Source organism: Protopterus annectens, chromosome 8.part0 (genome assembly GCF_019279795.1).
Source record: "Protopterus annectens isolate FY-2018-M chromosome 8.part0, PAN1.0, whole genome shotgun sequence".
NCBI classification, from domain to species: domain Eukaryota; kingdom Metazoa; phylum Chordata; order Ceratodontiformes; family Protopteridae; genus Protopterus; species Protopterus annectens.
In genome coordinates, this window is record NC_056741.1 from 1939905777 (window position 1) to 1939977865 (window position 72089).

The following is a 72089-nucleotide window of genomic DNA, read 5'->3' on the forward strand; positions in this document are numbered from 1 at the left end:
AATCTGAGACTTCACTATGTGTAATACCTTAGACAGAGGGTCAATGGTTAAGAGCATACAAGTATTTCAATTACATGCTCAGATATTTTATCTTATTTTTATTAAGTTTTTATTAAGGCATTTAGGCCAATAAAGCCAAAGTTCACTAGTTAGAAATATGGTAAGTTTTGCACTTTTTAATGTGCTTATCAGCATAATACAAAAGGATAGTTTTGTCATGGACTGAAAGCATTCAGCTTTAAACAAATCCTTATGTCCATAATATTAAGGTGACTGCAACATTTCTGAGTAATAAATACAACGGCAAGTAAGAGGGTCACACATAAAATTGTCATTGACAAAAACATCAAAAAAACCATGACAAACAAAGAATCCAGTGTATGTAATACCTCAAACCTTCTTTGACAGAGGTCCATGGGAAATATGCAAATCATCACTTAAGAAAATACAGGTGTTTCAATTACATGGCTATTAAGTGACCCTGACTATTTTCAAACAAGGTTTACTTATAATCAGATTTTTTTTTTATAACAGCATCATTATGGCAGCTGAGTAAAATATTAAAACAGATGTTGCTTACAACAGGTTCTTTTCGCGAACATTGTGTGCCATGTGCTTTCATCTATAAAATTTAAGACATCATCAGAACAACCTTAGAAATGACCAAAGCCTTTATATTACTTTGTGAAATGTCACATGATCTAAAGTTTCCAGTCATAATCAAGGTAACCCACACCCAAAAGATTTTTAATGTTGTATCACACAAATTCATGAAGTAAAACACAAAACACATACAGCAAGTTTATAAACAAAATGTATATTGATAAAAGTTGTGTGTATATACAAATATAAAAGTATAAACATATAAAAACTGGAAAAAATGATCATTTAAGCTCCATAGCTCCATAGCTAGAGTTTTACTGTTAACATTTTTAAAACACTGGAAACAGGAATATTGTCATTGAGACAAGGGGGAGAACCAGCATCCAATTTTAGCTGCCAGTAAAGCTCTCTATAGTCAACCCTGAAATAAACAAGTGAAGGAAGAATGGATGCTATCTTAGATGGCAAAGGTGACATAATATACAAATAAGATATTATGGAGGTGGTTGAAATTTTTGTAGAAAAATGTATGAAAAAGAGGACATTGATGGATAACAATAGAATAAATAGAAAAGTTATTAGAAGAAGGTAAGGATTGGATGGTATAAGTTATTAGTATTATAAGGAAAGGAATATAGACAAAAGTAATTTTTTTAGATATTAAATGAATGGATGAAGGAAGGTATAACAGAAGAAAACATAGCAGAGTGATAACATTTATCTAGAAAAAAATGAAAGCAAAGATATAAAAAATGGAGCTCTATAACACTAGGGAATATTGACAATAAAATATTTATGAAAAATGCTACACGTAAAGTATGCAAAAAGCACTGGATGAGGTAGTAGGAGAAGGGATTTATGGTATAAAAGGAAGAGACTGAGGTAAATGAAATGTTAATTATAGTGAAACAAGTGACAGAGATGATACTGAATAAAAATAAAAAAATAAGTCTGTTAGCATGTGATGTAGCTAAGGCCTTTGATAAAGTGAGCCATGAAGCAATGTGACAGATTTTAGAGGCATATGGTATAGGAAAAAATATTAATGCAATACAGAAATCTTATGAAAATAAATGGAATATATTACAGATGAAAGAAAATAAAGATTTTGGGAGTGACTTTGGTGAGAATGAAAGCTTAATAAGTCAATGGAGAGAGATACTGGGACAAATAAAATGAACATTATTTTTCTGGAAAATGTTTTTATTTTATTATTTCAAAAAAGGCATAGATGAATACTTATATAAGGAAAATAGCTTATTTAGGGGGAATATATATATATTTAGCTTCATTTGGGGCTCAAGGCTGAACCCAGGAAGAAGAGGAATACTTTATAATAAAAGGGAAGAAGATAGATTGAATTTAAAAAATCCAGTGGTGTATTCAGCACCTATGCATTTATTTTGGGTAATGAGAATGGTAAACGAAAAGCAAAAAGAACTGACAAGTAAGGTGCTCTTTGAAAAATGTAAAATGTATGGGAAGAAAAAACAGGGAAAATAAAATAAAAAGTGACTGTATGAAAGAAAAAGAATATTACAATAAAAATAAATTATGAAAGTTAAAATTAAGTGAGGCTGATGTGAAAAGAATGGTATAATATGACTTAAAATTTTCTGTGTACCCATGGAAAGAATTAAAAAAAGATGAAAAAGGCAGTAAAAGACAGAAGATTACCAGTGAAAGGGAATATGAAATATAAGTTGATGGGGAGAAAGAAAATGTGTTAACTGTAGTGAAGAAGAAACAACAAAGCATTATTGTTGGGGTTGCAAAAAGAATAAATAATTTTGGTAAAAGTTTAAGAATGAATATAGTTGAGAAGGATTTAAATATGAACATGATATAGAGGAAGTATGATAAAGTAAATACATGTGATATTGATAAATAGAATATAAAGTACTGTTTGTGAGAATATGGGTGTTGTGGAAAAAGATGTCAGAGTTTGTAATATAAAAAGAAAATGGAAGGGGATGATTAGCTGAAATAAGAAGATGGTTGTGGAAGAAATGCTAAGGGGACAGATGTTAAATATAAAAGAATGAAAGAAATAGAACTGCTTAGTTTTTCTTTTGTGTTGATAATGTGTAAGTAATTTTAAGTATGGATGTAAAAATGTATGCATAAATAATTGGTTTAAAGTTTTTATATGGTATAAAATTAAAGTAAATGTTAATAAGGCACCCCTACTCTTTCTGATAAGTGCCATGGGATCTTTTACATCCACCTGAGGAATCATCAACAAATGCAGATCTGATGGGGACTTGGCTTGATGTCTCATCTAACAGACTGATGCATGCATTCTTTCTTTTCCTTATTAGATGGGTATAACTTTTTGCACTTCAGTCTCAATGTTACTTCAAGTTAAATAAGAAAATCTTAATTTATTTATTTATTTATTGACATTTTTTTACAAGGAAAGTCTGACTGTGCATGAGTGCCTTTTTTCAGCAGAGGCTCTGGGAGAAAAGCTCCAATGTATCATATTTAACACAATTGATATTTACAATAACACATTTTATAAAGCAATTTCTGTGAATACATAGCATAATAGTCAGTATATTAGAATTGTTGTTGATATTCAAAAACATTAAATTTACAAGCCTAGAATAGAGACTTTACATATAGAAGAGTGGTGTATAAGGTAGGAGTATTTTAAGAAGTACAATACAGTGAGGTATTAGAGGAGATAAGCAAGCTTGAGTGTTATCAGAGAAGTAGTGATGGAATAATAATTTGGTCGGGCTAATTAGAAGTAGGTATAGTAGTTTAAGAACTACAATAAAGTGAAGTATTAGAAGGGGATAAGCAGGTTAAGTAATTTAGTGCTTTAATGGGAGGTATAAGAGAGGTGATGAAGGTGTTAGCCAGCTATATCTGAGATGAGGAGTAGGGCCAAAGCCAGGAGAAAGAGAGGAAGTCTTTTGTTTGTTTGTGTCTTTTGGCTTTTCCCGGTTAGGGGTCGCCACAGCAGAACTCCGTTCCGCTAATGATTGGCAGTAGATTTTTACGTGCTGGCTTGCCGGGCCTAATGCACAACCTTCAACAAAGGAACGCCCATTCACGCATGGTTTAAAAAGATGAAGGTGTGTGATAGATTCAATTGATATAGGAATTTTATTCCAAGTTCTATCTATACTATTGGAATGGAGACTGACCTCAGCAGCCCTTTGTGGTTTGTAGATGGTAAGCAGTTGTCTATTATCTGACCAAAGGGGACAGTCTGGAAGATAGTATCGGAGTAGAGGTTTAATTGCAGAGAGGCAGATAGGGTATGGATAATTTTTATGGGTTAAGGTGAGCTGAGTATAAGATAGATGGTGAGGAAACTCGAGCCAGATAAATGCTAAACAGGGGTGGGTATGATAAGGTTTATTGCAAGTGAATCTGATGGTTTTGTTATAGCCTTGTTCAAGTTTAGAACTAGTGAGATTTGTAGGTTGACCATGATAGGGGCTCGATACAGGAAAGAGGATAAGAGGCAAGTGGTAGCTACAGTTACCTTGGCAGAGTCTGTAAGGAATTTCTTTACTGTATGTAGGGCACCTAGTTTTTGATGGATTTTCTTGATGCTGTTGTGGATATGTAGATCAAATTTAAGATTACCGTTAATTGCCATACCAAATAGTTTTGTATGTGAGCTAACTTCAATCATAATATTATTTAAAGAAGAAATTTTAAAGTTGTTTTTTTTCATGGAAATGTGATTTTGGAAAAAAGAGAAGTAATTTAGTTTTTTTGGGATTTAGTAGCAGGTGATTATCCTGGAGCCAACTTTCAACAGAATTAAAGGATTTTTGAGTAATTCTCTGAAGATGTATTAGGTTGTCAGAAATGAATAGTAGGGTAGAATCATCAGTGTATTATATGAGGGAAGCTTGCTGAGAAGATTTATGTAACTTGTTATTGAATATATTAAAGAATAGAGAACCAAGAATGGAGCCCTGTGGCACATCAGTATTGACAGGAAGGAAGGGACTAAAAGTGGAGACCCATTTAACAGATCAGTATCTATCGATTAAGTAGTCATTAAACTATAGTAGTGTGGGTTGTGATAGCCCGAAGGAAGATAGTTGGTAGAGGAGTTTTTGATGAGAGACTAGATCAAAAGCTTTAGAGAGATCAGGGAATACAGAGGAACCAAGTTTATTTTCATTTCTGGCTCTGCTAATCTGTGAAAGTTAATAAGGCTATGGTAGTGCAATGAGCAGGTCTAAAACCATGCTGTGTGTGTGTGGGGGGGGGGGGGCAGGAGCTTTTTCTGAAGAATATGTTGAAGACTTTGCTTGTGACTGTACAAATCTGGAATTTTTGACAAAAGGGATACTATGGTGATAGGTCTGAAATTGGTTTTACTAGATGAGGTTCCTTCTTTATGAAGATGGATGATGAAGAATTTGTTCCACACAGAAGGAACACATAATTCCTTGATAGATCTGTTAATTAGAAGAGACACAGGTTAGGTTATGGAACTGGCAGCCACTTTGATGAATTCTGTTGGGAGATTATTGAAGAAGATCAGGGTTTCAGTTTAAGAAGCAGCAATTTAAGGTAAGAGGTTGGGATGGGTTTTAGGGTGAAACAGGGGTGTTTCCTTTCTGAGAAGAGGGCATGTCATGATTGTTGGGAGGAAAATCTTTACTAAGAGATTTAAAGCTTTCTATAACATTTGTGTTAAACTGTGCAGCTACTTTGGAGGGACTGTTATTTTGGGCAGAATTAGGAGTGGTGTATGTCCTAGGGTGGAATATATATTATTAATAGAAGGCCAGAATTTTTTAGGGTTGGAAGACTGATTTAGTTAGGGGTTACTGAAATAGATTTTCTTGTCTGTGATAATCTTTCTTTTAGTACAGTTATGTAGTTCTTTAAAGTATTGTAGGTTTTAGAGAGATCTATATTTTAATTGCTCTTTCCAAGCCCTCTTTCATACAATATGTGCGTGCTTTGAGTGGATAAATAAGCATGGTTATTCTTTGTTCTAGTTGGTGCCAGGCTATTGCGGGTTTTCAGGGAAAGTGAGTTAAATTTTTGTACAGCTTCATCAAGTGGAATACTTTTCAGGATAGACCAGTTAAAGGAGCTTAGAATTCTGTTAAGTGTATCAGGGTTAAAATTAGTGAGGTTGCGGGAAGTTCAAAGTAAGTGTTGTTTGACCTGATGGGAACTGAGTCTGTTTGCATATACAAGGAGGTGATCACTGAGGGAATCAGAGAGGGTGCCAGTGGAGACTTAGTGGAATCAGACACCAATATCCAGTCAAGAACTGAGCCACTGTTTTTGGAATACTTATAATGTGAGGGGGAGGAAATGAGTTGAGTCAAACCAAATACGTTTAGGCTAGTTGATGGATATTTTGGGGAGATAATTTGCCCATTGAAATTAACATCACCTAGAATTATCTTGTCATATCTTTTCATTAGAAACTGTATGTGAGATCCAGTTTAGGATGTTTTCCAGGTTTTTAAGACTGCCTATGATGTTGTTTACGAGGTCTGTAATGATGCAGTCCATTGTCTTACAAATAAGCCTTGTGAGGTTGATAAATCTCATTATTACCTGGGGGAATATAGAGTACTATAACACATAGTTGCTTATGGTTATTTAGTTTAAAAAGGAAAATAAGGAGTTCAGCGTTGTGGAATTTAGAAATAGGTTTATTGTAGGGTAGGATATCAAGATAGTCAGGGTGTAGTAAAGCTACCCCAGCATCTTTTTTGAGTTTTATCAGCCCTGATGATATAACCAGAGAGTGATATTTCAAAATCAAGTATATGGAATTTTAGCCATGTTTCGGTTATGGCAAGAATATCTGGTGTATTGTGGGAGATCCAAGCATGGAGGTCTGAAATTTTATTATAGATGCTATGAGTATTTAAGGAAATGAATTTAAGCTGTTTGGGTAAGTTTGAGATAAGTGGGTTGGTTTGTTGGTTTTCTTGATGGTGGTGTGGTCCCTATTTTGGAAGTAGATGGGTGGGCTGAGTAGGAGGAGAGGTTGGCTCAGGATGAGTTTTGGAGGCTACTGGGGAGTCAGAATGGAAGGAGGGTCTGGGTTATGATGAATATTCCCCAAAGAGTGGTAAGAGAGAGAAAAACGGATACGCCTGGTAAGCTTATTTTGGTTTAACTCTAGTAGTTAGCTATATTTTGGTGTGGTAGGTGTGATGAATTAGTAATTTAAATTTGAAGTAAAGCTTGGGTGAGTCTTTGTATATACTTGAAGCAATTAGTGGTGAAGTGGGATGATTGGAAAGGTTAGAGGTGGAGCACATAGTAGAAGACGTGTACAAGACTGAGTGATGTATGGTAACTTGTAAGGTGATAAAACAGAAAGAGTAAGGATGCAGTAATATTTAGGATAAGCCTGGTATGTACTTTTGTAGAGAGAGATGTCAGAGAAAGAGGAGCTAGAACACTGGGTTATGAATATTGAAGGGGTTGGTGTAGATAACTGAGTGATTTGAATGTTGTAAGTTGTGATCACTGTTGTTAGTTAACAAATATAACAGAAGAGAAAAATTTAAAGTGCTTAAATGCAGACTGATGGTTTAGGAATTATGCGTGTATTCTTGTGCCCAGGTTATGTCTATATTTATGAGTATGTCTTTAAGAGGGGTGGGAAGTAGGTGGAGTTATGGGTGGAGATCAGGTCCTATAAATGTAATACCATGAGGTGCGGCAAGGGAGCATAGCAGGAAACAGCTTCAATGCCAGCAGAGGGATCTTTATTTGTTATACTGTCAGTGAAACAATTTTATGTAATAGGGACATTAGCCTTAACACATGCTTTGGAAGCACAAGGGATATGCTACTCCAGACTGCAGTTACAATAGAGCTGTAGCTCTCAGCCTTCCATCTCTAAAATGAGAAACACTGGCTCTCATAATGTGGAACAAATGGGCAAAATATGGAACACATACAAATGAGTGACTAACAACTTCTAGTAGGAAGGTCATAGGGTGTTTAAAATGGGTCTATATTATAACATCGAAGTTTCACAACTTCGAATGTTCTAATATTGACCCCTATTCAGTGAAAGCTGAAAATAGCGAAGCCGCGAAACACCGAATTTCTCCCTAGGGAAGGAATTTGGTTGGCCGTTCCTGTGGCTTTGCTATGTTCAGCACTGTGGTGGGAAGTTACGGGTCGGGATTAGGTAAGTGTGCGATTGTGTGGACGTGAGGGTTAGGGTGTGGGGAAGGTGAGTTAGGGTTAGGGTGCGGGTCAGGTAAGTGTGTGTTTGTGTGGACATGAGGGTTAGGGCGGGGTAGGTGAGTTAGGGCGCGGGTGAGGTGAGTGTGCGATAGTGACGGACCTTAGGGTTAGGGTTTGGGTTAAGGTAAGTCGACAGCTAATGGTGTGTGTACAGTTTAGTGTAGGGTTAGATGTAGGATTTTAGGTGTATGTGTGTGGATTGCTGTTTGTTTGGTGTGTTTGTGCTGTGTGTATTTGTGTCAGAACAGCAAATTTTTCCCAGGGAAAAAATTTGCTGTTCTGCATGTTCGATATTGTCAGCGTTTGCTGAATAGAGGTCGATATTAGAACATTCGACTTTTTAAAAAGTCGATGTTCTAATATAGACCTATTTAAAATATGCTGGTTTTACTTGTCAAAAAGATCTTTTAATGAATTAATATGATTAATTTCTATTAATCATAGATATCAGTTAAAAAACATAACAATGAATGTGTGACAGACATTTTCAGTGTGGAACTTTGAGGAACATGCACTTTTTAAGATGCCAAATGAGGTATGTTCCTCGTAATGAGGTAGAGTTGAGAGAAGCATAAAGTAATGCAAAGCACTATGAATCTATAGGTAAGTTTTCCTCCAACAAGTACAGTTTCACAGCAAACAAATGAAGTGCAGGAAAGTTTGCAGACATGAGTGGAACAAATTTAAGATGGCTGAGAGAGGAGCAGCAAAAGTATAACCAATTACTTAAAGGAGAAAACGGCCAGACAGTTATATAATACATATTATTTAAAGTTGTAAGCATGGGTTCTGTGGTAGGACACTGCTCTTTCACTGCTATTATAACATAACAAGCAATAACAAGTAGACCACCAGTTCCCTATAAGCCTTATGTGAATAATATAGAGATCTTCTAAAAGTAAACCACTTACACATACAACAATGCAAAACAATACAAAACATAACACACACACAGCAGTGTCTCAACAAACAAGCCCATAAGGTGTAACATCATAAAATCTATGAATTGGTCATAGAAGATCCCATGATGAGATACACAGATGCAGCCCTCACCAGGCTGGATAAGGATTGGGTTACAGTTAGCTGCCTGTCAGGTGCCAGGATCTGTCAAGTCACCCAAGCACTCAAGTCAGTCAAACACAGGTAACAGTATGACTCCTCATAGTCCATTTGGGGGTGAATGGCTTGAGACTTACCTCCTTGGACTATATGAAGTGAGACATGACTGACCTCTCTGATTATGTGTCACGGGTAGGTACAAGCCTAGCCTTAAGAAACATTCTACCTTCTCCAAGGATGATGCCACAATACAAACAGAAAATGATTGACTTTAAAAATTGACTTAGCTTCTGGACTAAGGGGATCCAAAATCTGTCAGCCTGGGATGACATGGTCTATAGACCATGCTGCTTTGGCAGAAATGGTCTGAACCTGTCTCCTCTAGGCTTTTGGATACTGTCAAAGGCATTAGACACCCCTATTGCACCTTTTTTTTAGGCAATGTCAAAGTAAACAACCTCCCAATATAACAAAATCCTCTCTAGATAAACTGAATGTTCTGCTGCTTAATGCTAGAAGTCTAAATAAGAGAATGCACTACCAAAAAGCTGTCCTTACCCTGGAAGATCCTGACCCCTGTGCAATCACTGAGACATGCTTCAAAGCCACGGAAAGCATCCTGGCAGTGAGGGGCTACAACCCATTCCACATGTTCAGACCACAGACTGATCATGAAAGAACCAATGGAGGAGGTGTATCCTTCTTCATTGAGGACAAGTACACCTTGAGACTGGTCATACAGTACAACCATCTTGAACCAGTCCATGTCCAATTAACTTTAGACAGAATCCCCTACCACATTATGGCCAGCTATAGGTCCCCTACTATGAACCAGGTAAAGCATATCATTTACTCTGAATTACTGGGGTCATTTGGCATACAGCCAAACACCAACTTCATGGGTGATTTTAACTATTTTGCTGGGTCTACTTCGGTCGATTGAACTTTTACAAGTTCGAACCACATATGGCCGAGACCATATGTTTGAACTTGTAAAAGTTCAAAATCCAAAGTAAAACCACAAAAAAACAAAAAAGCACAAAAGTAAACATCTATATCTTCGCCCCCCCCCCGCACCTCCCTTACTTAAATATACCAACTCCGAGATCGCACTACATTGCGGAAATGGGAGATCTTCCCTTTCCGCTCTGTACGGAGATCTCTATTCAGTCAGATTGGACTATTATAAGTTCAAACATATGGTCTTGGCCATATGTGATTCGAACTTATAAACGTTTGATCGACTGAAGGGGACCCATCCTGCCATAGACTGGGAAACATACATGACCACAAACATGCTGGCTTAGAGGTTCTTGGACTTTGTCAATACAGATGCTGTGGAACAGCTAGTCAGTACTCCTACAAGGGGGGGGTCAAATGTCCAGGACATTGTACTCACTAATATGGAGGAGCACTTCCCCCCACCCCAGGGTAATGTCCTTCCTTGTAAGATCTGACCATGAATAAGTCCCATTTGATTTAATTATAAAGCCAGATACCTCATCAGTCTCAAAAACACTTAAGAACTTCTCCAGGACAAAATGCCCCTAGTAAGTGATAGTAAAAGAAGTTTCAAAGCCCCTCTAACACAGATAGTGCGGACTCCTAAGCAGATAGTACAGACTCCTAAGCAGAGACATACACCAACCCCCTGTATAACCACTTAATTATTTGTATAGAAACTGCTGTACCTGAGTGGATTAAAGCCAGCTCTAGCCAAAGAAACAAGCCATCCTGGTGGTCCCATAATATAAAAAGACCATACAACAAGAGAAAAAAAACTAACTTCCAAGAACAAGAGGGAACAGTCTCAGCAGAGGAAGCAATCTCTCTCTAGCTTAAGCAAACAAATTAGGGATCTTATCAAGTCCTTCAAAGCTAATTACAAAGCAAAAATAGCCACCCTACCCAAGGATAATCACAAAGCAATCTTTAAATGCATCCAAATCCTAAAAGGGAACTCAGCTATGCGCAGAACTGGTTGTGGATGGCACCACACATACTCAGCTGGAAGTAATAGCCAACCTGCTAGCTGACAGATTTGGAGCAAACTTCACCCCCTGTCCTCACCAATCATTCCCCATAATATATCTGACATATTTTTCCAACCTACTTTCTCAGGTGAGGATGTCATCTCTGTAATCGCCAAGGCCAAAAACATGGCATCAGTGGGACCAGACAACATCCCAGATTGCCTTCTAAACAATGTAGGACATGCCCTAATTGGCCCCACTGTGAACTGGCTATGTTCCAGCGGAATGGAGGACAGCAATAGTAATCCCACCTGCATAAAGGGGGACAATCAATCAATGCTGGGAATTATAAACCCATAAGCCTGACTAGCCTCATCTGCAAAGCCATTGAGAGAATCAGTATGGACCTCATAAACAAGGACATAGACAGTCTCCAAACTCTGGATCCAACTGAGTTTGGATTTGTCAGGGGTAGATCTTGCCTGTTAAACCTGGTTGACTTCTTTGAGAAAGTCACCAAGGCCCTGGAAGAGGGAAAGTTTCCCACTCGGGTATTATAGAGAATTTCTCCAAATTGAGGATTATCCCTTATGTCATTAGATGGGTAGCCAGTTGGCTCACCAACAGGACATATACTGTCAAAGTAGATGACAGTACCTCTAGCAAAAGACCAGTCACCAGTGGCATACCACAGGTTCTATGTTGGGCCCTTTACTGTTCAGAGTTTATTTTGTGGAAGCCCAGACAAACATGGATGGCCTGTGGCTGACCACGTTTGCTGATGATTGCTAATTGGGAGCAATCAATGAGTCCCACATCGATGTTGCTATATTGATGAAAGGGCTAATGCAGATAAATTATTGGTGCCAAAACCACAGTTTGAGGCTAAATGCAAAAAAATGCATTGTTATTCCATTTGGGAAAGCTGGCATCCCTGCTAACTACACTATAGATGGCACCTCCCCCCAAATGTAGACCAAGTGGTGCACCATCTGGGTACTTAAGTTGATAGCAATCTGAACTTCGACTACCAAGTATCCACAGTGGTAAGGAAATCCTTCTATGTGGCACATCTTATAAATAAAGGCATTGCATCCAGATCAAATTATGTTATAGTTCCATTATATTCGGCCCTCATCAAGCCAATAATTGAGTACAATGCTCCCTTTTGCATGTACCTCAACAGACACCTGCAACAGCTGGAGAGACCACAGAAGTTTCTTACTAAAAAAATAAAGGACACAAAAAACAAGTCCTACACAGAAAGACTGAAAGCCCTGTCAATGTATTCTGTCTCCTACAGGCTGTTAAGGGGTGACCTGTGCCTGGCTTACAGGGCAGTCTCTGACCTGGCCCTAATGGGAATGCTACAGATCCACAAATCAAACTGCACAAGTGTCACTCAATACAGGGATCTTAACCTCGTCGTGGACATGAACAGGTCTTGCTGCAGAGATAGATACGTCTCCCAGTGACTGCCATTTCTCTGGAGCAAGTTTCCAATTCACTTGAAGCAGAGCTCTTCCCCGACCCTGTTCATACGCAACCTAGATCATTGGATGGGTGATCTAAAGTTTACTCCTGAGGTGATGCCCATGTCCCTCATGGACAGAGGCAGTCTGTATTAATTACAATAAACTCTTATTAGGACATCTTGGGATAAATATGGCTACCTAAAACATACTGCCATTAGCCTAGTAATCTCCTATGAACATATAAACAACATCACAATGGTACACTCTGAGTTCCCTGCTGAAATGTACCTGTGTGACAACTCAGAACTCAGGATGTGTGATCAGAAGTCAAGCTTCTTTTGTTTTTTTTGTTGTTTTTTTGTAGGGAAAGGAGGGTGTTTCAGAGAGGCAGTCTTGAGATATGTAATATTCTGGTTATAAATTATTCTTTGTACATTATCTTCTGGATTTTATATTTTATTTAATGAAAGCTTATAAGGCCCAATGTGAAGAATTTGCTTTTTGTGTAAAGGTAGCTACTGTAGCATGATTATATACCCTTAATTATGGTCAGTGTAATGGTGGAGTAACTCTGTAAGGAGATACAGAAAACTTGATGCTTTTATTTGTTCCGCATCACTTACAAAGTTAGCTTGCATTGCATTATGTGAATTAATTTGGAAGGTATAGTAAACCGAAACAGCCATTTAGTAATTGTGTATGTTTTTCTATATTCGTCAATAAATATTTACAACAACACTTTGCTGTGGAAAGCATGAATTTTAAAAATCTCTAGTTTTACCGACACACTACACTTCTGCAATGTTCTGTACTTTTAACAACAAAGGTATCTTTTGGGACTTCATTAAGACTAGCTGCACAGAATTGCTTCATGAGCAGCTAAAAACATACTGTCAGCCCTTTTTGTTTTTGTGTGACTTCCTTTGTATTACATTTTTATTCCGTGAGATGCTCTCTATCTTATAAATAAGTTGCATTTCTGAATCTGGAAATGCTTTAAAATTGCTGCCAAGTTGCTCTGGAATGCTGCTGATGCAAGCAGTAGCACAAGTCACAAAACTGTTGTTTAGAAAGCTGTACAGAAGAGCACCAGTGGGTCAGTCTGTTTGCAAGAAATGAGCATTGTGAATGCAGCACTTAAGTATGTGTTGTTTTTTCTCACACTGTGAAGGACATAGGGATTCCATCCAAAAATGATTGGAATTAACTTGAAAAGGACTGTATCAGAATGTGAACTGATGAACTTGGCGTGAATCTTGGGAAACAAGTATAGTGCAACTAAACTCTCGCTTTATAAACTGATGCCTTTGTTTCATGATATATTATTTTAATTATGTTACTTTAAAATCATAGAAATCATCATACAAATCATAGAAAATACAAGGCAACTGGGCACTCTGGCCATTTATTGTTAGTACCCACTCATAGACCTTACCTCCTTTTTTACAAGGAGATAGAAGCCTGTCATGCCAGGGGTGAATTAATTTTTGAATACTCTTTCAATTGACTGGCTCTTTCTTAATGGAGGATACATTGCTTGTTCTGGAGTGAAAATTTGTTCCAGAGAAGCGGCAGTCATTGAATGATGAATCTGACTCTCCATCATGATCTTTTTTGTTAAGAACCTCGGGGGTCTGTTCAACTGTCTGCTATATCTAGTAGGACACATCTAAAAGGGGCATAAGCTTCTATGATGGACCTGATCTGTGCGGAATATAGAAGGGTAAGGACTTTGGATCTAGATATATTCCTTTTGTGATCAGCTATGCCAAATAGAATGATTTCTTAACCATTACCACTGTCACAATATGATGTTCAAAGAAGAGGGAATTATCTATTCATGTTCCAAAGGACTCTATCAGCATCTTCATTTTTGACTGGGTGTTGTCTATAATATAAGCTGAGTTGAGGAATTGTTTACCAAATGTGACAATATTAGACTTTTAAGCATTTAGTTTTAGGCAATTTTCTGTACACCAGCTATTAACATGTGCAAGTTCAAGTTGTTGTTTCTGCATATCGGAAGAGGTTTTGAAAATGACACCCAGTTTAAAATCATCTGCAGACTTGGCTAACTAGACATCCCCTGTTTTTAATTTGGAGAACAGGGTGGTATATGCTGAATAACAGAGATACTAGTACAGATCCCTGGAGGAATCCACTTGTTGTCTTCATGTTCTCTGAGGATATACCTGCCACCCTTAATGTATGGATTCTGTTTCAGGGTCAATTTGCTATTGACCTAGCTACTTTAGGATCAGTTTGGAGCACATTTAACTCCGTTATGTTTGCATGTAGTATGGTATCAGATGTTTTGACAAGGCCAAGATATGCTGTATGATCGGTATAATCTTTATCCATAGCTTGCATTACTTTCTCAAAGACATTTATCAGATTCATTACTCAGGATCTCCCTTTAACAAAACCAGATTGCAGAGTCAAGTCTTATAAGACTTTCAATATTTTAGTTTATTAGGTCAGTTATGACCTATTCCATGGCCATGCAGATGAGGTTAGCAGGCTAATGGGGCTATCATTTCTGGAGTCGATGATAGGCCTGCCCTTGTGAACTGGCATCTCAATTGTGGTGCATCATATCTTGGAGACAAAAAACAGTGGCTAAACTCAGGTTGGGTAACTGCAGGAATGGGTCCGCTAGCACTTTTGTTTTGGAAAGTACCTTTAGTAAATGTTTTTTGTTAAGATATATATATATATATATATATATATATATATATATATATATATATATATATATATATATATTTGTGTGTCTACTTTGTCTTATTGAAAGCTCATTTCACTGAATTTCAATTCACCCTGACCAAATCACTGAAAGCTCAAGTTACTGAAAACTCATTTCACTAAAGTGAAGTACTGGCACTGTGTAGAGTACTGTAAGGCAAGTAAAAGGTATATGCTCTTTTCCCCACTGTAGTGCGATCCTGAAGTTAGTATATATAGTTAGGGGGGCTGTGGAGGCATAGCCCCCATTTAGTTTGGGTATATATTGCCTTCTGGAAAGAGTTAGTTATTGGTGTTGTAAGTATGCATGTCTATGGTTTAAAATGTATTGTTTTGAAGCTTTTGGTGAAATATAATAGAAAACCAAACCCCCACAACCCCACTAACTATATATACTAATTCCAGGATTGCACTATAGTGGGGAAAAGTACCTTTTACTTGCCTTACAGTACTCAACACAGTGCCAGTACATCACTTCAGTGAAATGAGATTCGGTGAAATGAGTTTTCAGTAATTTGAGCTTTCAGCAATTTGGTCAGGGTGAATTCAAATTCAGTGAAATGAACTTTCAATGAAACAAAGTAGACCCATCTACATATATATATATATATATATATATATATATATATATATATATATATATATATATATATCTATATATATAGGTTTACACTGAAAACCTTGAAACTGCATCGGTCGACTGTCATGTGGTCGACTTGCAGTTTTCACGTCGGCAGAATGTCGAACCCAAATGAATTGACTGCACTACAGTGAACGGGTAGTGTAAGTCGAGCATCTAGGCTCGACATTAGGCTAGGGGATTGCTGTTTGGCGAGTAACTGGGAATTAGCCCATTTCCTCACTGCAGTGCGATCTCGGAGTTGGCATATTTAATAATGTGCAGGAGGTATGGGGGATGCAGGGGGGCATACCCCCTTGCAAAATAGTAGAATTATTGTACCATTGACTGTACAGTTTAATAGTACATTAATGTGCATAGCAGGAAATGAGTGACATCACCTCCTGCTATGTCGAATACATTGAACCATGGTTGTCGATGTATTCATTTTTGCTTTGGTTTATTTTTCAGCATTCCGAATTCCACATTTCGAGTTGACATTCTAAATAGTCGACTTATATATATATATATATATATATATATATATATATATATATATATATATATATTGATGATAGAGGATTTGAGATCCTTTGGAATATGTGGTAATGTTGGATGTTATTTCTTAGCTGTCTGAACTAAGTAAAGAAGGATGCATAATTATCCTTAGATTCCAATGCTAGTCTAAGTTCATGGAATGCATTTGTTTTCCTGATAGAATTTTCAGTATCTTTGATAATTTTTTTGAAGTTGATCTTGATTTGTGGGTCTTTAGTTTTGCTGTGTATTCTAAGAAACTGTTTTCTTTTATTGTATTGTGTATTTATGTATGTGGACCACCTGCTTGATTTGTACTTGAACTTACCATTTCTGGTAGAGACTTTCAGTTTAATACATTTATTTAAGAGAGCATTGAATTTATTCACATAACTACTGGCCTTGTCAACATTTAGGGGTTACAGTTATGCCTAAATTTTGAGATTTCATCATAGAAGTGGGGAGATTAATATGTTTGAAATACCTGAATACTGTGATATTTTACATCTTTTGATTTGGGGATTTTGAAAGCGATGATTACGACTTTGTGTTCAGACTTACGCCTGGAAGGGTATGCCTACACTGAATCCTCAAATTGCCTCTGACAAGTCGTAAGAGCTCTCTCCAAGCCTAAAAACACCACATTCAATCTGCTAGGTTGCCTTCTTGTTAGTGCCAAGCATTCCTTAAATGATATCTCCATATTACATCTATTCAATCTCAGCCTCTCCACTGGATTTGTGCCAGAGATGTGGACTGCTCTGTAGTTCAATGGGGGGCAGAAATAACCTGGGGAATTATAGACTTATCCTCACTAATCGTATCTGTAAGACAATGGGGTGCACCATCATGGACCTCATAAACAGCATCACAGGCAGTCTTAAAAAACTATCTTTAGCCCAATTTGTGTTTGTTAAAGGCAGATTCTGCCTTGTGAACCTGGTGGACTTTTTTGAATAAGTCACAAAGACATTAAATTCAGCTAAATAGGTTCACATGTCATACTGGGACTTGTCCAAAGCCTTTCATACCATTCCATGCTTGATCATTATTGATAAGGTAATCAAATTAAATGCAAGCTCCTGTATTACCCACTGGATAGCAACACTGTGTTCTTTGGCAATCCTGGGCACCCCTGCTCTTATCACATAGATGACCTCCCACTAAAACTGGACTCATTTGTTAGGGACTTGGGCACCTTTATTGACAGTAAACTATCCTTTGACCATTATGTGATCCCTGTTGTTAGGAATTTGTTTTATAAAGCCAGACTAATCAACAGGGGCATATATTCTAGATTCACGGAAGTCATTGTCCCCTTTTACTCCTTCCTTATCAGACCAGGAATAGAATATAATGTCTTCTTTGTTATGTACTTGGTCAGGCATATGAATCATCTTGAGAGGCCTCAGTAATACCTTTTCAAATAAATCAGATGCATGTCCTCCTTGAGTTACCCAGACCACCTTGAAGCACTCTCACTCCTTTCCATTTCCTACTAACAACTGGGAGGAAATTTCAGCCTTCCTTACAAACTTTGAAAAGATTTGGTCCTTTGTAACCTCCTGCATATCCACAAACTCCAGCTAAAGTGACATAAATTTCCACCAAAATACAAATAGGACCTGTTGGCAGGAAACTTCCTTTAGAGGTCAAGAAGAGTAGCTTCATGGCCATTTTTAAGCATAACTGGGATCACAATCATAACTACACCCCAGGTGTGGACCCTTTAGCCCTTATGGAATGGGGCTAAAACCAGGTTAGGGACTGGTATTAGTTCATCTTTTGGCAAATGGTTGGAGGTCATTGACTAGGTTACAGACAGCCTAAATCAACAGTCTTGTATGAATCTGTAGTTTTCAGGGGACATTGACAGGATCCTGTAACATGCTATAATCTGATAGTTGGTTCTATTTAGTGTGATTTGTATCTCAGTAAGTTTGGTTTGTGAGTCTTTAGGACTGTACCTTGAGGTAGTGTGTTCTTTAAAAAATATGGGTACTCCACACCTGTTCCCATCAGGTCAAAGGTATGGTAGAAGCAAAACTCTGGTATAGAGGAAGTACCTTCTGTGCTTTTAAACTTAGTTTCAGTAATAATACATACATGAACATACTCCAAATGCCGTGGGGCCTCATGGTGAGACAATTTGTTATTTAGACTTCTAACATTGAGCCAAGCTACCATGATATTGTTCAGTTCTTTATTTGCTCTTTTCTTTAGGATGGGAGATCCACTAGCTGGACTGTGCCTAAAAAAGGCACTGTGGAGGCAGCAAGGACTTTAGCCAGTATTTGGAAGCCATGGAATAAGAGGTGCAAGCTCTCCTTGGTGAAGAAGGTTGTGCTAATCAGTAACTCATCTCAGGCAGACTCATAGTGGATGCACCTTGAATGTCACCATTTATTTAGACAATTCTTGAACCCAGTCATCTTTTCTCTGTACACAAGTGTCATTCTTGGAGAAGGAAGGATTCTGCTCAATAACAGGATCTTTCCTGCATTTGTGAGATTCATGGAGAGCTTGGGAATGTCTCTTTGCATATCCTTTAGTTTTTTTCATGCCAGGTCATTTACACCCCTGTGGACCACTGCCAAGTGGTAATCATAATAGTTCAGGCTGAGGGTCTTGAGATCCTGGAACCTGAAAGACAGCTCACCATCACCCTATTTTGCTCAGCCGCATGAGCGTAGAGTCTGTGTGTGTAACTTTGGAGGTACACATCACCAATACAGTTTTATTAGTAGAGGGTTTATAAGTATTGGGTTAGGAGTGTTTTTTTCTGGTGACTCACAGCTATGGATTTGATAGTATGTATTGTGGTGTTTGATTTTCTAGTCATGTTTGATCTCAAAGGGTTAGGCATTGAGTTTTCTACAGCCTATCCCTACTATAATTTTCCAGATATTTGTGTGGAGTATTGTGAAGGTGTGTAGTGCTCACAGACTCTGCTCATTTGTGAAAGTGATGCCTTCATCTTAGCTAAACATTTCCATCTCTCACAGATAGTTTGTGATGAGGCAAGTGAGAGTTCAGTTTCTGTGAGCATGGCACAAGCTCAATCAACATAAATAAATAAATAAAAATATATAAATAAATGAATAAATCAAACTCAGATCACAGACACCAACACACATGCACACACACACACTTCATCTCTCGCAAATATTAACCCTCCTCCCCAGCCCATTCACTGCATTAGTCTGGCCACTCATTCTTCACCTTTTTTCCAGAACACTCCTCAAGTAAAATAGCTGCACACACTGGACTAGATCACTGACAGCCTTCTTTGCATATGCATATCATTCTGCTGGATCCATCAGCTCTGGTATGTAGTGGTAACAACTTACTGTATAGGAGAGAAATAGATACCAAAGTGATCCCTTTGCATACACTCAGTATAAATATCTTTAGAAAGTGGCAGCCAACAAAACAGATACAACAGTGTGTCCTATAGCCAGCTATTTTAATTGACAGTAGCAGATGCCATAGGAAGAGTAATGAGTTGTAATGTTATGACCTTATCAAAGTTAAGTTGAGTAAGAAACTTTAGTAGCATTAGACAGCGTAGTATCAGTTGTACACGACCTGGTCTGAAATCATGCTGAGCATTAGGACTGAAGCTATTCATGATTAAGGGTTGAAGAAGTGCAGTATGAATGCATTTCTGCAAGATTTTATGAAGGGGAGATAGAAGACAAGTAGGACTGCTGTTGCCTAAATGAATGATGTGAGACTTTCTTTCAGATCATATATACCACTCCCTTGCTGATAGAATTATTAATATGTCTTGACATTAGATAGACAATGTAGCTTTTCATGGCACTTCTTAAATTCTTGGGGAAGATTATCAACAAATTCAGACCCAGGTTTCATTTTACATATAATTTTGTGTGCAACATAAAATGAGATAATGTAGAAGGTAAGGACAGGGCTCTGATTAGAAGTGAGACTGTTTGCAGAATGCTGTTGTCTTATTAATGTCAACCTAAGGACTGAATCTTGAATGTGAAAGGGAAAATGAGAATGAATTTGATGTATTTAATTGTTAACTGTTTATGTGTGCTGGTCCAGGGACCCTTTTCAGCCAAAGGCATGGAAAATGCAAATAAGTCACTAGCTATTCCTATTAACAGCATTCATTCATAGACCTTTTTCTAAGAAATACCTCTTGGAAACAAAATTCCTACAAAAATATTTGAGCATATGCAACAGATTATAAAGAACAATTGCTATAGACAACTGTTTAAATGAACCTACACATATAGTTACATGAATTACAAATAACCTACACCTACTCACCTATTTCCTGTAGCCAGTAGTAAGGTGAGGAAATGGGTAAAGGTGTGGTAGAGTGACTTAGACAGATGTTGACTTATTGCTTTTGTTTAGTCAAAAATATGCTTTCCTGTGTTTATTTCTGGCCTCCTGGTAGAATATGAGATAATTTTGTTTAATTTAGAACCCTGGTAATCTATATATACTGGCTATAAATCATCGCTTTTTTAATTTTAAGAGAAGTCCTGGGTTACTGAACTTATGAATGTGAAAATCTACAGTGTAGGGTCATCTCTGACCACATATTATATAACTCTTAAACTGCATTTTTCTGTATATACTATAACCTGTACCTTTCATCAACTGGATTTACCGTCACACTTTTTGTATCACAGAAACAATGGATTTTATGGACCTTATAATGACTCCTGGTAGCGGATTGTCATGTGATTGTGAAAAGAGTCGGCCATCACACCAGCAGTAAGTATTTCAGTTGGAGATGAAGAGCAATAGTTATTCAAATGCGAACCGGCAGCCTGAAGACTTGTTGCTTCTTTTAGTAAGGGTAATAAGCAGAGAAAAGTCAAATAGCTGCATACGTGTATGACTGTATTCATTAAGGAATAGTTTCCAGTCAGTGTTTAGGTCACTAGGTATAAAAGCTTTGCTTTAACATTGGAACTAAGACAGCAGACAGTGTGTTCAGTATTAGAAAGATGATAGTTTTACAAAACCTCTCTCTCCTTCTCGGTCTTTCTCTCTCCCTCTATCTGTATATATATATATTTTTGCATTACATGAGATTCACAATCTGATGTATCTTATGATACTGCCAATCCGGCAGTTAGTGCAGAGGACTAAAGCTCTGACTTGGTAAAGAGCAGCTTCCTGTGCCGAGATTACAGGGTTTGAATCTTTCTGCCTTCATTTCCCTACTGTGTAACCTTGAACAAATCATTCAACCTGACATTGCTTTTGGGGCAACTGGCAAGTTGGGCTATGGTCTTTAATGGTCTTCTGGACTGCATATTTACTAACTACCTATGAACCCATAAACATAAACGTAATAAGGATGATTGTCTGTGCAAACTCTATAGAATGTGAAATACATATGGGAAGCAAGTGAGTTTAGAACAGTAGAATATTGCCGCACATCCAGCACCTTTATGAATTCTGTCATATCTTTGACTGCTATACGTAAGTAGAGAAATTGCAGAAACCAGAGTATCTTGTATCATATAGAAGTGAAGGTTCACACAGTGCTAATTTATCAGGCAGATGAAAGGTAATCTAACTATGTAACCGAAGTAGGTTGTTCTGGATACTCCTAACACTGATGTGAACTAATTTTTAGGTCCTTTCATTGGTGTCATAGGATCAAAGGAGGTTACTAGGCTAATGGCCCTGGGGCCCTTATAAGCCTAGCCATGTTAAACCCTTGTACCCATGAGTGCCTGTCTATAGCAGGCACTAGAATCAGTACCTATTGCCCCTGTCCAAGAGGGACATAGTTAGAATTCCCAGGGCAAACTTTTGGATACCCATCCACTTATCAAAATTACACTTAAATAGGGTCAATGAGAGGCTCTGTCTTATTGCATATTCATACAGGGTAGAGTAAATTAATCCAGAAAATCTGGAAAATAGCCTTATTGTTTTCTGCTCAAGTGATACAGAAACATTCACATGACTAAATAAGTATTGAAAAAACTGGCTAATTTTCCTACCTATTGAATAAACTGCAGCGTAGTTTTCTTGCTGTATTTTTTATTCCATTTATTCCATTGTTTGTGGTCCCACAGGCTTCAGATAAAATCTGTATTAAGTACTGTTCACCTTCTGTGTGGCAAATTACTTCTTCCCATTTCCCCTGGGCACTTGCCATCATTCTTTGAACTGTGCCCACTTGTTCTCAGACATCTTTTCCTCTGAAAAATACTACGCTCTTGGATTCTACTGAGTGCCTTCCCACCTCCGTATACTAACTTTCCACACAAATACATGTGTTTATTTCTCTTGGGCCTTTGTATACATATTTATTTAGTTTGGGGCTTTGTATAAATATTTATTTCTTTTGGGCCATTGTATGGGTTGTACTACAGACTGTATACTAGTTATGGTGCCAAATATGGGATCTGTATCCATTCTTTTCACATTGTTTTAGAAACTACATCTCCAGATCTGCACAGAGTACTTAAGAGTGGCTGTCACTATCCATCCATACAGAAGAACATGTAAATATAGGAAGTTCTGGATGGAAGACAATCTGAATTTTATTCAGACTTGTACATTCCCTAGATGACAAATTTTTACTAAAATTGCATTGATGTATCTGTCTCAGCTGAATGAACTTTGGTGAAATCATCATGAATTTACTAAATCATGTCTATGTACATTCCAAGCTCTCTCATCCTTCTCTTGTACTCAGGCTCCTCCATTCTCCTTACCATCTTATTAGGTTTCTCTTGTACCCTGTGTATTTGCCTATCCCACTCTATTTCAGTGACCTGCCACTTTATTAGAGTGTAAATCTGCTTTTTCAGTCATTAAACTCTATCTGCTATTTGCCCACTGCAAAAAGTGAAATCAATTTGACAGAAACTGCGTATTCTATCTATAATTTGTAATCATAAGGCCTTCTTCACATATCTCTGCAATATCAACGGAATCACCCAGATCTGTTCAGAACTGGTGGTCAAGGACACCATATACACAAATGCTGCAGCTATAGACAACATACTGGCTGACAGATTCAGCGAAAACTTCACCCCTCTGTCCCCCCATTAGTAAATCAGGACATCCCAGTACCTGCCCCCTCCCCTTATCTCTAAGGAACAGGTCATCATTGACCTCTCAAAGACAAAAAACACAGCTTCCATGGCACCCGATAACATCCCAGGCTGCATTCTACATGAACTCAGGCATGAACTTGCAGTACCATTAGGCACCCTATTCAACAATAGCCTGAGTACTTGCTTTGTCCCAGCCAAGTGGAGGACAGCCACTGTCATCTCTTAACACAAAGGTGGAGCATCCACCGATCCAGGAAATTATAGACCCATCAGTCTAACTAGCCTGATCTGCAAGGCCATGGAATGGATTATCCATTAACAGGGGCAATGGCAACCTTCAAACACTCGACCCCACACAGTTTGGCTTTGTCAAGGGGAGGTCATGTCTGTTAAATCTGGTCAAATTCTTTGAGACAGTCACCAATAAAAAATTAAAAAGGAGAGAGCTCTATAGCTGAACATTTTATAGGTTCATAGGTTCATAGGTAGGTACTAGGCTATCAGCTCAAGGGCCTACATAAGCCTAGCCAACAAGGTTCCCTGGCTTATGTCACCCAAGAAAGTTATTTTCCTGTGCCACTGTTGAGCAGAGACACAGAAGTGATCCCCGGGGTGTATTTCTTATTTCCCATCCACTCATCAAGATTTTTCTTGAAGAGTGCTAATGAAGAACTTTGCTTGACATAGATGGGTAGCCTGTTCCAGAGCATGGGAAATCTCTGGGATAGGAATCAATCCCTCCAGCATGTCCTGTTTATTGTGGTGACAAGGTTTAGGTCCCTAGAGCATATAGCTCGGAGGGACTGGGATTTCTATAGGTGTAGCATGTCCAACAGCTCTGGGTTTGACACAGCTTTATATGTTAGGCAGAGATCACCTCGGAGTAGGCGATATGCTATGGAGTAAAGCTGGAGTTTTTTGAGATGGTCAGTGTAGGGCATTTGTTTGAGTCCAGTAATCCTCTTTGTGAGGTACTTCTGTGGCCTTTCCAGCTGCTGCAGATGTCTTGTGAGGTACATTCCAAAAGGTTTGTTTCATGATGGAGAAAGTAAAGGGTACAAGGCACTGTTTTGGAAAAAATACAAATATCTAGATTTGATGTTTCTTTTATTAAGAAACAGTTGCTTTTAAAATAATCTACTTAACATTTTAAAATCTGACACCCTGTCTCCAAGGGGACTAAATGAAGAATGTAATTGGAGAGTACTTCTTTAATTGTATGATTGTTTAATTGGTGTATATATATATATATATATATATATATAAAAAAAAAAAAATATATATATATATATATATATATATATATATATATATATATATATATATATATCGTCAGAGTTTCATTAAATTTGTTGGATTTACTGGTGGTAGTTTCTTTTTTGCTACTAGGCAACTTTTTATTTTGTGTATCAGTTGGTTTACTTGTGTTCATGGCCAGTGATCTAGCTTTTAACTTGCCTCGAGTTTTTCATGACAGCACTGTGGATAATTCTCAGCGTTCACTGGATTAGGTTCATAGGTAGGTACTAGGCTATCTGCTCGAGGGAATTTATAAGCCTAGCCAGAGTGTGTCAGCTTTCGCCGCCCCATTGATTAATTAACTGAGCTTCTGTCAAGAAGAGCCAATGAAGTGATCCCAGAGGTGTATTTTCTGTTACCCATCCACTCGTCAAGGTTTCTCTTGAAGAGTGTTAGTGAGGGGCTCTGCCTAATGTAGTTAGGAATTTTGTTCCAAAGCATGGGGAGTCTCTGTGACCAGAATCTATCCCTCCAGCATGTTCTATTTATTGTTGTGGTGAGGTTTAGCTCACTAGAGAGAGTGGCTCGCAATGACTTGGATTTCTTTAGGTGGAGCATGTCCATCAATTCTGAGTTGGACATGGCTTTGTAAGTCAGGCAGAGATCACCTCTGAGTTAGCGATATGCGACTGAGTACAGCTGGAGTTTTTCCAGTCGGGCTGCATAGGACATATGTTTGAGGACAGTAATCCTCTTGGTGAGGTACTTTTGTGGTCTTTCGAGTTGTTGGAAGTGTCTTGTGAGGTACATCCCAAATGGGGCATTGTACTCTATGATGGGTCTGATGAGTGACGAGTAGAGGGGCACTATAACCTCTTTATTTCTAGATGCTAATCCTTTAGTAATTAGATGGGCTACATAGAAGGATTTCCTAACTTCTTTGGCAATATGATTGTCAAAAGAGAGATTACTATCTACCTGGGTCCCCAGATCTCTTATTACCTCTTCTGTATTAAGGGGGCTGCCACCTATGTGGTAATTCATGGGTGTTTTGTTTTTCCCAAACGGGATGACTATGCATTTTTTGGCATTTTGCTTGAGACCATGACTTTGACACCAGATGTCTGTCTCAGTAAGGCCCTTTTGGAGAATGCCCATGTCAGCTGGAGAGTCAGTTATGGCTCCCAGTTTGCAGTCATAGGTGAACTTGGCTAACCATAGTCCTCCTGTGTTTGCCTGTACTTCTGAGAAGTATATGCCAAACAGTAGGGGTCCCAGGACCGAGCCTTGTGGGACACCACTTGTGACTGATTTAGAGTCGGACCTGGAGCCCACTATTCTTACTGTGTGAGTTCTGTCTGTAAGCTAGTTGGCAACCCATCTCATGACATAGGGGTTTATGTTCAGGCTGGTGAGTTTTTCTATAATTCCAGAATGGGGAATGCTGTCAAAAGCCTTGGCTAGGTCAAGGTAGGCTGTGTGAACTACCTTCTCCTCATCTATGGCCTTGGTGACTGTCTCGAAGAAGTCAACCAGGTTTAGTAGGCATGATCTGCCCTTAACAAAGTCGAACTAGGTCGGGTCAAGAGTTTGGATGTTCCCAGTGTCTTTGTTAATGAGTTCCATGATGATGTGCTCCTTGCAGACCAGGCTAGTCAGACTTATGGGGGGATAGTTACCAGGGTCAGTTGTGGCCCCTCCTTTGTGGAGCAGAATAGCTGTTGCTGTGCACCATTCTATGGGCATGTAGCCTGTGGAGAGGCTGAGGTTGAACAGTGTGTTTAGGTGGGGGGTTAGTTTGTACTGTAGTTCATGCAAGACGCAGCCTGGGACACCATCTGGCCCCACTGACGCTGTGCTTTTGGCTTTTGAAAGGGCTGTTTTCACCTGTGCATCTGTGATTTCTGGGACACTACACTTTTCCGGTATTGTTGTGGGCCCTTTTGGGGGTGAGAGGGGGGTGAAGTTTGCACTGAATCTATCTGCCAGGATGTTGGCAATATCAGTGGATTCAGTATATTTTGTGCTATTTTGCACTAGCTCAGAGCATATCCGTGAGTTGCCACTTAGATTCTTGACATAGCTAAAGAAGGCTTTGTGGTTATCTTTTGAATCTTTGGCTATTTTTCTTTTGAAGTTAGCCTTGGAGGATTTTATGAGGGACATTAGTTTCTTACTGATACTGATCAGGGATGTCTTTCCTTCTTCGGATTTGCTTTTTTTCTGAACTAGTTTCCTCCTTCTATTGTATAGCCTGTTTATGGCAGGGGTCCACTAAACTGGTTTCCTTCTCTTAGGGGAGTGAGTCTTGGTTTTGCTAGGGATGGCATGATCCATGCATCCTTGTAGGTGCTCATAGAGTGCATTTGTAAAGGTTCCTGCATCTTGGACACTGTTATCCTTTAGTGTAGGAGCTGTGAAACTTACCACCGCTGTCTTAAGTAAGGTGATGTTTGCCATAGAAAAGTTTTTCACTGTGATTTCCTTGTTTGGAGGTGGTGGTGTGGACATCCAGAGTGATTAGTTTATGGTCTGATCTAACCAGTGATGGGTTGACCTCCGGTGTGGAACACCTGTTGCCCTTGTTGGTGATGACCAGGTCCAATATGTTTTCACCTCTGGTAGGGGAGTTTACCAGCTGATCTAGGGCATTTGCGTTGATAAATTCCAGGAAGCGCTGGACATGGGAGTTTGTACTTCAGTAGTTTTCCCAGTTAACGGTAGGGTAATTGAAATCGCCCAATATCAGGGTGTTGGGTAGGACCTTCATGTTTTCCAGTGTCTCCAGAAAGGCGGAGTGGTGGTCCTGGGTCATGGAGGTTGACCTGTAGCAGGTCACAATTTGCATTGCAGATTTGCCTGATGTTAGTTGCACATGGGTAATCTCGGAGGTATCATGCTGTGCCACTAACCTGGAGGCGTAGGTATCCTTGATGAATATGGATACACCCCCTCCTTTTGTGTTTCGGTCCATGTTCTGTGGCCAAAATGTGTGTTATGAGTTGTAGCTCAGTAGTGCTGGAGTGCTCTGTAAAGCCTTGAACCAGGTTTCAGTTACTGCACAGATGTCGACGTTCTCCATACTGAGGAGTGCTTTGAGCATGTGCATTTTGAGATTTAAACTGCTGGCGTTGAGTAGCATAACCCTCATTTTTTTATTTGGGCTGTTTACAGAGGTAGGTTTGACTTTTGAGCCTTGCCTAAAAAAGGCACTATGGGGGCAGCAAGAGCCTTGGCCAGTATTCGAAAGCCTAGGGGTGACAGGTGCAAGCCGTCTCTTGTGAAGCAACGAGGTTTGTCGAGCATGTCGTCCCAGGCTGACATACACTGGATCCCCTTTGAATGACACCAGAAGCTTAGTCAATTGTTAAAATTGAACATTTTTTTCTTTATACTGCAGTATCATTCTTGGTCAGGGCAGGATGCTACTCAGGGTCAGGGTCATACCTGCCTGGGCTACATGATCAGAGAGCTCCATGTCTCTTTTCATGTAGTCCAGGGAGGTACGTCTCAGGTCATTCACATCAACATGAACAATGTCAGAGTCATATTTGTACTTGTTCTGGAGTGACCTGAGTGCTTGTGTTATGTGGCGGATTCTGGCTCCCGACAGGCAGCTAATAGTAACCTTCTTCTTGTCCAGCCTAGTGAATGGGACGTCAGTGTGCCTGACTATAGAGTTGCCCATTACTAGTGTGTTAGGCATGTTATTTCACCTTAAGGGCTGTGATTGTGCGGCACACTGATTTTGTGTTTTATGTGTTGTCTGGTTTGTGACGGGAGGTGCAGGTTTTTTGGGTGCCTGCTTTGGAGGTCTGTGATGCTTTTGCAGATTTTTATTTAGAGCCTCCAAGTATGATTTCATGTATTTATGAGTATTTTTTGCCAGTGCTGGTTTAGCATGTCTATGTGAGGCTGGAGGTGTGGTGCAAGTGTTAATCTTCTCCTCATGACTGTCTGTTCCAGTCTTGGGTGGAGAGAGCTTAGCCTCCAATTTAACTGTGTAATTGCATCTCTCGCATATGTTAATGTTTTGTGGTAGGAGGAGAGGGTTGTCTGTGTACATGAGGCAGTTGTAACATTGCCCTTTGGTCATGCCTGAATAGTAGGGTGAGCTGCTTGGTTGGTGAGGGGTGAATAAAGAGCCTTGCCCTGGTGGGCAATCAAGTGTCGGGGTATATTAGTGCTTGCTATTAGGTCTGAGCAAGTGCTGGACTGTAGGATGCTTTTTAAGTGCTTAGGTTGCTAGTTAGACTACTTTCAAGGGAAAAACTGAAGAGGAGACTTGGTGGAGCCAGGATAAATTTAGCCCTAGCTAACCGGCGCTGCCCGGACGTGCAAAACTGTGCAAACGCATTTTTTACAGCAGGGAAATGAAAGAGATAGAAATTAGCCCAAAATGGTCTATAAACTATTAACTTCTGGATGGTTTTGTGATTCATTCTATGGAACAGAATAGCTCCCAAAATAATGGCAATGGTAACATTTTACATCATCCTAGGAAGAAATGGGAAGAGGAGAGAAGTAAACGGCTGTTTCCTTACCAGCAGAAAGTAAGTTACTTTTTGAGCAACTTGAGAAACATATCTGGAAAGAGACTGCAACTTTCTTTAATTTACAAAGCTTGCAGAAGTGTATTGATTTGGACATTACCCCTAGGGGTCTAAGAGCATACAAAGACCCCTCCCTGCCCTTTAACTTAGAAAGTGAGACTGATGTGTTTCATAAGTGGTGGATAGCAGCCGCCCATAAATGTACCATTGAATGGGTCCAGATTTTGCTGGAGTGAGACAGAGTGAAACATAAACAACTTAAAGAATCTATTCATGCATTATGTTTCACACTGTCATCTAGCAGTACTGTTGAGACACGACAAATTCTTATGGACATTAATGATAAATTAAAAACATATGAAGCAGAAGTCATTGATACAAAGAAGGGCAAGTTACTTCAGGATGTTAGGGATTATGAGAGGGGTACTGCTTTTGCAAGCTAGAATAATCACAAGAAGACACGTAAGTGTGTCAGGTTTTCAGAACCTGGAAACAACTTAAAACCACAGGACTCCTCTTATTTACCGTCAGTGGGACAGTATACATCATTTGAAGAGGATGAAGGGGAGAACAGAGAATTTCCATCATTGCCAGCAGCTCAGCAAACAGAACAATTTCAAAAAACTTTTCGTAATGTACAACTAAGTTATGGGGGGGGGGGGGTGGAGTCAAGGCACCAAGGGATACCGGGAACAAGGCAACATGGGATTTCATGAACAACATCAACCACAACGCTATAAGCGAGGTAAATGGTGAATCTCCCTCTTCCAAGGTTTCAAGTGGCTATGTTGTGAATTTATCTGGACATTTTCTTTCTGAGACTGAATTTGCTGTATTAAACCAAGGTTTAATATTTATACCTATGGTTCTTCCACGGTTGCATGAATTGAAATGTGATATTTTTAAATTCTGCAGGAAGTTACATTTGAAATATTATTTTAGAGATGTAAATAATGAGGTTAAAGAAAATGTTTTAGATAGTAGCACTAGCACTTTAAATGACAGTTTCTATTCACGTGATTCTTATATTGAGTCTAACGCTTACTGTATTTTTTGATACAAGTCATGTTAAGCACAATAGCAGATTTATTCCACCTTTTTTAAATGAAGCTATTATACATGTCTAAATTACTTAAAATTTAAAAAAAAATGTATAACATTAATGACAATTTAACATTATTAGAATGGAAGTCACTGAAAACAGTAAGTAACAGAAGTGATTTAATTTTTAAGCTGGCTGACAAAGGCAATAAGCTGGTAATCATGTCTTACATCCAATATTTAGCTATGTGCCAGGAGCATTTGATGGATACTAATGTTTATGAAAAAGATGATAACCTTATGTATGAAAATGCATTAAAGGAGTATGAAAATTTGTTGCACAATAGCTATAGACTAGGCTATTTTTCTGAGGAAGACATCAAAAAAAGTTTAATGCAGAAAATTGTAAAATGGCCTATTTCTATTGCCTTCCGAAGTTACATAAGGATCTTATGCAGCCCCCCAGGCAGGCCCATAGTTTCAGGACGTAATTATTTCTTAAACAAAGTAGGACAGTTTCTTCACAGTTACTTGTTTCACAAAGTTTGCACTTTGCCTGTGTTTGATTTTCTAGAAAAATAAGCACTATTAAGTGGAATTGTAACATGTTTTGGGTGACAATAGATGTAAAGAGTTTATACACCGGCATCCAGCATAGTTTTGGCATTGAGGCAATAAGATGCTTTTTGGGAAACAGTCCTACTACAGAATATATTGTAGAGCTTGTCCATTTCTGTTTAACAAAAAATGTTTTGAATTTAACAAGTTATACCATCAGAAACAAGGCACTGGCATGGGGGCAGCCTTTGCCCCTATGTATGCCAACCTTAGTATGGCCTTGTTCAAAAGGGGACATTTATATAGAAATTCTTTTTTTGTTGAGGGGGAGGGTAAGAATTAGGTGCTGAATTTATACCTGACTTACAAAATAATAGATTTGGACTAAAATTTGATAGTCTGAAAATTGGGACTTGTGTCCCTTTTTTTAGATGTCATAGTAGACATTTCAGATGAGAACATTTTAAAAACTTCAGTCCACAGGAAATCTAGTGTAGGGACACAATTTTTGTATGGTAAAAGCTGCCATCCACCCCATACAATACATGATTGACAATAATGGTGAATATTTTCGCTTGTATAAGTTATGTAATACTGAAGAGTATCTCAAACAAGAACTAAATAACAGTATAGGCATGTTTAAAAATAGGGGCTATGATGTGAAGACAATACATGATAGTTGGCAGAAATTCATACATAGAGTTAATAGACACCAGAAAAGTAATCAGGATGGACAATACACTGGGGCTGTGCATAAGAAAGAGACAAATGAAAATATATTTTTTGTTACAACATATAGTTGCCTTAGTCCCAAAATGATAGATCAAGTTAGATATTTCTGGAAATATATGACATCTTTAAGGAATGCTTCACATTGGTTGAACAAAGAACTAGCATTTTCCTACAGAAAAGGAAAAAGTATGCAGAATTTTTTGGTAAGAGGCAAATTCAGTATATAGTTTGACAATGTGTGGTACATTTGCTTGTGGCAAGTGCAAGGCTTGCAAGTATATAATAATTTTTTTTTCTAGAATAAATATTGTTTGTTTTAGAACTCGTGGCCATTTTACTTGCAATACTGAAAGCGTTATATATGCCTTGAGATGTCTGCAACAAATTTTATATTGGAGAAAGAAAAAGGTGTTTTAAAACTAGAATTTTAGAGCATGTGAGGGATATTGCTTATAAAAAAAGCAGAGAGCTCTATAGCTGAACATTTTAGTTTGTTTCACGATAGAAAGTAAAGGGCTACAAGGCACTGTTTTGGAAAATATACAACTTTCTCAATTTGATGTTTCTTTTATCAAGAAACAGTTGCTTTTAAAATAATCTACTCACATTTTAAAATGTGACACCCTGTCTCCAAGGAGACTAAATGAAGAATGTAATTGGGGAGTACTTCTTTAATTGTATGATTGTTTAATTAGTGTATTTGTGTGTGTATGTAGGGGGCAGTTGATGTATTTGTGTGTGTATATATGGGGCAAGTTTATTACTTTGTGTTATACTCCTTGAAGGCTTTGGCTGCGACAATGACATCAGAGTTTTATTAAACTTGCTGGATTTACTGGTGGATGTTTCTTTTTTGCTGCAAGGCAACTTTTTATTTTGTATATCAATCCATAAGTCTAACTATCCTGATCTGCAAGGCCATTGAATGGATTATCATGGACCCCATTAACAGAGACATTGGCAACCTCCAAACACTCGACCCCACACAGTTTGGCATTGTCAAGGGGAGGTCATGTCTATTACATCTAGTCAAATTCTTTGAGACAGTCACCAAAGCCATGGACGAGGGGAAGATGCTGCACACCATCTACCTTGACCTGGCCAAAGCCTTCAACACTATTCCCCACTCGGGCATAATAGATAAACACTCTCAACTAAGCATCAATCCATATGTTATCAGATGGATAGCTGGCTCACTGATAGAATCCACCTAATCAAAATAGGGGAAGCCACCTCAAGCAGTAGACCCGTAATGAGCGACATACCCCAGGGATTGGTCTTGGGGCCTCTGTTATTCGGGATATACTTCTCTGAGGTGCAGGCCAAAATCAGTGGGCTATAGCTGACCAAGTTTGCAGATGACTGCAAGCTGGGTACTGTCATCAATTCTCCAAGTGATGTGGATGTCCTCCAAGAGGGTCTCACCCAAACAAATGACTGGTGCCAGAAATATGGCCTCAAGCTAAATGCCAAACAATGCATCATCATCCCTTATGGGGAGAGTGATGTCCCCACAAATTATCATATTAATAACAACGTCCTAAGCACCCAATCAGTTGTGAGGGATTTGGGCACCCAGGTTGGTAGCAACCTCTCTTTTGACCATCATGCTGCTTCCATTGTACGGAAAGCTTTCTACATGGCCCACCTCATAAGTAAGGGTATCTCATCCAGGGACAAGGAGGTCATAGCATCCCTGTATTCTTCCCTTATAAGACTAATTATTGAGTACAATGCCTCCTTCGGTATGTACCTCTCAAAGCACATGCAGCAGCTGGAGAGACCACAGAGGTTCCTCACCAGAAGAATCCAGGGCCTCAAACATCTACCCTACACATATAGGCTAAAAGCCCTGTCCCTCTACTCAGTTTCATACAGACTCCTCAGAGGTAACCTCTGTCTGGCATACAAAGCAATCTCAGACCCCACCTTGATGGGACTGCTGCATAAACGCAAGTCAAGCTCCACTCAATGCGAGACCTCAACCTGGTCTGTGACATCAATAGGACATGTTGGTGGGACAGATTTGTGTCTCAGAGACTCCATCATCTGTGGAATAGACTCCCTCTCCACGTCAAGCAGAGTACCTCATTATCACTTTTCAAGCGCAACCTGGATAACTAGATGAGAAACAGAAAATACATCTCTGGGATTCCACCTGTGCACCTACTGGACAGGGGCTTTAGGTGCTGACTTGTCTAAACATGGGCCAAACTCTTGGTTAGGCTTATAAGGGCCTCAGGGCCAATAGCCTAGTAACTACCTATGATCCTATGATCCTAAAACAGATGACAGACTATTTCTGTGACTCTCAGTAACATGGAGTCTTTAATATCCACGGACCTTTCATGAGAATGGGAGGAGGATGAGATCTATGTTTAGCATCTTATCTGAAGGAAGACATTTCATTATTGTAGGAATCCTTCTCCATGGACTTTAAAATAAGTACATTGTTTGGTATTCCAAATGTCTTTTGTTAGGATAGAAGCTATAAACTTTAGATCTTCTAACATCAAAGGGCAATGTGCAGCATTTTCAGCCACAGACTCTGTGCCTAAAGGAGTCTGTATTGTTAAGATAATAACCTTTCAACTGTACAGATTTTTTGCAGAATGTCCAGATTTTAGCCACATACTTTTGGTCTGTTCCTCATTAAATTTGTGGTTTTCTCGGGAATCATTGAGCATTGAAGTCACTTAATAATGATAGACATTGCTAAGCAAAACCTATTATTCTAACAACCTTCTAAGTTTATAAGTGCAATTTTTAAAAACTGACCCTATATTTGACCCTTATCATTACTTTTGGCTTTGTCTAGATTTCCTGTGCTAACAGGTTGAGAAGTATGATCATGATATCAGTATATTCAGTAGAATATAGAGTTTGATTACATTGTGGAATATAAAGTTTGATTTTGTTGCTGTTATTAGAAGATAGTCCTTGCTGTCAATAAAGTTAATTTGCTTCTTGTGTGATTGCTCTTGGATCAGGATAACTGTACATCATGTTAAATTATTAATGCAGAAGCTCAGAGAGTTTAGCTTGTTTAAATTATTTCATTTTTAGCCTGATATAGCAATGAGTTACTGTTTATCACTTTTTTGCTAAGTGGAATTAATATGTTATGTTTGAAGGCATGCACACAAGCTGAGTTTCAATAAATATATTTTCCCCATCTTCAATGTATGAGACATTGGTCACAGTCAACACTCAGTCATAAGTACAATCGCTATTTTGGGCATACAATTACCGGTTTAGATTTGCTAAAAATTAGCTTGTATTATTACAAAATGCATTATTTTATTATGATATGCTGAGATCCGCTGCATTCGCACTGGAATGTTCAATGCCTTTATTGCAGAGTGCAGACGTATGCTGCCTGTATGTCTTCATCAGCTATTTGATTTATTTTTTATTAATTCTGATGTTTTATTAGACCTGTAAGATGCCTTAAAAGTTAATGAGTTGGAAATGATTTGCTAGTCATTCACAAAATAGTTTATACTCATTGAATTACAAGGATGACATAAATGTCATTCCATTAAACTGGCATATTTACCAGTCAGTTATTGAATAATCCAATTTATGTGACTTCATTTTATAAAACAAAAGCAAAATTCTGAGTAATAAAATCAGTAAGCTATGGTTATCTAGTAATTCACAGTAGTGGGATTTTTTTAGTTTACACAGCTGTCAAATTTATGCTTCTATTTGTGAAAACTAAAAAGCCCTATTAAAATCAAAACATTTGGATGAATGTAAACGGAATGATGACTGAAGATTCAATTTGTTGCTAGGCAACCAAGAGACCAAAGCTTTTTACAACAAGTAGACACTGTAAACCCTTAGTGCATACTAAAATAAACACTGCAACATTTTCATTTCAATTGTAAATTAATGGTGATTACTTTGATATTGCAGAAGCTGAAGTATGTAAATCTCTTTCACATTTATACAACTTCAGCTGGGAACACAAAATGCCATTCCATATGAACCAGTATTATGTTGCTGCAGTATCATATGCAGGTGATAACAACAGCCTCATGACTGCAGATTTTCTTCTTTCAAGATATCCTTGAAAAAAGTGACAATAATGACTAAGTGTTTAGACTACATTTCAGGATTGGTCCAGCCCAACAGTTCCTCAGTCATTCTGTTTCATTTGTGTATGGAAAAATTATTTTACAGACTGCAGCTGAACCCCCCCCCCCCCAACTCCCGGCTGACATGTGGTGAGTATGTACTTCTCAGAGATAATTAGCATGACTTACCCACATAGGTAGTGAATTTTAATAGTGCTATTGTAACTTGGTATACCCTGCAGTCACAAGGTTTATGCATAAAGCCCAACAGCCATCCCTTACAGTGAGACCTGTATGCTACCAAAAAACGTTAAATAGCCAGCTCTGTTTACATGGAGGGATAAAGCCCTGTCCATGACCCAGGAGGTTTAAGTTTCTACAGTGGCTAAAGCACCTGTTGAAGATGGTGTGGGGGGAACAGTGGGAGAGCAGTCTCAGTGGCACAACAGGTAGCACACTCACCATTGGTGCAGAAGGCTGTGGGTTTTATCCCAACAGGTAGATTGATTGCTGACACTGCAGTATAAGAGGGGGGTCTGCATTCTTGAGTAGGCCATCCTTCGGATAAGGCATTAAATTGAGGCCCCATCTGCTTGAGATGGTGGTAGCTCAGAAGGATATAAAAGATCGCCTGACACATATCAAAAATGTAGGGGAAGCTTCCCAATGCCCTTGCCAATGTTCCCTAAGTTAGGACAAATACCACCTCAGATCTCCTCTGAAAACAGGCTACTAACATAGTGGGACTAACCCAATCAATAAAGATAAATAAAAATAAAATAAAAAAAGAGAGAGAAGTGATATGACTTTGTCAGCTCATATCTCTTCAGAAGAGGGGGTGAGGTGCATGTCCAGGTAATCATACCCATGGCAGAATCCATGATGCAGTCGGAAGTTCATGTGGGAGCATTTGCTTTGATGGGTCAGGCAAGTTCTGAGGGGTTGCATCATCAGTGGATGTGAGTGATACACTGCTATCAATATGCTCATCACACACAGAAGTATTGGATATATGTACTGGGGTTAGAGAGCACAAAATCTCAAACCCACCCAATGGCTGCCTGAAAGATGTCCCCTCTCAACCAACCCTCCTCCAAGTGGAAAGAAATGAATGGGACAGTTGACTTAGGAAAGAATGGATGATTGGGCAGACACTGAGGGCAAAAGAAAAAAGAAAACCTTAAGTACTCTCTGCAATTAACTAATTCAGTTTGTTAATAACATTTTACCACCTGGCCAATGTCAATTAACTGCCATAACTAACCTGGCTCATTATTACCAAGTAACCTAAGCAACCTCACAGGCTTCACTCTTGGGATCAGTTAAGGTTGTATGGCAATATCTCTTCTGGTCATTTTATGTGCTTATCTTTTATTTATGCACCTCTAAGTGCAAAAAGGTGTCTAAAAATATTCTAAAGGTCAGAATTAGAAGTGTGGGTAGTCTATATCTTATTTTTTAAAGACCAGCTGAGACAGAACCATGGGTTAGTGGTGAGATTTTTCCCCTTATAGATCCAAGGTTTGAGGTTCAATCCTTAGTTCTGGCCAGCTAAGTTTTATAGAGTTTACATGATATTTTGTTCTGTGTATTGCATTTTACTAACATTTTTTAAAAACATGGTTGACTGGCTCCACTAAATTGTCATATGTTTTGCATTAACCTTTGACATGTGGCCTGGGTCATTGATGGAAATAGTCTGTGGACCAGCTTACTTGCACAGTTAACAAATGATAAATAGATTCAAAACTAGGTCATATATAAGAATCATAGCATCTCCTTTAGCCTGTTACAGAGCTATAAAGGAAAGAGGTATGGTGCCTTGTGCATAAACAGGGACATATTTATCTGAAAAAAATGTACACCAGCAGAAGAGAGGGTGCAGAAGTAGTACCCATGCATGTACAAATCTTAGAATGCTAAAAGCTGTGTAAAATAAATTTAAACTAACCACATAATTTTGTTTGCTTTTGTATTCCCAAAATAGACATTTTATGTCACTGAAAGTCTCATGCAGCAAGTCGGAATATCTTTCTGTGTCTTGTAATCCACTTTAGTAGTCAGAGAGCTTTTGAGTGTCTATGTGCATGTTAAGTTTCATGATAAACGTATATAAGGAATGCAAAATCACTGTGCTTGGTAAAGGCTGTTCTTTTACTTACTACCCGTGTACTGGTAGATTACCAGAAACATGTAATTTTGCATATTGTTTAACCTGGGATGGCAGTGGATGTGGGGTTTTCCATGAGAATGGGCAAGCTTCACTGGGAAATGGAAACGACAAATAATAGTGAACTGACTCACCAGGCAAAAAAGGTAGAGACTAGACAGAAGGGATTGACAGGAAACCATCTGACAAAGTTTATATTTAATTGGTTTATATTTATTTGATTGTTAACTAGGTAAGTGAACTGGCACATGACTCTTTTTCAGCCATAATTAACTAGATAAGTGAACTGGCACATGATTCTTTTTCAGCCATAATCTAAACCAAAGGCACAGAAGCAATACATTAGAAAGCAGAAATATACAATATATGTCATTCAACATAAAAAATACACAAGTTAATAAGCGACTGTTGGTCTGACTACAAAAAATATATAAAGGAAAGATAACGTCATATATACAAGAACACTTGATAGTAAAAAATGGTCATTAAGATGTTATGTCAGTTTAAAAACAGTCCACTAGTAGTATGATAACCATCATATACAAGACACAGTTTACCTTATAGAAACAATCACATTATCCTGTATCTCTAAAGTGAGTACATTGGTAGGTTTTCATTAAATAAAGGAGACGTTCACAGCCATTTTTCAAAGACATGCTGGCTGAGTGGCTACACTAAGTTGTCATATATGTTGTATTGCCCTTGACCTATTGGCCTGAATCATGAATGAAAGTAGTTCATGGACCAGCCTACTTACCCAGCTAACAAATGATAAAGAAACAGATTCAAAACAGAGGGCTGTGGGAATATTTAATCTGGCCTGTTACAGAGCTAAAATGGAAAGAGGTATAAGGTGCTTTTCAAAGTTTTGCTAATTTCTTAAATGTTCTGGAAACAAGTTCCAAGCTGTTGTAACTGTTTTTGAGAAAGTCATTTCTGTAACTAATTAAAATGATGGCCTTGAGAGGAAAAGGGCACCTTGGTCTAAGGATCTAAGGGAAGATGATAGGTGTTGATTTTCTAAGTTTGATTCTTTGAGAAGGGCAGTATTCTCTATTTAGAAAATGAACATTAAGGCTGCAGGAAGAAATGCCATGTGAAGATACGGAATGACAACTAAGTTTTTTATTCTCTTTATGTTCTACTGCCTGTCTTACATCAACTTTCCTGTGACTGGTCAACTCACACATTATTCCATGAGGTGAAAGGTAATCAAGAGAGACCAACATCCAGGTAACCATCAGGGTTTTCCTGGTTAATGGCCTATCACCTACTTTAGCAACTGCCATTTGTACTCATAGATTTGAGGGTCTGGTTTGCTTTCCTTTTTGCTGATATGCATTCCTGCCTAAACCTCATTAAGGCTGTCATGTGGTTGCAGCTTGACAAAACCAAACTCTTGCCCTCAAACCATATGATGCAAGCCTTGCACCTTTTTCACAGCAGGTGCCACCACAGCAGGGGAGTGGACTGCCTTCCTCTCCCAGGATGGATGAGTTGACATTTGATGCAATTACCACCCTCCCTTATTATGTCCTGAAGTACCTGGGTTGCTGGTCAAGCCTGGGTTTATAGAATCATAGTTTTGTGAAATTATTCATAGGGCCAGTTTGTATTTTGAACTATTGAAGTATTTTTCAGATCTTAATACCAGAATGTCATCAGTGTAAAGTGAAAGGTGTGTTTATGGCAGGTCAAGAACAATGTTATTAAGAAAACAGAATAGGGTTAAGCACAGACTCATGAGGAACATCTGATGTGAGTGTACTGGTTTTAGGGAAAATATGGCCTGTGGTAATTTTGTAGGTATGATGTATGAGATAGGTTCTAAATTTGGGGTGCAAAACAATGAAGGACATCCAAAGAGACTTGTTGGAACTCTCCATTTGTGTTAGAAAATGCAGATAAGGCAGCAGTCCTAAGTGGAATCATTTCTTCACCTTGAATGATGCCTAGATTAGAAAAAAAAGATGATTGGTTTCAATTACTGGTTCAACAGCTCGTGTCATTACTGGGGAATCCATTATATATATGAATATGGGACAAGATGCTCAACAGTCCAGCTTTCTTCTCTAAAGATGCCATGCATCTCTCGTTCCAAAGCTTCCACATACTTAGTAAAGCCTTTGCTGCCCCTGTAGTGCCATCTTTAGGCAGCATCCAGTTGATGGACATTCCAACATAACTAATGTATTAGTTCTGAAATCAAATCACATCAACTTAGCTCCACTCAGTGCCAGAAGTCTAGACAATAAATTGCTTGATCTTGAGGTAATCCTGCATTTTGAAAGTGCCCATGTCTGCAGATTTACTTAGGTTTGGTTTAAATGTAAAGAGAGTACTCCCGCCAAACTCAGGTTATCATTTTTTCATATCTTTAGAACCAGTGGCAACTGTATCTATATTTATCATGCAATATATTACCTTCAAGCAGTTCCTAAGGGACCCACAATCTGAACTATTTGAACTTCAGATCTCTCTAGATAGGATTAATTATCAGTTAGCAACTTGCTACAGAATACCTTCCTTACCTCCTGATGACCACGTAAGATCCCTTGATGTTCTAAATGTTCTTCCTGTCAGCAAAGCTCTATCATTTTAGGTGACTTCAACTAACTTCAATAAACTGGTATAACTATACTTCCAATGTAAGATATGCCCAGAAATTCACAGATTTTATAAACAAAAACTCACTTGAGCAGTTGGTAAACAAACCTACCAGAGGCCATCGCATTTTTGTACTGATGGTTGCCTCTTCCACTACTTCTCTGGTATCATCTTCTCCAGTGAAGTCAGACCAGAGACTTGTGACTTTGTCCTTTAAATCTTCAAAATAAATGTGCCAAGCTCAAACTACCCTATATGAAATTTTGACTGCACCACCCCTGACCATGATACTGCAAAATTTGACTAAAGAATTCTTCATCCATTTAGAAAAATGCATAGCGCTAACAGTAACTATCAAAACCAAGCAAGCATCATGCGAAATAAAACCCCAAAATACTAAAAAATGGCAGCCCCAATATCAAGGTAATGCTTCTACCCTTCTCTGCTAAAAATGCCATAATAAACAAACCATCTTTCTCTACCATACCTCAACCCAAGTCCCAGTCAAACATCAAACCATAGAAGTTTAAAAATAGTCACTCAAAATATTATAAGCATAAAATCACAGGTTTTCAAGCCCGGATGACCCAACACAACCCAGACATCCTAGCCACAACAGAGATATGGCTAAAGCCTGAAATAAAAGATGCTGAAATATTAGCCCCTGGTTCTATTATTAGGCTCAATAGAACACATAAAAAAAGCAGGTGAAATAGCTATAATCTTCCCAAATATGCTCACAGTAACTCTGTATACAGGCACAGTCCCCACATTTTGGAAAAGCAGAAATCCTAATCTCATTTCTTAAACTCAATATAGCCAAGGGCATAGACATTGCTGTGCTATACACCCCCTTCTGGACAGAACATTCCAATACTTGAAAGCATGCTATCCTGGATAGCAGATACAATCACAAATGACATTTTCCTCCTGGGTAATGTAAACATTGACTGTCTATCTTTAGCCTCAAATTCAGCAATCAACAGCACTAACCTATTTGGATTCACTCAACTTATTAATACATCAACAAGATATATCAAAATAACTCCCAACAATCTATCCTAGATTAGATTCTGGTTACCAACTCATCTAATTTTACCTCCTCAGATACCCTCCTTGAGACACTAAGTGACCACATGCCAGCTTATACCCGCAGGAGTATTTCACAACTAACAAAGGAAAATAAGCTCAAAACCACCCGTAATCTATCCAAATTCTCCAAGGAGTCTTTCACTGAAGCTCTGAAAGCAGTTAACTGGTCCATCCTTAAGAGATTACCCTTAACTGATGCAGTTTAATATTTCTAAGTATTCTTAACACCTTAGCCAAAAAGAATTAAAAACAACCATAGCCCATGGCTCACTAACCAATGCAAACTCATTATGAAAGACAGAGACAAAGTATGGTTAACTGGCAAAAGAATAAAAATGACATAAATTGGAAACTATTCAGACAGCTACAAAACCAACTCAAGAAACAAGTTAATAGAGATAAAAAGTCTTATTATACTCAGCTACAAGATAGCCATAAAAATAATCCTAAAATATTCTGGTCCTCCATATCCTCTCTCATCATCCGAGGTGCAAAAAAGGATCCTAAACCATGCACAGATATTCCCTGTCTTCAAACAGCTACCTATTTCAATACATAATTCATAGAATGCATAGCCAATTTAACCTCAGACTCACCTAAAAACTCCCTTCCACACAGCCAACTTCTCCCACTTTAGATGCTAACTCTAGCATAGTTCCTTTCCAAAATTTACCTTTCTGCAACCTCTCCAATACACATACAGACAACTCCACCCACTTTCCTTTTAACCAATTTCTATAACCTCATAAAAAGCTTTCACTTAAACTAAAACTTTGTTCCTCATCTGTTGACTGCCTTCCCCCACAATACCTAACTCTAGATGCAGATGCAACACCATACCCAATCAGCATTCTTATTAACAGATCAATAACATAATCCTTTGTCCCTAACTTGTAGAAAATGGCACATAGTACACCTATACAGAAAGGATGTAATTCCACTAACTTTACAAATTTCTGTCCCATTACTACCCTGCCTCCCCTCTTTAAAATCCAATTTCTCCACCATCTCTTATATAACACGTTAATCACCAATATGCAACATAGATTTTGGCCATATATTTTGGCCAGACCACAGCACCTCTACTGGATTAGTATCATTTGCAGACACTGTTAATAAAGCTTGCAAATTTAATAAATGTGTTACCTGCAGTATTTCTAGATCTATGTAAAGCCTTTGATGTGTTCGTTCACAGTAAACTCCTCAAGCAACTTTTCACCCTGGCTCTACCATCTCCATCTATTCAGTGCTTCTCTAGCTACCTTGCCAACAAGAAACAAGCTGTAAAATGGCAAGGATCCATCTCTGTGTACCTTCCCACTTCCACAGAAGTCCCATAAGGATTAATGAATCCCCCCCCCCAGTATTCTATATTTTTATTAATAAGCTACATTCATCTTCTTGTAAAGGCACCTTGATTCACTATGCAGATAACTCTACCATCATCTGCTCTTCCAACACCTTAACTCCCCACCAAGAAATCACTCAACAAGCTGTCATCTCCATTGAAACCTGGCTTACAGCAGCACAGCTCCTAATCAACCCCCCAAAAAACAAACCCTCTTCTTTATCACAAAAATCTCCCACTCCTAAAAAAGTATCTTTCACTCAATTTGTCCACCATATAAAGAAAGCTATTAGGAGTCATAACAGATGATAATCTTAAATTTGACCTCCACATCCAAAGCAATATCAAGAAAACTCATCAAAAACTATGCCTGCTAGACAGAAACAAACATTTTTCTGAGCGCACCCACAAAAATCACTATAGCCATAACCTACCTTCTGCCCCCCCCCCACTCTAAGGAGCACCAATTCTAACCAATTTACAGTCCTCCATAAAAAACAAACTCAAAAGCTACTACAGCAAAACTGCCAAGTTTGCTAGTAATTCATCCTCCTTTACTCATCACTGTAAAGCTCTGCATACCCTTATCTGGCTGTAACTGCCCCTCCATCTCTCCTGCATTCAACTTATAACAATACATAAAATCATACACAAACCCACAAACCATTAGCCTGCCATGCTCTTGCCCCTTTAATCATTTTTTTCCCTAAAAGAACTCTTAGATCAGAAAACAAACAACTCTCACCATAAATAAGCCAAATAAATCCTCTGGACAAAGCCTATACTCTTACTCAGTAGCCAAAAAAGGGTACTCCTTATCTCTAACCACCAGAACAATTTCTAACCTACCCACCTTTAAATGCTCCCTAAAAGAATGCTTTACAAAATCTTGGACCTGCTCCTGTGCCAATCCTGGCTGAACCTACTCAGTTTACTTCATTTGTCCCCTTCAGCCTAGATCACACTTCACAACCCAGCTTCCTGTTCCACTCCTTTTTTATTTTCTCACTACCTTACCTTATTCACTTCATCTCTGCAAACCTTTCCCCTACCTCTTTCTCTTTCCTCCCTACTTACCTAAGCCAACTGAAGTCATCCTACCCTGCACTCTTCTTATCTCCTTCTCTCCATCCTTCATTCTTCTTCCTTCTATAACCATAATATGAACACCTCTCTCACTAAGACAAAGCTCAATTTCACCTCACTGTTTCTAATCACGTAATCTCTAATATCTCTTTAAGCATGTTATTAAAATTGTGTCAGGCCTCATTTATCACATACTTCTTCTTTCAGCTTTTCCTGGTTAGGGGTCAACACAGTGGATCACCAGTCTGCTCATGATTGGCAGTGCAGTTTTACGGTGTTGAGTTGCCAGCTTGGCACCCAGCCTTCCACAGAAGGCACACACACTCATGCCTAGGGCCAATTTAGAGAGTCCAATCCCACCTACAGCATGTCTTTGGGAGGAAACCGGAGCACCCGGAGGAAACCCATGCAAACACAGGGAGGACATGCAGACGCCACACAGAAGGCACCCTAGCTGAAGATTGAACCGGAGAATCTCTTGCTGTGAGGTGGCAACGCTAACCGCTGCACCACCGTGACCGCCCATCCTCATTACTAATCTATGTAAAAAATAATATTACTACTGACGTTTTCCTCACATATTTTCTCCAGCTCATATTATTGTTTTTCCTTTCACTCTACTATGAAACATATGTTTTATATTTTTCTCATTACAACATTTTTTTCACTCATGTTTTGTAGTGTAACATGATATTTTGTGATTTAAAATATTTTTACTTGATGTTTTGCAGTGTAACATGATACTTTGAGATTTAAAATACATATAATTGATTTTTAAAATATTGTGATTGTGGGCTTTTCTCTCTGGGCCTGCACTGAAAAATGGGCACTTTCTGACCCAGTTATACTTTCCTGGTAAGTAAATAAATACACACATACAGGAGAAAGGAACATTATTCCCTGTACTCACAAGTCTAATCTCCTTCATTTTTACTACACCTGTATAGCTGAAGGATTTTAGAGCAGGATCGTCCTCTTTGGTGATGACAGTAAGATAAGTGCAGCAGAGAAGAGTGGGCAAAGACTATAAAGGAGAAGTGGCAGTTGAAACAAAGGTAAAATGCCATAAAAATCAATTGCCCGGTGGATTAAAGAGTTTTGGCAAGGGAGAAGGAGAGACCAGACTTGAAGGAATCTGAACTTGGGCTTAGCCTTAGTGAAGCATGGGAGGCAGTGAGCAAGGTGGTCACTGAGTGGGGGAGGGGGCACATGCTTTGTTGTATGTAAGTGTTAATGACCTACTGGATGAGTGAGAAGAGTCAGACAGTTGGTACATAGATGTGATGAAATATCAGGAGAAGAAGCTAGATGTGACATTATGAAAAGTGTTATTCATAGCAGCAACCGGCATGGTAATGCTGAAGAAAAAAGGACATGACGAAGTTGATAGGGGGAATTTTACAGAAAGATCAGCTGTACATCAGGGACAGTGCCATCTTAGTCCAGATGGTATACAGTAACAGCAGTGTTCATTGCTGGGCTGGGAAAATACAGATCAATGACTGTACCTTTAAACTAAGATGGAGGGGAGACATATTGTCACAGAAGAAGGGACAGGAATCCAGGCTACAGTTCTGTCATCAACCCCCTGTTTCCCATTTTGTACATGGGGTCAGGATGTCACATCAACAGTGACCAAATAATGTAGCATTTGTCAGAAAGTAAAAACAGATGCAGAATGTAGCAGAAGTACAAACCAAGGGTTATTCAAAGCACAGCTGGGTACAGATAATAACATGGGGGAGATGTACATAGCAATGCTGGAGAAGAGGGGGAGGATATGCATCACTTATATCACAGAAACATAGGTCACTGATGAGAGAAGGTGGGTCATAGAAGTTTCTGGGTATACGTTGTTCAGGAACAAAAAAGAAAGGAGAGGTGGTGTTGGAGTAGCAATTGACATAATGGAAGGATTCAAATATAGGGACAGAAAATAGCAAGAATGTCACCCCATGAGGGGGGCACGGGAGCAGAGAGGAACAGATCATAAGGTAAGCACCCTGGCAATCAACGTAGATGAAGGGGAAACTCTGGTGAAAAAGTTTATAAAGGTATAGGATAGGGCAAAAAATGTAATAATCATGGAAGACCTGAATCTGCTAGCAGTAAATTTGGAGATTCTGAGATCCAGTGTAAAGAGCGAGTATGAGGTGACTAATGTTTTGGACCATGAAGGGTTCAGTCATCTGGTACGGGACAGTACTAGAAAGAACCGAATTCTGAATGTGATCCTACCAGAAGCAGATAGGTCATTAGTGTCATGCCTGCACTGATCATGTTATTATATGGTTTAGAGTATGGGGAATGCTAAGAAGACAAAGGTGATGGTTTGGGATTTAGTTGAGTAGATCAAACTTAGCATGGGGAAGGCAAAGAATAGTTAAGAAAAAAGGAAATATTAAGGGAATAAACCAACTATAGAAATGATTTAGTGATGAAATAGTCCAGGTTATGGACAAGGCTTTGAGAAAGATGCAAAATAGTAAAAAGAAGAGGCCAATGTGGCCAATAGATATGAGAAGCTATAAAGTAGGGTAAATTATATAGCATATAACAGCTGAGCATGAGCTGTGGAGATGTGGATGAGGTACAGTTTAAGAAGGCTAATGGAAGGGCAATACATATGGAGAGAGTAACAAAAGCAATAGTCGAAAGGGGTTCGAAAAGGGAACAGAGGTATTTTAAATATGCAGCAGAAGGAAAAAAGGGACAGACTTAGTCAGATGGAACAAAGATGGCAGGAAGATTAGAGAGGTTTAGAGTAAATCAGAGGCACTGAATAAATATGGTGCTTCAGCCTCCACAAAGGAAAGCTAGTAGCAGGTATAGTACTTGGGGACAGAGAGGCCAAGAGAACTGGAAGACCAGTGGATAGAGAGGGAATAGGTAGAGAGGAAACTCATTGAGGCTAAAGCACAGTGGCCAATAGACTGTCTCTGAGTCCTCAGGTATCTGAGAACTGGAAGTCACAAGTGTGGTAACTTTGTACAAGGAGATGGAAACAGGGAACTTCAGGCCTGTTAGTCTAAAAGTAGTGGCAGTGAAAGTCATAGAGAAAATCCTGGAGTAAAGTCTGGCTACTTTCCAAGAAGATGACAATCTTCAGGATGATAACTGATATACATTCATGACCAGAAAGAGTTGCCAATCCAACCTGATTTGTTTTTTGACTAGGTATAGATGAACTTAACATGAGTACATTTAGACCTGGTCTATGCAGATTTTACAAAGACCTTTAATTTGGTTACACACAGGCAGCTGACAGAAGACTACAAGGGTTATGGGTAGAATTAAGATTGAGAAGTGTAAGGCAGTATGAGTGAAGGGTGAGTCACTGAGACTTGTGGGTAGGAGATCATGCCTAGGATAAGGCAGGTTACAGCAGGGTACCACAAGGGTCAGTCTTGGGGCCAGTATTTCTCAGTGTGTTTGTTGTGGGCACCGCTGAAGGACTTTAGAGCAGGATCATCCTCTTTCATGATGGAAGTAAGATAAGTGAAGCAGAGAAGAATGCCATAACTTGACCACAACAAATCTAGTCTGAAGTACCAGCTGTAGGAGTATAACTGATGGAAAAAGTAGGAAAAGGAAATGGGGTGTTTATCACACCTAGACTGGACCATCAGGAGCACATTGGGAGGCAATCACAGCAACAAACAGAACACTGGGGTGTATTCTCAAGGGACTAGATTCCAGAAGCAAGCTGGGCCTAGTTCAGGCAATACTTGAGTGATGTTTAAGTTCTGTAGGCTGTACAAGGAAAGAGATATCCATGTGCTAGAATGAGCCCATAGGAAAACCATGCTACAGGTGCATGGAATGGAGAATAAAGGATTTGACTAGAGACTAAAGAAACTGAAGCTTTTATAGGTTCATAGGTAAACACTAGGATATCAGTCTGCAGACTATTACAAGCCAAGCCAATAACTAGAGGTTAGAATCAAACCCTGTTCCTTAAATCTGTGAGGTAAAGACCTTAACCACTACACCAACCCTCCCCCAAGTTTGTTTGTGTCTTTTGGCTTTTCCCGGTTAGAGGTCGCCACAGCAGATCTTGGGTCCGCTAATGATTGGCAGTAGATTTTTTTATGTGCCGAGTTTGCCAGTCATGATGCACAACCTTCAACGAAGGTATGTCCATTCACGCATGTCTCCACACAGAAGACGCTCTAGCTGAGAATCAAACGGGACAACGTCTTGCTGTGAGGCGACAATGCTACCGCAGCACCACCACCGCTGCACCACCCTTCCCCCCAAGTAAACATCATATTTTTGTCTCTCTGCAGCAGCAATGCGATGAGTCTGTAAATGTACGGACATCTTATATTGGGCAGGAATTGAACCCAGGTCAACTGCTTGAAAGGCAGCTATGCTCACCACTATACCACCAATACTACAAGGGATTTGCCCAGTGTGGGGCTTGTACCAACAATCCTGAGAGTAAGTGTCTTATGCTGTACCAACTGAGCTAGCCAGGCTACTGACTGAACATAGAACAGAAGAGATGGGGGCATGAGAACAGAAGAGATGGGGGCATGACAATGACTATGACAGTAATTCACAAAGCCATGATGAAAAGACTGAAGGGGGATCATCCTGAATGAGGTAGACAATGGGAAGGAGAAGGTATAGGCAGTAGGTTGTAGAAAATGATTATTCATCAGCTGTCTGCTTCTCTACAGTGAGAGCTGTGGGCCCATGGAATGGACTGCTGGGATGTGTGGGTGTACAAAGTCTGGTGGGGATGGGGGTAAGGCAGGGATGGTGTTGAGGTAGAATGTTACATGCACTTAAAAAATAGACTAGATAGGCTTACTGTCTCCTTCTACCACAAAGTAAATACAGTGTGACCAACAGCATTTCTGTATGATATTGCAACCAGTCTTTAAGGCTAACAGGGAATATTATACCTGTATATTGACAGTAACTTTATACTTAATGCTAACTCTGAACAGAATATATCACCTTACAGATTGCTTCTACAGAACAGTAATCCTCCAACAGCTTAAAAAAATGTTGTGCCTTGACATTTTCTTTGTACCATTAGATGATGCTCTACAGCTGTATGGTAAAATAGTAATCTATTCTATACTCTGTCTTGAGCCATGTTGGGTTCTTGGTTGCAGGTAACATTATCTGTTCTGCATTTATATGCTTCAATACCACACTAAGAAAATGCAGAAGTACTTAACTTTTGGCTAATTTCTCTACATATACAGAATGTTTCACTAGGTTTATCATTTGCACATTCATGCACATATTGAGAAAGAATATCTGATTAAAAGCCATCAATTTTAAATTAGAAGTACAGCTTGTGTACAGACAAATTTGACCCTTGTTGTGCTAGTTTATTTATGAGGTCTCTGCTAAGCAATGCTTTTATGACTATAAAGCAGGGATATTTGCCAGAGGTAACAGTGAATATTGGTGTGGAATGATGAGAATTTAAACTTGGATAAGTTTATTCAATATTTAAATTCAAATAAGTTTGAATACAAGTTCACTGCCATGTGGGATGTTCAGATGTCACATTTTATGTATGTGTATTTGATTAAATGCAGTGCTATCATAACTTTTATACAACCACGTACAGTGAATACCCTACTAACAGTGACATCATCACACTTATTAGGAATATTCATATGAGTGGGATTATTAGATTGAAACATGTTTGCTCTGAGCCTGAGGTATATGAGAATGGATTAGAATGGTGGTTTGCTCCAAGAAGTTAAACCCAGCTGATAGCTGATGTCAGGAAAAATACTAGCATGTTGTCTCAGCAAATGTGTGCAAAGTGATATCAGTCCTATAAATAATAATTAATATTACTGAATAGAATACCTATTTAACACTGAGAGGTAGATTCAATTGTACAGAACAAATAATAATTGAGCTATTTAAAATTTTGCACAAACATTAGCATATCTTGCAACCTGAAATAGATTATTTGACATAGTAATGCCACATTCATCCATTACACAGAGATATAACAAACTGTTTCAATTTGATATGCAGTAAAATAATGACATACAACCTTTAGGATATTGTAGTGTTATAGAGGTATTCTTATAGGAGGTAATGTTACATGAGATAGCACTGAAGAAAATAATCTTACCAGAGATATTATTACAGGAGAAAGAATAACAGGCGGTAGTGATACAGGAGGCTTTTATTACAGTTGTTAATGTGTGTTACAGGGGTACCAAATCCTATTAAATATGCTTTATGTCTGAAGTATTCCATGTATCAATATGTTACCAAATCTGAAAAAAGTAGTGTTATGAATGCCTGATTTGTTTTGTCAGACAGATTATCACATGTATTTCTACCTGGAAGATATATCTAATGGGATTTGTCACTAGACCAACAACTCATTCACTGATTAAGAGTCCTACAAAACCAACCACTTTCAGTGGCTATTGGAGTGAGTAGTTTTTGTTTACAAGGAGGATGGGTAATCTAGGTTGAAGGATTCTCAGCTCTCCCCTTTAATAAATGACAGCTTCCTGTAGAATAAAAGAGTTAAATACCTGTTCTTATCAAATTACAACATATCTTCCTATTATTGCTACTTCAACTGCTGCACAGTGATAGTGAAGCTGTGTTAAATGTTAGTGTAAAAACTGTCAAGTAAGCATAGCAAATTTAGAATCTTTTAAAGTGCAGTTACTAGTTTAGGATAGGGCTCTTATATAACACTGTGTTGTGCTTTCATTGTAATGTGTTTTATTTTACTTATTTTCAAAAAGCGCCAACCAAATCACCAACAGGAAACCAATTCATGAAGTTTTACTGAACAACATATGCTTCAAGTGTAACATAAGTGCTTTTGTGTCTGTGTTAAGCCCTGTTACTATATAGTACAGCAGATGTCTGAGTGTGTAAATGAAATTTTAAAATTACTGTGGATTAACTTTTTTTTCTAGCTTGGTACAAAGCCTCTACATGCTTCATAAACCTTGCAACACCTATTGTCAGTTCAATTTGAAATGAAATTTCTTTGCATTCAGTAGGTTGAAATTAAATTTGGCGCTGGAAGATTTTCTGTTTATATTTGTTTATTTCCACTTCCTTCCCAAATCCAAGCATCCTTTTAGGTACCACCTCACCATTATCCACGTCTTCCTCTCCTATGTGTATGTCTTACCATAACCTCCATTCAGTTCTGTCTAATCTCCTACAAGTTCTATCAGTTTTCTGTGTCCTAGATCATGCCAACACTCAGTCTTCCAGATTCTGCAGTATATGCTCACACTTCAGCAAACTTCTTTGTAGTCATTTGTTTCTTTTCTGTACTCCTTATGTTTACTACAAGACAGTTTCATACTCTTCACTCATCATCATCACTGGAATGCTCATTTATTACACATACAACATCCTTTTCACTGTTTCTGCTCTCTGACATACATCCCACTGCTTGATTTTTTTCTGTTTTTGGAATATCCAAATATGTTATGAATTCAACACATTTTCATTTTAGATTATAGAATATAGACTAATAGACTAGTACTAGGCTAACTGCCCTTGCAAGCCATTTTAAGCCTAGCCAATTATCCCTTGTGAGACTCAAACTCTGCACCTTGTGTTTGCAAGGCAAACACCTTAACCATTAGGCCACCCTAACACCCTAGGTCAGCATAACAAACAATACTATTTTAATTTTACCTAAATTTCTAAATAATAAATTAACTAAACTATTTACATTGCTTTCATCCATCTACAAATTGTTTTCCCATTTTTGCACATGGGGTTGGAGTGTCACTTCAACAGTGATAATCATCTAGAGCCAAGGTCACACTGCCTGGTAGCTAACCCTGCCACGGCTGTCATAATATAATTGCTAATTATATAATAATAATTATAATTGTCATAATTGCTTTCATATTCTTCATTAAATCATCTTTGAACTGTACGTTTGCATATATTATACCATTGCTGTATATATAAAAGCATGCCATTTATTAATGAATTAACTGATTTGTTTGTTTATGGAGGCATCATTATCATATATATCTAAAATAAAGGAAAACTTTCGCCAGAATTTTGTATTTTGTTGAGGACTTCTGATTTTTATTGCACCATTTTTTATCATGAACATCACTGACTAAGGACACGAAATCTGTAAAACTGATTTTGATTTTTTCAACAAATGTTTTGTTATTATCTTAGAGGCTATAGTTAGAACATACCACAGAAGAGGTTATTGGTTACTATGTGCACATAACCTTGGTTAGAATGAATTTGTCAGTCCATAATGCTTTGCTGAATAATTGAACTTTTTCGCAACAGTGTTTGACAACAAGGCATTCTACATATATGTGTTTCCACTCTGCCTTTATACTGCTTTTACATCTCCAACATGCATAGTTATTATCCCTTTTATTAATTTTAGTCACTACTTTGCTTTATACTAGCAGAAGCAGGCTAAGAACTTCGCCTACAGCTGCTTCTTTTAAGTGCCTTTATTTTTATATTTTCCCTATCTGTTTCTCTGCTAACACTTGTTTTAAATTGCCGTGTATGCTTCATCTTGTACAGATTTTTTTTCAGAATTTGCTGTCCATTCATCTTTATTTCCTCTACTTGCATCTCTTACAGTTTTGGGTTTCTGTTACTCTGTCATTGGGGCTTGCTTCTGATAACTAACAGGACCCTTTGTACTGTTTAGCCACAATCAAATTCTGGCTCTGTTTGTATTGCTATGCCAACTCCCTTCATCTGGTTTTGATTATGCATCTGTACATGAGTGTCACTGCTTTGCTTTCCTACACCCCATTCTTATAATGAATAAGTGTATAATGCTACTACACTGTGTCTATGGATGCTTCATCCTCCTACGTTTACCATAGTGCTTTAAGATGAGGAAGTATTTTCCTGATATTACATAATAGGTTAAATCAGGGGATTATAGCCACAGGTGTAATAGTTTTTTTCTAGAAGTGTATGAATTTCTACATGTACAAGGTATACTCATTCCTGTTACAATGAATAAATGCATCCACTCTTTGATCATTGCTAATCTTAAGCTTCCACACTAGAGAAAGTTTGACAAGGGAAATCATGCTTCCAGAATCTGCTGGGCATAAACCTCCCTCCTTTCTAAAAACATGGTGCATTTTACTAGCTTGGTTGTAACATGGCTGACACAGTTACCCTAGCTGTAGTCCTGTTACACTCCATAGGTACAGTTTATCTTTAGATAGCAAGTACTTCAGGTTTTTACATTCCTATTGGTCATATTGTCTTTAGTATTAGCAAAACACAAATTAGCAGTGTGGCCTCTCTCACCACATGAAGCAAACTGCTGACTTTTGTTTTATAGATGTTGCTATCCTAACTGTATTTTTATCCTTGTAAGTACATATATAATTTTAAACATTATGTCATTAACCAGTAAGAGTGCTATTAAAGTTACTAGCTTATCAGATTGCTTGGGATCACTTTGAAGTACCCATTTTCTTATATTACTAGTCAAATGTCTTTTAAACCTGCCTATCAATTGTTAACTTTTTTAATATTTTCATTTACTGTTGCCATTATGTTTAAAATATGATTTAAGTTGCATATATGTGTTTGCTAGTTTGTTTACATTAAAAGTACAGTTATAAAATGTTATTCTGTGTACCTCAGGGGTTATACCATCCCTGACTAACAGTTCTTTCTTAAATTTATCATAGCATGTGCAATTAAGCTTTCCCTTGACCATATACATTTTCAATATCTCTTCTGTCCCCTGAGATGATAGTATTTCGGCCCAGTCTGCCTGACTGCATTACCTGTGGTGGCATCACACTAAAATATAATTAGATAGGCTTCAAGGTCCCTGGTTCATTTAGTCAGAGGTGGCACAGTTTTGGGGTTGGCAGCTCTGTTAGCCAACACAATCAGCTGTTGTTGAAACTGCACCAGCTTCTGGTAATTTGCTACCTGCAATTCTATGATCCTTTTTGTAATTCCTCCATGGTTGTGAACAGCAGTTAACAATGCTAGGAACACAAGAGTTACAGTTCTGAGGGAAATTTGTTACCCAAATATGATTTGTACTCGACAGTAGCGATACTTTGAGAAACTCAGTATTGGCAAATTTCTGGCCAACTGTCTACGTTCTCTTTGAGTGTAAGCTCCAAAAAGACACTGAAGGCAAGCCATATGTAAAAACAGTTTTATTCAGTAATCCACAACTAAAACATTATCCCACTTGATTTTGCAATCTCAAAATAAAGCAAATAGTGCATTCATGATAATGTTTACCCCACAAACCCTTCGAGGATACAGGCTGTCTTTTAACCACAAGAAAAGTCCAAGGCTACATGCCTTTCTTATGCCCAGATTTCAGCTCAAAAAACACACGCACTTCCACAAGGCATTATCCCAAATTAGTCTTGATTGGGCCCTGTCTCATTCCAAACTTCCAGGTCTTCCTTTCAGATGAATCTGTATGTGAGAAGCTTGCTTCTTGAGCTTAACCCTCCAGACTACATCCTTTTATTCCACAGTAAGTGATACTTAAAGCTTTCTAATCTAGTTTTTGCCACAAAAATGTTCTTGTACTCAGTATGGCAGTATACTTTCTGGGTACACTTTTAAAGGTACTTGTACAGTTTCCATACCACACCTAATGTGTTATTATTATGCACTTATACAAATATGTAGAGCACTATGACCAAATATCCAGTCACGAGATAACAAATTTTAATAAGACCATGCTTAAGTTAAACATATACATAAATATCTCATTGTGACAGATCAGTATGCAGTAGTTTAGGCATTTTATTCACCGCAGAAGGGCACATAGGAATTTAAGTCCATCATGTGTGAGCTATTTAAAAAAAACATGTTTTTATTAAAGTGTCATAAGCAATATAACATGATATATAATATAATATAATATAACACACACACACACACACACACACACACACACACACACACACACACACACGTGTGTGTGTGTGTGTGTGTGTGTGTGTGTGTAAAATAATCAATCAAAATGTAATAATTTGCTTAAAAATAAGCACGGTACAGTGTTAGATGCTCGAGTATTTTATCATAAATAGTTATAAGCTTAAGATTTTTCTGGCATACACTACTTAAATTCTTAGGTTTTATGTATAAATAACAATTTTACCTGATAGTCAACATAAAGTAAGGTTAAATAACTTTAGATGTGTCACTTAAATAACAGTTAATACTAAAGTATTTGATTACATGTTCAGGTAACCGACTGAGTTTTGAATATATTCTTTGTATTCTTTGACCATTTATTTAGTTCAAAAATGACGCAGATGAAACGCAGACATGATTTGCAGAATTATGTAATGATGAATAAGTTGTATAAAAATGCAAAGCTTTAGAAATGCTTGAGTATTACCAGCATCCACTAATGTTTACATGCACATTTAGCTTTTGTCAGAAGTATTTCTACCTTGCAATATACAAATGCTGCGTACAACTGATGCAGCTAATGTCAGGATGACATTGACATCAGATTTGGTGGTGATTTGCAGTCATTGTTTATCTAGTTATCTGTAAAGCAGGTGCTTGGGAGATAATTGCTATGGGTCGATTTGCCCTTGAGATAAGACTGAACTGTAGCGTTTTCATTGTAGATAATTGCAGTGACAAGCGGTTATGATTTCTTAACTGTATACAAACTGGATTATCACAGTTCTAACATTCTGAGGGGCTGGGCAAATATGTTAAGATACTGAAAAAGGCATTTTTCCAAACTTAGATATGATAGTTGTTTTTACAATGTACCTTTTAACTTTTTTCATTTTGACTTATCTGTTTATATTCTGCATATAAATTAGTTTTACTTTTCTGTGTGCCAGTTGTTCAGCACTGGAGGTGCATTGCCCTGTTTTTGTTTATTAATGCTCCATTATTCTTAAAGGAACTCTAATTTATCTGATTTAAAGTGGGCAACAGCAAGCTCTAGGCTGCCACATGGGGTTGTATCTATATAATGTAGCAGTGTTTTAGTTTGGTTATCTGACATCCCAGTCGGTGCTCCAGTTGGCTCCCTCCTCAACCCCAGAAGTCCTCAGGAGGTTAGAATAAAAAAATGAAGTCCTGTAGGCAAGACTTTACTACTAATCCACAGAGATATACAGACAGACAGACAGAAAGACAGACAGACTGATGCATTTATGCATGTGCACGCACTCAGCCCCACACACACACACACACACACACACACACGCACACACACACACACACACACACACACACACACACACACACACACACACACGCACACACACACACATACATGCATGCAAACACACACACATAGACTGCAAGCACTCTGAAGTCATTTAAGCAACTACACTTCAGTTGCGGTTGATAAGTGATTACCCACACTGCGTGTAGCCTTGCAGTTCTAAGAATAGTTTGATGACTGAAGTAATAACGTTTAAACAGCTACAACCGAGACTATGGCTGCTTAAATGATTACAAAGACTGCTTTCAGGGACTGATCAGTATGTTTTCTACAATGTCAATAGTTCCCCCTAACAGAAAACACTCCGTGGTAACTTTCCCCTTCTCTCTACCTTAGCTAGGTCTTTGGGTCACAGTATAGTCTCTAACATGGAAAAAGCTGGAACCTTAGACTCTGTGAAAAAAGCTACATATTCTACGCATCTGTAGGAGATGCTCAAAGATTTTTTTTATCCTGTCAGCAGTTCTGACATTGCAAAACAGACTTCAGTTAGTTAGACCTCTTTCTTAATTACACAGTCGATAGTGACAGACAGCTGACCCATTAAAAATACTCAAATATAATGACTAATGTTCACCTTGAAGTTCTAGGCCTCTGGAGTAACATTCTTGTAAACATAAGTTTCTTACCTCTATAGTGCAATATATTTCATGTATTAGTGAACCATACCACCACATACTCCATTTACATTTTTGCATTGTTTATTTACACTGAAGTAATGTTTTTCACTAATTTTAATGCAATACTTTCATAACCTAAATTTCTACTGAACAAGGTTTTATGTAGTCCACAAAGGCTTTTATCAATGGAGTGTCTTGTGGGATGCTTATATGAATGGAGAGTCTTGTGAATGGTTTTCTTCTGTAGTTGCTGAGGTATTCTTAATCTTTTTTTTTCTTCTTTGTACTGTAAGTACATTTTTGATGTACTTTAGTAATGTGCAAGGGAAATTTATTTATTTATTTAACATTTGTTTACCGGGAAAGTCCAACTGAACACAGGTCCTTTTTCAGTGGAGGCCCGGGAAGAAAAGCTCCATGAATAACAGTAAATTTTAATGCACAAATTACAATAATCAATAAAGTATAAAATAAACAAAATGTAGTATACATAAGAAAATACAAATTTGTTACATCATGACAACAACACCTAGGCTTTGAACTTAGCTAGTACTATTTGTAAAGTATGACTTATGTCAAGATATAAGGTTAAGACAGGCTGGTAGGAATAAAAGATTAAACACAGAGGAAGAAGTTTGATATGGTTGGGGTATACTGTGATATATCAGAGCATTCACGAGGGTGAATGTTATGAATTGTTATTTTTACAGTTTTAAGTTATTAGTTATTTGTTTTTCAGTTATCTTAGATGGGTAGATTATGGTCAATTTTGACAGTAATGGCAGTTCACTGATTGGCTTTTTGCAGTTTTCTTTATTTCCTCTTTTTGTATTTGAACTGTTTGTTTATTTTATTTTTTCATTTGTTAACAGGGATAGTCTAACTGAGCAGTTGCCCTTTTTCAGTGGAGTCCCAGGGAGAAAAGCTCCACATATATTATAATATGCAAATAAACATAAACTAGTATATCCAATATGACTACACAGCAGGTATAACAAAGAGGATTATGATTGAGTCGCTGACCATAACTTGCTTATTTGGTGTTTGTGACATGGATGCCAAGAAATTCACCCCAAGAGCAAGGTAGAAATGGGATCTCTCCCTAGAATAGATAAAGAAAACATAATATTAATTTAAAAATGTGCATATGTGTATATAATATATTTATGGGATTAACGGACTTAGTCGATGCAAATAAGTGACAGTGTAAAAACACTGACGGTATAATGTCAACAATGCCAGTGTTGACATGCTACTGCACTTGCACAGACAAACAACTTTGGTGCATGCAGCATCTTAAAACAAAAACTTAACAAAAATTTTGTTTGCAGTGAGCAAGCCCCCCTGAACCAGACAATATCCCCTACAAATTATATAGACTAACTCCAAGATTGCACAAAATCAGGGAAAGGGCATAATCCCCAACCAAGAGAACTGTGCAATATCACATACCTGTTGACAATCCACTTAGCTGACCAAATGCGGATATGGGAGCACTAAATTTCATCGTTCCTAAGTCAAGCTTATATGGGCAAACAAAGCAAAAACTAAACTGCCAATGTAAGATGGTAGTCTATCTTGCCCAGTGCCAATATTGCCCCGCATTTTATATAGGAAAAACTGGTAGAAGATTAAGAGAACGGGTGTATGGACGTATTTACCAAATCACTAGGAGCAAACAGGAAGATGCATCAGCTAGACACATAATAGAACAGCTGAAGCATGGATTTCAATTTAGAGGTATAGACCAAGTAGTCGCGAATGGGAGGGGAGGACCAGATTCACTTCTTTTGGAGAGACTCAAATTGCTAAGGCAGTTATGTACTAATGCATGTAATCTTCCAGGCCTTGATGAGATCTGTTCAGTTTTCTGCATTTTAAAGTTAAAAAGCTTATCTAGATAGGAATTTGTTTAGATTTTAGTTAAAATTACATGTTTTTATCTATAGACATTTCTATATATACATATAAACATACCATGGGTTTTTGAAATATCGTATTGTATGCTGAGAGTTGTGCTGCTCACAACTAGTGTGATTTTTAAGGGTTAAAATGATGTAGCCAAGTGCTTAGTGTGACTGGTTGGTTGTGAGCACATGATGTGTATTTTATTCAGTATTTAATGAAGTGTCAATGATTTGGTTTTATCTGAATAAGTCCTGCAACTGAGCAGGATGGCAAACGCTTAATAAAATCAGCTTATCTAATATCTTTGGTGCAGTTTGTTGAACGATTCGCCTGTAGCCTGTTTGTTAGTTCATTTGTTTTCATTGTTCACTAGTCCGTGTCAAGCTTATATGGGCAGCTTGACTGACTCTAACAGTGTGGATTATGTTACAGCACACCCAAATGCTGTATGACCTCTGAGTTGATACACATATGAAGCATGCAGTGTGGTTTGGTGAGATGCAAAATTATGTTTTATTTATTTATTTATTTATTGTGCTCATTGTCTGTGTGTGGGACAATTCATGCTGCAATGTCTCCAAACTAAATGATCAGTTTTTCAGTGAAAATTTGTGCAATTTTGTGTCAAGCAATTATTTTGCATAATTCCATATCTATCTGTATAATAATATATATATATATATATATATATATATATATATATATATATATATATATATATACATAGATAGATATGTACACATGTACACACAAATATATATGTATATGGGTGTAAGGCAGTTTGTCAAATGCTGCTTTCAATGAAGGCTAAAAAAAAGCTGGCACAGATGATTGAAGTGCTATGGATCAAACTGCACCAGCTTTTTCTCTGTGTGAGATTGTGGAACAATATAGAATGGAAAATTTGCCCTTTCTTTACTGTAGGGTGATTTCAGGGGTCTATATTAAAATTGCGAAGAGGCGTTACATCGAATGCCTCTTCACTGACACATAAAGACCGAACGCACTAAACCGCGAATGGTCAAAACAGCGATTTCTTTCCCTGAGAAAGAACTCGCTAGTACCAAACACACACACACACACACACACACACACACACACACACACACACACACACACACACACACACACACACACTATTTAAAACATAACTAAGTGGGGAGGGTTTCGCCCCCAACACCCCCCCCTAACTAAATATACCAACTCAAAGATTGCACTATAGTGTGGTAAAGGGCAATGCTACGGTTCAGGTCAAGCGATTTTTTCCCTGGGAAAAAAATCACTGGCCTGAGCCTTCATTATTTTCAGACTTCGGTCTTTATGTGTCTCTGAAGAGGCATTAGATGTAACACCTCATCGTGATTTTAATATAGACCCGATTTCAGAGTTTGTATGATTCAACCTTTTAATATATATATATATATATATATATATATATATATATATATATATATATATATATATATATATATATATGGGTCCACTTTGTAATTTTGAAATACTGAAATCTTGAATTTCAGTATTCCAACATCACAAAGCCAAAAACCCAACCACAACTCACAAACTCGAAAACACACAACCGCGAAATTCAAAATCCCGTACCTACGCTACACATACAGTGCACACATAAACATACACAAAACTACATATAAGCAGGGGGGCAAGCCCTGCATACTCCCATGTGGGGGGCTGTGCCCCCCACACCCCCTACTTATATATTCTAATGCCGAGATCGCACAAACAGTAACACAAACGAAACTCAACACACATCTTACAGTCTCTCAAACACACATGTAGTAGTCACAACACACACTTACAAACACCAAACCCCTAACCAACCTACTTACTCACACATGCTTACCAAAATTAAGCGAAACATCCACATTCCGTACCACCGGAAGCAGAAATTCAAAATATCTGTGCTTTGGTATTTTGTGTTTCGTGCTTCTGCTGGTTTCGGAAATGTGAGTATACGGCTTTGTGATTTAGAAATACTGAAATTAGAGATTTCAGTATTTCGAAATTACAAAGTGGACCCCTGTATATATTAGAAATAGCCAGTAAGGAATCTGATGTCAACAAACAAAAATATAAATGTGCTAAGTTATTAATTTATCTGCATTTTAATATCAACGAGAACACCAAGATCATTTCTGCTGTGTATGAGTCTCAGAGGCTTTAGTAACTTGGTTCCTTCCTTGCACAGGGTCGAGTTAGTTGATATTATTGAAGGGTTTCAGTTCAAAAAACTCTGAACATTTTTTTATTACTATGACTCTATTCCATCCTCAGCACACCTAACAGATCGCGGTTAAAAATGAAATGAAAAATGAACAGACTATAACTTTCAAGAAAGGGATATTGATTAGACAATCCATATTATTGGAAACAAGTTAATTCAGAATAGCATTTCCTCTGTATGTTGCCCTTTGACTGCATATTGATGCCCTACTTTCAGCTCTTCCTGAACCTATTTAACTTAGGCGTAGCCACTGCAGTATTTATTATTCACTGATCAGATACAGTTTGGTGGAATTGATCAAATTAAGATGGATGATGGGTCTCAAATATAGCTCTCATTCTGGCATTTCTGGATGTGCAGTGAGAACATTTTTTCCATTTCTTTGTGGATACATTTAGAAGCTAGTTTCAGGTTATTATAGGAGTTTTTGAACTTTAATACTAGTAGTGAGTGCATTTTGTAAAATCACAGGCAAACCATCTTCTGTTGATGTAAAGTGGAAGTACCTCTTGCACAGATTGCAAAAGTGGTCATAACTGTCAGAGATAATTTAGTATATGTCTCACCAGTAACTGCATGCTGTCTGTTGGCTCTGTTTTTCATCTGAAGTAACATTTTTTGATGTAAGTGAAAAGTCTCAGCCTGTGCTGTTTATATCTGGAAATTTAACACATACAGCTAAGACAATAAACTGATAAGGAGCTTCATCCTGTAGTCCATGGTTTGATTCCTCAGCCTCCATTTGCCTACTTTGACTCTGAGCAACTCATTTAACCAGATAGTCTTCATGGTTTGCCCTTGTGTCTAATAGGATTATGTGGGTAACAAATGAATAAAGTAAAATATATGTGCATGTGTGTGTGTGTGTGTGTGTGTGTGTGTGTGTGTGTGTGTGTGTGTGTATATATATATATATATATATATATATATATATATATATATATATTGCTGCCTTTCCTATTTTTCAGTGTAGTTGGTGTTACCCCTGATAATGTCACTGCTTGTACTGACTACATAGTTGTATAGTATCAGTGCTGTCCACATACTTTTTCAGTCACCAAATAATCTCAACACATTGCCTTCACTCTGATTATACAATCACTGCCTCCTCTATAGTTTTCTCTAATTTTAAGTTTCTTCTCATCAATACAGAATGTTCAGCAGTGCATTGATTCACCTTCAAAGTTACTAAAGGTTAACAAGAACCAATTCCCTTGCAGTTGTGTATCATAACTACCTAATTCTCAGTGTCCATTAAGTCAGGACTTCATTTTTCTGGCAGACCAGTTTCCAGGAACAGCTTTTTCTGTCATCGGTTTATAACCCCTATATCTCTTCTCCAAAGCCATCATCTTCTTTTCAGGCAATAGTCATGCAACTTCTCAGCTGTTCCTGGTCCTTACATTTCTCCCTATAAAAGCTTCCTTTGTATAACTTGTAGGTCACATACCTTTCAGCAGCAGACTCTTTGTTATCATTTCGTGACTTTGGGCCAGTAAACAGAGCCCAAGGTTCAGGGTTTGTGCTATACTTATACTTTAAATTTTCTGCCTTACCAAGGTGTGACAGGAAGGAGATATCATACTACACACTCCTGACCTGCCCTCCCAGCCTGTGGTGATCTGCCTTTAATAAGCCCACCTTATTCTGTCACTCTGTGGTAACAAAGTATTGTCTACCTAGACAACTGTAAATAAGCATTTGCAAGTCCCAGATAAATTTCTTTTTTACCTTTTCATTCTCTTCTTTCTGTACTCTTTATAGTTCTGTGCTGTCTACCATTTCCACATGCTGTGTAGTCTTACCCTAATGCCTACCATGCTGGGTACTCATCCCAAATATGTTATTCCCCATGCCCACATGTCAGGCTCTCATTTAATGACTTTCACATTACTTGACTAGTTACAAGAAAGAAAGAGAAAACACACATTGCATCTTCATTTGGACAGCCACCAAGTCATGCTTAGTGCCATTGTGCAGAAAGTAAGGTGGAAGGGATTCACAAATAATGGCCAGCATTCATCAAGTGAAACCTCTTAATTAGCATCCCAAAAAAAACATAGGTTCAAAATCAAAAAATACAAAGCAAGAACAATTCAACTTCCCGTTTTCTTTTCTGTTGATGCTTGCCAATGTTCATTTTATCCAGATCCAGTAACTTCAGAACCAAATGTAAACCAAATCACAGAAGTCCACTCCTGAATTGAAAACATCTGACCCCACATTCATCCATGTCCAGTCTAGAACATGAATAAACCATATATTGGTATCATTAAATTCCTGAATACAGCTGTTTTAGAGAAGCCATACATGGAAAAGTTCAGTAGTGACCATTCTAGCATCTACATCCACACATGGAGCTGTCCATCAGCATCACGCATGACCATCTAAGCAGTACAGGCTACTGTCTATTACATTTAGTTTAGACAAATATTGTTTGTTTCCTAAATTCTACTTGTTTATACCACTTAGCAAAATGTATGAGACAGAGAATGTGCTGGGCTAGAAATTCTCTCTTTTCAAAGCAAACTTTCTAATTTGTGGGTGACATTCCACTGAATTCACTAATCTCATTTCAAAGGATTAGACCCATACACTCTGTGAAATAACAGCGCACATTTCCCAAACAGCACTGGTGACTCCAGCGAAAGCTGTCATAGCAGAAGATTCAGCTCAGTTTTCGCAGACGCAAACTAAAACTCTGTACTAATTCTTTTTCACTCTTTGATGTACTGCTGTACTTTCGGAAGATATTTCTTTTAATATGAACCTCTACAGCTGCAGTAAGCAAAACAACGCACACGCCATCCTCTGTGTCATGGATCACAAAAGAAATAAAAGAAGGTAATGGCATAAATAAAGCTGCTTATCTACAGAGAGACTGAGTGACTGGTTAGCTGATTTATTTTTTAACATATTTATTTTATTTTTGTTAATTGGGTAAGTGAACTGGTGCAAAGACCCTTTCAGCTATAATCCAGGCCAACAGACAAGTATGACATCCATAACAAAGATAATAAAATGTCATCATTTTGTGAAGTACAAACAAGATAGTGGAAACAGTACAGTCTTAACAGCAAATATGTACAACTGTTTGAGGACTAAAGTTTGACCAAATACAGATAAATACATTGCTTGAAAAGAACAAAATATGTGACCAAGAAAATGAAGTACATTATTAACGTGCAAAACAGGAAAGAAGGCAGAAATAAATAAGTAAAAGAACCAAATAATAGAGAAAGTTTTATAAAACTATATACAAGACAAAGGTTTTACACAAACTGCACATGGCATGTATAGAAGGATGACGTAGGGGTGTAAATAATGAATAAACATTGCACTCATCAAGAAAATGCAAGAATTGCCAGGTATGTCTAGTGAGAGATGTCGGTAGGTTGAGTGAGTGTATGGTATGGTTTAAATGGTTATTCCATATTCCTGAATCAGTTGCATACACACCTTTTTTTCTGTTTGAGATCTGTATTTATCCTTGAAAAATGTCAAATCATTAGAATCTCTGATATCCTCAGATATAGCATTCCCGCTGGAAGGAGTAACCTTTGAAAAGGCTTTTTCAGCATTTGTCAGTCTAAATGAAAGTCTAGAAAGAGCTGTGGAAGTAAAACATCTTAGTGAATATAATTGTTGAGTTTTTAAGAGCTGGTAGTACTCGTGTAATAGTTTGAAAGTAACGGTGCTAGGAAGTAGCTTGGCTTGGGTCTTTATTACAATGTCGAACTCACAGGAGTCCAAACGTTGTAATATCGAACCCAAATGTTCAAAATATGAAAATAGCGAAGCCACGGCACACTGATTTTTTTTCTAGGGAAAAAATTGGTGGGCCATTTTTGGGGCTTTGCTATTTCCTCCTCTGTGGTGCGATCTCGGAGTTGGTATATTTAAGTAGGGGGGTGAGGGGTGAAGCCCCCCACAGTAGTTTAAGTTTAAAGTGTGTTTTTTTGTTTTGTACGGGAAAAGCAATTTTTTTTCTCTGGGAAAAAAAATCACTGCTCTGTGTTTTCGTAATTCTTCGGTTTCGAACGTCATGGTTCGATATTACAGCATTCGAACTCCTGTGAGTTCGACAGTGTAATATAGACCTGTTTGGCTTTTGCATATATAGGTAGCCAGTAACATCTATTGGTTATAGTGTAGTAATGGTCTCTTCAGTAGTCTGAAGAAAATTACTGTTGTGTGGTGTGAATGTATATTATTTGGGAGACTGTACTCAACCCAAGTCAGTAAAATGTTAATGGCTTGGGCATATCTATCTTCTAAGGTAAGATGATTGGACACTATATAAGCAACACTGAACTAGCGTAAGGCTTTGTTTACTGTAAGTTTTGTGTGTGGAGTAAGGGAAATACTGGAATCAAAAGTTATTCCTAGATATTATTGTGAAGTAGTAACAAGTTAATGAGTTGTCATAGGGGTCAAAAACAGCAAGATTTGAGGAATTATGTAGCCTTTTGAAGTTCCAAACATGATAATATTTCTTTCAGATGTGTTAATAGTATATTTATGAATTATGTATTAGCATTCATTTACCAGGAAAGTCTGACTGGGCAGAAAAATGAAACTTTTCAGAGGAGTCCTGGGTAGAAAAGCTCCACAGAAACTACAAATATAACACGAATTCATAATGAATGACATTAAATACACAGGTACAATGGTTATACATATTCAAAAACTGAATAGAATCAAGACACCAAATATTTACAAATAATAAACATAAGAATGATTCTAAAATAATTATACGGATTGACAGAAATATCAAGAATTGTTCAGGTGGACGGAGAGAGATTAAAAAAGAAAGCTGAATTTATTACTGGCTTATATTACATGTAGCTGGGGAGATTTGTGAGTATTTAGTGTAGTAAAGTATAGTACAGCAGAAAATACATGGAAGGTTTACTTCTGATTACATATCGAACTTAGTGAAATTGTGGTGGTGTTATTTTTGTGTTTTTCCTGCTAGTGCTAGATATGAACTCTGAAGAAGGTGAGTGTCAAAGAGAAATAATAAATTAAGGGTGGAAAGAAGTGGAAGGTGACTGACTGGTAAGGAAAAAGTTTTTAGGTTAAGCAAAAGCGTTAAGATAGAGCTACTGAATCGTAAGAGACAAACATTGTTAAGTTAGTGAATAGAGTAGCCTTGAATGGAGATATTGGAGATGGGGTAGGCATATTTCCAATAAGTTTATTATGGATTAACCAGTTCCATACCATACAGGAAGTCTCACAAAGTGTATTTGTAATAGTATGTATGGTATTAACTGAATTAAAGATGCCAATGTCATCAACATAAAGAAGATGGTTAATGTGAAGGTCCTAAGGGAGGTCACTGATAAAAAGTGAGAAGAATAAGAAGACCCAAGGCACATCCCTGAGGGATACAGGTGGTTAAAGAGCAGCCTTTGCTTTGTAAATCACCAGAAATAACCCTAAAGGTTCTATCTGTCTAATAGCTATTAAACCATGCTATAAGTTCATCAAAAAAATATGATCAGGTAATTTGTCAAGAAACATTTTATGATAGCCAGCACCATGACATAAAGGGTTAAATCCCTAATTATAGTCCAGGCCAGTTCAGTTAGCAGCTTGAGCATCTGATGTGCTGGCAGGGAGAGTCAGGTGAGCCTATGCCGAGTGGGGAAGGCCTTTGCCTCTGCCTCTATGGGGTGACATAGAGGTGAGTGGCCTTCAGTCACAATGGATTAACACAAGGATGGGGGGATGAGGAGTAGGTCATTACACCACACTCCAAGCTAGCAAGGAAGATGTGAGGTCACTGCACACTCTAGTAATCCTCATCATCTCCGACTCTGGTGGTTTAAGTTTTGGGGAGATTATAAGGGATAGATAGAACTAATGTAGGACAGGGGCATTAGGGTGAGCTGATGGTTGGCTGCATGGGAGCAAAAAAACATTTTATAGTCTACAGTCTCAAAGACAATGGTTAGTATCCAGAAAAATAGCACTGGCTAGCAAACCAATGTCCATAGTGTCATAAATTTGATTGCTTAGTTTGTAGCTTGCAGTACGTGAATTGTAGCTGAGGCAAAGGCCATGATGTTTGTTAGTGACAATGTTGTATTTAAGAATGTAATCAATAAATTGGTTGTAGATAATTCTGTCAAGAATTTTATCTAAAATATACAAGTTAGCAATTGGTTTAAGGTCTGAAGCATTTAAAGGCAATGAAGTTTCAGAAAGAGGAATAAGCAGTGAGTGTTTAACAGTGTGAGGAATAATAAATGGGTTAAGGGTTAGATTGTAAATATAGGTAAGGAATGCACTCAGTATGCAGGTACCCAGCTCTAAGATTTTGAGGTGAATTATATATAAGGTATACTTATAACCACGTCACCAAGAGGTCTAAGTTTCTGTTGTACAACAGCACTTGTCATTTGATTAGGTATAGTTTGTATAGTACAGAATGTAGAAGGAAACGGAATGTAAATAGTTCCAAGGAATAGTTTAGTATGACATCCAAGGATGATCTAACTTAGGACTCAATTAAGGTCAATATTTGAAATGGGTTTTTCTTGAGCAATGAGGTTAGGGTTTAGACTAGCATCTTTAGAAATGGTCATTGCAACACACCTACATGTGTGAATACTAGGTCTGCTTCAGTAAATGTATCATATGTCTGTTGGAAACTGATAAGAATAACAGAGTCATCTTTAAACCATGACTCTTCTGCTGCAATGGTTTATGTTTGGTGTTGCATAGGCAAGAGATCAAGTTGGACCCATTATTGTTTAGGCTGTAAGAATTAAAGTATGCTATAGAATGTCCTTTAAAGTGAGACAACGTAAGATTGGAGTTGTTGAGAGGACCTAGTTTAATTTCAATATCTCCAGACTGAAGGGTAGTTATCAGGAGTACTAAAAAATCAGTTAAGATAATTGTATCCATGTATATTGTTATCAGGAGTACTAAAATAATCAGTTCAAATTATTTTATCCAAATATATTGTTGTCTGGAGTACTAAAAACATCAGTTCAAATTATTTTATGCATGTATATAGTTATCAGGATTATTAAAAAAACAGTTCAGATTATTTTATCCATGTAAACATGTAAAACACTGATTACAGCTCATTTGATCTTGGATCAAATAGTAACACAGACATTGGAGGTTAGCATGGGAGGGTAAAAGTAAAAGTGACTATGGAACCCTCATCCTGGTCAAAAGCAGTATGGATATGTACTGGAAAAGAGTTGTACAGCATGTAGTGCATGACCTAGGAGAAGGTACTTGGCTTTGCCAAGCCACGCTCATGCGGAAGACTTCTTCACATTTGCGGAATGCATAACAGGCCCTTGCATCTGCAATCATGCATGTCAGCTGCCACATGTGGTGGTGGGACAAGAAAAAGGAAGATTTACCATAGCTGCCTGGATGAGGGCTGAACTCTGACCAGTCTTTACCCTACTGGGGAATGAAGGCACATGGCCAATTGCTGTAGAACCAGTTAGTCAACAGACATGGGGGCAGTTACATGTACCCCCTCAAAAAATAGTGTATCCATGTACTTCAGTGTGCATCTAAGCCCAGGTACCTCAGTGTGCATCCAAGCCCCAAGTACCTTAATGTGCATTGAAGCCCAAGGTACCTTAGTGTGCATCCAATCTCCAGGTATTTCAATGTACATCTAAGTCCCAGATAGCTCAGTTTGCATTCAAGCTGAATATACCTCAATGTGCAGCCAATGTGCCACAAAGCCACAGGTACCTCAGTGCACATCTAAGCCCTAGGTACCTCAGTATGCATCCAAGAACCAAGTACCCTAATGTGCATCTAAGCTCCCAGTACCTCAATGTGCGTCCAAGCCCCAGATACCTCAGTGTGCATCCAAGCCCCAGGTACCTCAGTGTGTATCCAATCCCTATGTACCTTAATGTGCATCCAACCCCAGGCATCTCAATGTGCATCCAATCCCCAGGTAGTACAATATGCATCAAAGCACCAGGTACCTCAGTATGTATCCAAGCCTCAGGGTCCTCAATGTGCATAAATTGAGGGGTTGCTTTTATTTTTCTTCACCTGTCTTTCTCATGACACCTGTACCATGTGCTTCCCCTAGATATGGTCCTGTTATTAACCCTGTGCAAGGCTGATATCCAGATATTCTGGCAAAGCATTGAGTCATAACAAACTACCTCATCTTCTGTTCCTTTTTAGTTGTTGACATTTTAGTAGGTCAGGGTCTTTGGTAGCTGTTGGGCCACAGCTATTCTAGCAATGCATTTTTCCTCTTTGCTTCACCTCAGATGCAAACGTGAATTATGGAATTAACTGTAACTAATGTTCAAAACATGCAGGTTGATTGGCTGGTGCAATAATTGTTCCTATAGTAAATCTAGCATTATCCACAGAAATAAATCTGGACAGCTTTAACTATTAAAAAGAAAAGATGTAGCCGACATGTTTTCCACTTTGTTAAATGGGGGAACAGAAAATGGGGAAAGCACAAACCTGTTTAGCTGTTGCTGTAATTCTGAGAATCCCCTTTTGTCCCTTTTCACTAGACACCTGGTGAGCACCTTACTTCCTTGAACCCTCTTTCTTCTTGTTTTAGCCTTCTAATAACTGCCCCCTAGTAGATGATGATGATGCTTTATTTATCTATGGTGTTTTCTGCCAATCATTGTTATTTTTTCTGAAAAAGCTCATTGAAATCTCCTCAACCTCTGCTTGTAATATACCGTTAGATTGACCTATTTATGCAGAGTAACATAAATATCATAGAGAGGTATATGTGGGTCTGTAATCCACCACTCTCACCATGATGGAGCCCACTGGTGTTCAAATGTTTCTTTTTTTGGAGTGACCATGCATATTCCTAGGTAAGAGATTTGTCACAGGTGTTGGCAAACTCTGCCCTGATATGTGTTACCTTCACTTTAACTCTGCAGCTGACCCTGTGACTGGGACAGTACTGCACCCCCAGAATGTCTTGGTGAAGATTTCTTCTCTAGAACCCCTGCAGTGAAATACCTCCTGTTACTTTTAGGTGTACTGCCTTACAAAATGCATGCAGCCAAGCCCTGCCATAAATGTTGCAGGACTGTTAACACATATATGCCCACCTCAGTCTCTGACAGCTCCACCGACTGAGCTACAACATTACTCAAATAAAAGAACACCTCTGGTGTACAGATGGCTGCCCTGTGCACCAGTGAGTGCAATTTATGTGACTCAGCTCCACTGACTGAGCTACAACATTACTTAAACAAAAGAACACCTCTGGTGTGCAGATGGCTGCCCTGTGCACCAGTGAGTGCAATTTATGTGACTCAGTCTCTGACAGCTCCACTGACTGAGCTACAACATTACTCAAACAAATGAACACCTCTGGCGTGCAGATGGTTGCCCTGTGCACCAGTGAGTGTGATTTATGTGATTGGCTATTGCATTTATTTGCCTGTAGTTCATTAAAATACACTGCACTAATTTTGTGCATGAATTGCATGCACTGCAGATATTTTTTCACCCTTCTCCACTGTTGTGCAATTATGGAGCTCTTATATATAAGTAAGGTGTTATGGGTACAAAATTCCCAACTTCAGGAGGGTAAAGGGGACGTCCGTGACATTGATCAATCAATACTAGGGATCGAAATCTGTACCTCTAGTAAATAAGATTCATTTGAGGGATAAGTTCCTGACTCAATGTGATTATAGCCTATGGAATACATTATAACTAAGAAGGTCAAGGAAAGTCTTGATAAGTGGATGGTTAGATAGGAATTTACACCAGAATTATTATGCACAACCCTACTTAATTTGGGAGGTGAACACTATTAAGTTATTGTAAAGGGTAATAAGAACTTAGTGTGTCTACTTAAAGGTGCGTATGGCTAGGCTACTTATGGACTCAGTGATATCTTGCCAAGTATTGTCCCTATGTTTCTATGTAATATCACCTTTTACAACCCCACTCCACAACTTGTGCAAAGAAGCAGTGAGGTAGTACACTTAAAAATAATCTATCCTCCAATATCCCTTCCTTTGGGGTGCCTTAAGGCTTCCTTACAACTGCTATGATACCTTTATTATCTCAAGCAACATTTTGTTTAGTTTTTAATTTACTGCAGTTTTGACTTTCATTCAGAATGGGTAACAGAGAGCATTTCTAGGTGTTTCTTTGAAGATAATAACAGTGGCAGTGAAACCAGCATGGTATGCTGGATGTCTTGGGTATGAGTCCTAAATGAACACTAATATTATCTTTTCACTTCTATGATTTAAACAGTGGATGATCTGAAGGCTTTTTATGTATTTGTGTGTGTGTAATTTGTTTCCAAACAGGAAGCCTTGTAATCCTGCCATTTCTAGCTGAAATAGAAATGATTTATAATCCTAAACTTCTATAAAGTAGAAAGTCGTGACATTTTAATTCAATAGGGTTTTTGTCAGCTTGTTATTTTACTTTGAAAGTGATGCTTGCAGTAGCTTCACAATTAAGACAGGTGAAGTATGCTTACTTTGGTAATAAGCTCCCCAGTAAGACAGGCACATTTTTGAACACTCACAGCTCCTAGCTCTAAAAGTACTTAATGTCACATGGAAAAATCTCACACAAGTCCTCCATTATGCCTGCATCATAAATTATCCCCAGTATGAAATCAAAATACTAAGGAACACCTCCTCTTTTGCTGCCCCCCCCCAAATAAATGGGCAGATTTTGTTTCAGAGTAATCTTGTTTCCTCTCCATGTTACATATATTATGGTCTGTTTACGTCTTTGTTAAATTACAGCATTTGGTTTACTGCATATTAAATAACTGTCTGTGCTATTTTTAAATGTTAGTACATTCAGCTTCAGGTCTGTCTCCTTGCAAATTTCTCAGAGATTTAGAATGGTATTCACATGAGAAATCAGACCCAAGCATGACAAAGCCACATTTGTCATGCTTTGTTGTATAAAAGCAAAGGGATTGCACCAAGAACATTGTTGTGTTTCTCACACTGCAGTGATTCTGAGGTGGAAGAATTAAGATGGGGATGTTAGGACTCCAGGGCTCTCTTCTTGTTTAAAGAATGTGTGCGAAAAAAGCCCCCCAACCCACTACAAAAAAAAAAAGAGTTTTACAATATCTTTCAGTTATTTTAATTTTGGCATTTCCAATGCAAAATGTCTATAACATGGCCCTCAGCTGTCTTCCTATACATACCACTTTTGGGAAAAGAACAGTTCATTTTACCAGTAGGAGCACTTTCCGAGCAAATAATGGCCATAAATACATTTTTGTTAGTGGCAATTCACAGCCAG